The sequence below is a fragment of the Homarus americanus genome, unplaced genomic scaffold, assembly GCF_018991925.1.
Source record: "Homarus americanus isolate GMGI-L3 unplaced genomic scaffold, GMGI_Hamer_2.0 scaffold32871, whole genome shotgun sequence".
Classification (NCBI taxonomy): Eukaryota; Metazoa; Arthropoda; class Malacostraca; order Decapoda; family Nephropidae; genus Homarus; species Homarus americanus.
In genome coordinates, this window is record NW_024748870.1 from 327,140 (window position 1) to 399,228 (window position 72,089).

At 42.5% G+C, this 72,089-nt stretch overlaps 1 protein-coding gene across 1 annotated transcript; it reads right to left on the reverse strand.

The window, feature by feature from the left end:
- Positions 1–1,003: 1,003 nt before the first annotated feature.
- Positions 1,004–56,292, reverse strand: LOC121853200 (sialin-like). The gene is made up of 13 exons (XM_042347182.1): positions 56,216–56,292; positions 55,040–55,087; positions 46,908–47,069; positions 44,082–44,140; positions 32,412–32,498; positions 31,719–31,874; positions 27,775–27,862; positions 14,920–15,076; positions 13,877–14,093; positions 13,524–13,656; positions 12,798–12,953; positions 1,839–1,924; positions 1,004–1,452 (listed from the first exon to the last, which is right to left on the reverse strand). Exons 2-13 carry the CDS (start codon positions 55,080–55,082, stop codon positions 1,258–1,260), a joined length of 1,539 nt encoding a protein of 512 aa, XP_042203116.1. The 5' UTR covers positions 55,083–55,087; positions 56,216–56,292; the 3' UTR covers positions 1,004–1,257.
- Positions 56,293–72,089: the final 15,797 nt, after the last annotated feature.

Here is a 72,089-nt window from a genome sequence, read left to right on the forward strand (position 1 = left end):
GAAGTAAGGGTTAAAGAAAGGAAATTAACAAAGGTACTTAAATTATCCAACCAGGAGCGAACTCGTAGCAATGGTTTTAAATTAGACAAATTTAGATTTAGGCGCGAGATAGGTAAATATTGGTTTAGAAATCGAGTAGTGGATGAGTGGAACAAATTACTAAACATCATCATTAACTCGAACACCCTGGATAGCTTCAAATACTGGTTGGATAGATATATGAGCGATAGGGATTGGGTGTAAACGGGTCTGCCTAGTATGGGCCAATAGGCTAGCTGCAATTTTCCCCATTCTTATGTTCTTATATATACCCCAATCTTCAATAGGGTTAGGTTCCTCAAAACCCCATCGCCATGTGAAATATCATACGCCAGGGAGCATTATAGCATAGTGTTCAATGGGATATATTCCCAGCTAGTACAAAAACCCACTTGCATCACCAAAAGCAAATTATACACTAATAATAAACTGTACATAAAACCAGAAGACAACAACGCCACACCATTAAGAACACTAATCACTTCTCAATCACAAAACCGGAGATATCTGGTCTTCGGCGAGGACCTGCTCCTGATGGAGGATTGGTTTTAGACAGTCATTTGTTGTTTCTGTAGACTTGAGGTTTAAGAGTAATGCCTGACTGCACTGAAACAATTGAGGTCTTCAACAAGGGCGTGATACCGGAGGAGGGTTGTGGTCTTTTTTTTTTTTCCTTTTTTTTACGGGGATTGGCCCACCCGGGAACAGGTCAACGATCCACATCGGAGCCTGGGGGGCGCAAAATAAGAATAAAGAAATTAAAAATAGAAAAGAAAAAAAGGTTATATTATTCTACACCGTAGAGATGCCGGAAAACCAGCCTTTTAAAGTGAGACAGCTTGTATGAGTAAGGAAACACAGAAGAAGGCAGATCATTCCACAGTCTGGCTGTGTGAGGAAATAAGGATGTACTATAACTGGTTATTCTAGTGTGACCGACATCCACAGAGAAATGGTGGGCACCGCCGGCAAGACGAGTGTTACGAGACCACGGCCTTGCCGGCGGTACACAGGATGCCAAATCCACCGAACATTGCAACATAGTATCTAAGTTTTCCTGGAACATGGTTTCTCAGATGCTGGATATCTTTCAGTTTAGGCTAAGACTCTTTATTGACATCTGGTATCCGTAAGGACTTAAAGTCTTATACTTGTGGGAACAGGTGCTGGAGGACAGCAGTCTCTAGGTGATGCATAATACCACTGAAAAGTGAAGCGTTACTTTGACACTTCGTGTAGTGCCTTGGTTTCAGGCTCACTCTTAGCCTCGTCCGTAGACCCTTTTCGTTGCTGCTGACCAGCGAAGTTCCAGGACTGGACAGTGCCGGAGCAGAAGATGAGGTAGAAGATCTCCGTCAACCCGTAGATGGGAACACACATCCAGAACACCTTCTGCCACTGACCCATCGTTTGCTGGAATCAATAAATATAATCAATAAGATTGTCTCATTTTTTCTCTTTCCTGTAACTTCATTTTTTACTTTACAGGTAAATCAGGGAATTGTCCCTTTTTAATATTTTACTGATGAAAGATGAAAGATGTCACAAAAGGTCCATTCTTACAAGCGAACTTTTGGATCAACTGACGATTAGCCACCCCAGCTTACCTCACCTTAAGTTTAACAACCCTAAAGCTAAACCTAAGTTAATCTGTTCTAAACTAAACTACCCCCCCCCCTAGGAAGCGTTTTGGTGTTAAATCATGAAGTGAAATATGCTGTGGGGCTAATCATGTGACTGGGAATTTGGTTTATGGCAGGAGAGTGAGGAAAAAGGTACAAATTAATCTTCACACTAACCTGGCCTCTGGTGAGGGCTCCCACAGCCATCGGGGAGATGAAGGAGGAAATGGAGGCGAAGGTGTTGCAGATCCCAAACAGTGTCCCTGATGGAGGGTTGATATAGTTGAATAAGGACCAGTTTACAACACCCGAAATGATGATTAATAGCCAATTGTGACACGCTATTCTGTCAGTTATTGTCAGTTTAGGCATCTAAGAACGGTTTTTGGCAGTCAATTTTACCATGTCAATTTATCACCGATTGCTAACTTAGAGAAGTTATTTTGGAGGTGATCGTCAATTTAGACAATAAGACGGAGGCTGATTTTTAATTTAGACAAGTTAGTTTGTTAGTGACAGAGAATTTAGTCTATTTAATTCATCACTGATTGCTAATTTAGACAATTGAAGAGGATATTACACTAGGCAAATTTACGTCGTTCTTGGTACTCATTTCTATATTCTTGGTCAAAAAAATAAATATTCCAATCGCACTTTGAATTGTGGCGCCGTTCACACATAGCTATCGTTCCTGAACAACGAAGATGGTGGGTTGTCCAAAAGCTTTGCGCCGTTTTAAATTTTTTCTTGAGATACAATGGGTGTCTGAAATCCCACAAGACTCTACATTCCGTCACTTTATCAACAAGGGAAGTTTCAGAGTCCCTTGTCCAAATAATTGGTGAGGCTTGATAATCCATGCTGGCTGAATGTATTGTCAAATGAAATTTTATCTCAATTTTTTCTCAATATGTATAAAGAAAATTCTAATGATAAGATATTTGCATTAAAATGACTCAAAATTTTTACCTAATAATTCATTTTAATAAAATCATAGCATTTCAATAATAAATACTAAAAACCTCAATTAGACCCAAAATGCAATCAAAACATGCTCGAGAACTACCAAATTTTCTGTTTTCCTCATATCTCAGTTTTTAAGAAGGAAATCTGACCGAGAACGGCGGTATCGCTGGAAGAACAAATACTTATAATGTATACAGCCTGAACAACATCAACCTAGAGAAGCCGACTTGTGAAAGAGACCTAGGGGTACTTGTAAGCCCGGACCTACGGCCTAGAAAACAGTGCGTTAATGTTCGAAATACGGCAAACAGAGTATTGGGTTTTATATCTAGAAGTGTAAGTAACAAGAGTGCAGAGGTTCTTATTGCAACTATATCTTGCGCTAGTTAGGCCGCACCTCGATTATGCGGTTCAGTTCTGGTGCCCCTATTATAGAATGGATATAAATTCACTAGAGTCGGTGCAGCGAAGAATGACAAAAATGATTCAGGGACTTAGAAACCTTCCATATCAGGATAGGTTAAAGAAACTTAACTTGCATTCCCTAGAAAGACGAAGAGTGCGGGGAGATATGATAGAAGTATTTAAGTGGGTGAAAGGAATCAATAAAGGGGATATAGATAAAGTTCTTATAATATCCGAGCAGGATAGGACTCGGAGCAACGGATTGTTGTAAGTTTAGACTGGTTCACAAATAGTGGTGGACGAGTGGAACAAGCTTAGCAACTTTGTAGTAAGTGCGGGAACTCTGGAAAGTTTCAAAAGGAGGCTAGATAGATTCATGGATGATAGAGAGTGGTAGTAACTCTCGACAGGAGCTGCCATGCACAGGCCAACCGGCCTATTGCAGACTCCTTATTTTCTTATGTTCTTATGTTTTTTTAAGAATGGGGAAATTTTGCCCCGTGTGATGGCCTCTTAAGATGGTGGTTAATTGCCAATGGAGACATGTCAATTTGTCCTTGTTCAGCATTATAGACACGTCAGTTTGTCATTGTTTATACCAGTGGTTCCCAAACACGGGGTCGCATGATGCATCGTAAGTGTTCGCATAGAGCTCATAGAATCACTGGGCTGCCATAGAGCTCATGGGGTCGCTGGAGTCACCGAGGTCTTACAGCAATCACGTGGCCGACAGGAGCTGTCTCGTTAAGTCGGGACCATAAATTATGGTCAAGGAATTAACGTAGGTCAAGTCAGTCCAGGTCAGGCTTGACCTGAAGACAAGTTTCGCAATAGAAGCTTCGCACGTTTCCGTTTAACTGTTCCCAGCTCAGTTAACTCTCTACTTCCCACGGATACAGACAGAAAATGGCAGCTAATTTCAAAGATAGATTCCATGAGTTGCTTACTAAGTCTTTTGTTTTAAGACAGATGTAAAACAGTGTGGCTCTTTTGCAATCGAAATGGCAGAATTAAAGGCTAATACGAGGCAAGGGTAAATTTTAACGCCTATGATGACATATCAAAGTTTTGAATTACTTTATCAAAGAAACATTCGGTGGTTTAAAATCGAGCTATTAAGATTATGTTACAATTTGGAAGCACCTTTGTCTGTTAGACAACTTTCTCGTCAATGGTCTTCATAGATAATGATGACATACATATTTTAAATGTGAACCAAGCTGTAACATAAAATACACAGGTCACATACGAAATAAGACAGAGTTATAACCAAAACTATTGTATGATATGTTGCTTAACCACGTTATTATATCACCAGGTATAGAACATAAAATGATGTCTATACTGTACATGTTACATATTAAACGTGACAAGTTGTAATCTGAGAGAAGGGGTATCACGTTTGGGGGTGAATTACATGACCTAACGTGAAGTGAACTCACACTATAAACCCACAAAGGGTGACCTCACTTTCCCTGGAGACCTGACAACGACAACCTTACAAAATATGACGGGTGAGGATGACCTGATCACGAGATCTGAGGTTGGGAGTTCCACAACAATTTAAATATGAGTTACTCAATGCACAAAGGCAGAGCATAACATACAGAAAACTCAGACCAGACAACAATGACCCTAAATGGATAAATAATTATTTAAAGAATATTATTGGACAAAGAAAGGCTATAGGCAGGAGAATATATCGTGATGAAGTTTACCTCCGAGATTATTTTTACGTATTGGCCAGTAGGGTTAAGACAGAGATAAGAAAAACAAAGAGGAATAATGAACTGAAGGTAGCAAGGGAAGCGAAGTCAAACCCCAAGGGATTCTTTCAAATGTAGCAAACTAAAACACGAGAAAAGATTGGACCAATACAGTTAGAGACCAGCGAGCTACCGGATAACGACGGAAAAATGAGCAATAATCTGAACAGATATTTTTCAACAGTTTTCACCACCGAAAATTTAAACATGATACCCGAGGTACCGACTATATACAGAGATAGTGAAGAAAGCAGATTAAGAGAGATAGTATTGACTAGTAATGACGTTAGTAACCATATAGACAAGCTAAAGCCTGATAAATCATCAGGTCCCGATGAGATATTTGCCAGAGTATTAAAGGCATGTAAGGAAGAACTTAATATGACCTTGGCAAATCTTTTAATATATTAAAAACGGGTGTAGTACCAGAATCCTGGAGGATAGCGCATGTGATACCGATTTTCAGGAAGGGTGAGAGAGTACTATCCTCTAACTACCGTCTAATCAGCTTAACATCAATTGTAGGCAAATTACTGGAAGCAATAATTTCAAAATCTATTCGAAATCACCTGGAGAAGCACAAGTCGATCAATAATTCCCAACGTGGCTTCACAAGTAGACGTTCATGTCTAACTAATCTATTTACATCCTTTTCAACTGTTTTCGAATCAGTGGACAAGGAGCACGATTATAATGTGGTATACCTCGACTTTAGCAAGGCCTTCGACAGAGTCCACCACAATAGACTAATAAGAAAAGTGGAGGCTCATGGCACTGAAGGAGATATTCTAAAATGGATTAGGGCTCAGTACCTATTGTAGACCATTACTATTTATTATATACATAAGCGACATAGATGTAGGCATAGACAGCAACAAAAGTAAATTTGCTAATGACACTAAAATAGGGTGTGTATTCTGACGAGGACCCCGTAAAACTAAAGGAAGATTAAAAAAAAATTCGAATGGTCTGAAAAATGGCAGATGAAACGTGGACAAATGTAAAGTACTTAGTCTAGGAGATGTAAGGAGAGAAATCAGATATCAGATGAACAACATTCTTATAAAGAAATCCGACTGCGTTAAAAGATTTAGAAGTACTGATAAGTAGGAATCTTAAACCAAGTCAACAATGTGTATTTGCTCGAAACAAGGCAAACAAAGTACTTGGGTTCATACAAAGGAGTGCTAGGTTCAAGACAAGCGAGGTTATCGTAAAACGACTGTATATCTTGCGCTTGTGAGATCTCACTTGGATTACGCAGTTCAGTTCTGGTCACTGTACTACAGACTAGATATAGAATCCCTAGAAATAATTCAAAGGAGAATGACATGACTATACCCGGGAATTAGGAACCTTGTGTACAGCGACAGGTTAAAGCATCTTAATTTGCACTCCCTAGAGAGATGTAGAGTGAGGGGCTATATGATCGAGGTGTATAAATTGAAGTCAGGGCAAAACAAAAGTGATATAATAAAGGTACTCAAATTATCCAACCGGGAGCGAACTCGTAGCAATAGTTTTACATTAGACAAATTTAGATTTAGGAGCGAGATAGATAACGTGGGAAATAGAGTAGTGGAGGAGTGGAACAAGTTACCAAATATCATCATTGACTTGAATACACTGGGTAACTTCATTTGTTTTGTTTTTTTAAGATTTGTTGGAATAAAACACCAGCATATTTTTAGTTAATTGTACATCTCCACCACTAGCATGGGGGTGGATGCTCGGTAAGAAACTGTAGGGTTTCTTGAGAGTGGTTGGTGGTTAGCATTTTGGCAACCATCTCTCTGCTGTGATAGGGGGTTGTATGTTTCTTCTAGCTAATTGTGTTCCAGGGCACTCTGAGGTAGTGCTGCAGTGAGCTTTCTGCTCCGCTGTCGCAGGTCTCGCACATGCGCTGCTCTGCTGGTACTTGTACTATGATTTCCCATATGCATGGGTATCCCAGTCTCAGTCGGTGGAAGTTGGCTTCTTCCCTTCTTGTTATATCCTTCATGAGTGGTGGTCTCTCATAACTACGGCCCGCGGGCCGGATCCCAAGTCCTTCCCCGGCTCGTGGTAGCTCCGCCTACGCTCTGACGTTACCAGAGCTTTCGTTCTGGCTTGCAAGTATTGAACAGAATGATTATGCGGCCCGCGCTCGTCATTCTTTCAGTTATCCGGCCCACTGTGAAAAAAGTTTGGTGACCCCTGACCTAGCCTATCGTGATACTGGTGTTAATCTTCTATGTTTGTCTATTTGCCACTGGGCAGTTCGTGTTATTGTGGTCTTTATTTTCTCCTGACTGGGCGGGATGTTCATCTCAATGTTTCCCTGTCTTAACGAAACCTGGGCACCCAGTTAATGATAACTTGCCGAGCCTGTAGTTTTAACCCTTGCAGTAGGCAAACAACGGATGTTATGAGATGACTGTTGTGTCTAGGTTCTCTGCATTGTAGTGCTTCAATAGCACATCGTGAGTCAGTGTGTATTGCAACGCCTTGTTGACTGTTTATGGAAGCGTGTCTTAGGGCTCCAAGTAGGGCACCTAGCTCAACTTGCAAAGTAGAGCATCCATCTGAGGTTCTCCAAAAGGACGTGTAACCTCCTTCTATGGTGTAGGCTGCTCCTGTCCTCGTACTGGTGGTCTCTACGGAACCGTCTGTGCAATACACTGTACTATTGTGTGGTGTTAGAGCCTTCATGTTTCTCTCTGCTACCTGTCGGAGCTCATGTGGGTTACAGTCAGGCTTTCTTGTCCCAGTTTGTAGAATGTTGAAGATTGCTGGTGGGGACTCCCACGGTGCTTGGGTTCTGGAGTCTGAGGATTGTGTCTTTCAATTCCAGTCGATTTACAGAGTCAGCTGCGCACAATAGCCATGTTTTCTTGTTAAAGGCATCTCTGTTAAGGTTCAGTGCTCGTAAGAGTCCATTTCTTGATGTCACTTTCCCAAGCCCTGGTAATCAGTTTTGTTGCAAAGCACGCTGTTAATCGTTTCGTCCTGATTTGGAGAGATGTGAGACCTGTCTCCATGTGTAAGTTTTCAATATTTGTCCACATAGGTACCTTGACAATGACTCTCATATCGTTATTCTGGGCAACCTCCAATTTCTCCCACTGCCACTCAGACAGTGTTGAGACGGTGTCGCATCATATAGTATGTTAATGATCGAATGGCGTGTATATATAGCGTTCTTAGGACTACATGTCCCGCACCCACCATGTTGACTCTCTTGCCCATTCGGTTTCTTAGATAGTTTATCTCTTTCTCAAATTTGAGACCTTTGTCAATCCAGATGCCCAGGTATTTGTATACATTGATTGACCCATTGTAGGGCAATACCTTGTATTTGCAGTTGTGTCACCGGCTCATTGTGTCCAATCCTCATTACTTTTGATTTTGGGATTGATATCTTGAGCCTGAGACTCATACATTCATCACTAATGAGGTCTAGTGTTCTTTGGACTTTGATGATCTGGTTTCTGCCTTTTACTTTCAGTGCTAAGTCATCAGCATAGCATAGCAGTTTGGTACCGTCTTGAACGGGGAGCCGACACATGATTTCCATGAGGATGTTTAAAAGAGTGTGACTAAGAACTCCTTGTGGTGTGCCATTTTCCAGTCTTTGGTGATCTGAGACTTGTCCTTGACAGGTAACTCTTGCTGTTCTGTTTTGGAAATAGTCGGCAATCCAAGAAAGTAGGCATCCCTTGACGCCTTTCCGGGCCAGAGTGGTTACAATGGCCTGTGCATTTGCCAGCTCAAATGCTTTCTCTACAGTAGATCAAGGAATACTACGATTGCCTTATTTTGACCAATCGATCCCAGGAGAGTGGCCAAACTGTGTGCAGTGCTGACACCTTTGCTGAATCCAAAGATATTGTGGTGAAGTGGTTCAGTTTTCTAGATGAGTCGTGTAAGGACCATGCTTTAGGGTGTTTTGCCGATGCATGCTGTTAGTGATAATGGTCTGAAATTCTAGGGGTCATTGGGTTTGTGAATGGAAACAATGTTTGCCCTTTTCCAGGCTGACGGGAGTTTGCCTGCTGACCATGATGAGTTGATAACTGTTAGGAGAGCAAGTTCAACAGCAATTCCGGCATTGCTGATCAATGAATATGTTATACCATCACTGCCAGGGGCGGTGTCTTTGCTTGTTTTCTTGACCCTTCTGATTTCTTCTTTAGTAAACAGACAGTCTGTAGTGTCAGTTTGTTCAATTGCATGTCAGACTACTACTTCTCTCTCCAGTTGTACTTGCTGTAGATGAAGTCTTATTTCAGGAGGTAGTTGAGCGTTCTGCAAAGTGCTCTGCCAAGCGATTTGCTTCCTGTAGTGGCTGGGGGTGGGCTGGAGCTCTGGGCAGTTTTCCTGTTGCTATCCTGAGTTTTCTCAGGCTGGTGTGCGCATTAAAGGTTGCACACTACTCGAGCCATTTGTCTTCCCAAATTATCTGTGTAATTTGACGAGTATGTTGGACAGCAGCTCTCAAGAGTTTCACTCCCTCAGAGGAAGGGTACTGTCGGAGATGTCTTCTGAATGTGTTGATTCTGTGATTCTGTTCTCTGAACCTCGTCATTGTGGAACCAGTAGTCTCTGTGGTGTGTATTTGTAGTTTTTTTTTTGGTATTGCTTCCTCTGCTGCGTGTTGTATTGCATCAGTAAAGTCCTGGTTTAGTTGACCAATATCTTCTGCTGGTTCATAGTTCGAATACCATTTTTTAAGTTTTTGGTGACATAATTTCCAATTTGCTTTCTTGGTATTCCATCTAGGTGGCGGACCTGGGGGTGGAGGGAGTAGCTCCATCCTCAAAGTAGTTGTCGTTGCAAAGTGGTCACTGGTCAGTTCATCATCTACCTCCCACTGAGCTACTGGAATGAGCTCAGTGGAGGTGAATGTGAGGTCTACTGTTGGTTCCCCAGTATTAATGAGCGTTATTTATGGAACATCTGTCAGCAGTTCCACAGGGTCGTGACCATCCTGGTTCATTGTTGTGGTCGGATTGATCGTTCGATGGTGGGCATTAAAGTCCCCAGCAATGAGCACAAGTTTCTGTGTTGCTTGTGTCAGTAGTTCACCGGCTTCTAGTCGTTTGGGTGGCGGTTTATAGATGTTGTATACTACAAGACTGTGTCGTTTGCCAGGTGTATCCGAACAGCTTGCGCCTCTACTCCATCTCCACGGTGAACTGGTTCTACTTCTGAACTGGGGATGATCGCCCTGACGAGAATCATGCTGCCATGGAAGTTGGGCCCTTTTTGTACTGTTGGTATCCAGGCAAGCGGAATTGTTTATCTTTTGACATCAGGGTTTCTTACAGAATAAAGACATCAATATTTTTAGCTGCTTGTACAGTATGCCGTTTGTTGGACAGGCCTTGTACATTCCACTGCGTTATCTTGAGATGACAAGGAGGTGGGGCTATTCTATCATTATTTCCTCGTCGCTGGTGCTGTAGTTGCTCTCGGCGTTCATGGTTGAGTCGCTCTTCTCCTCGTCCGTTAGGAATGGTGTGCTCATTGGTGGCTGTTTGCCACCAATGAGCACACCATTCCGGTTGTTTTTGGAGGTATATCTGGAGTTTTTTGTGCTCTCTTCAGTGTGCTGTCCCTCTTGCCTGTGATCAGTTGCAAGGGTCTAGAGGTTTCGCGGTTTTGAGTGATCTCTCGGATGGCAAGTTCTTCTTCTTGTCTGATAATGACTCAAGGGTGTCGTCTGTTCCACTTGTAGTTGTGGAATTTGGGGGCTCTGGTCTTCCTGCATCTTTTCTGTAAGCTGTGCTATAACTGTATTTATTCTATTTTCGGTGCTGTATCTTGTTTCTTCATTATACTAGAGACAGTCACTATCATAATGGTGATCATCCGTTTTATTTGTTCTTCTGTGAATGCCGCTTGTAGATTGACAGGCTGGGGTGTATTCAGTTGGGTAGTCGCCTGAGGGGGTTGTAGTGTCCCAGGCAATATGGTGTTCTCCACCAATACTGGAGTGTTCTGTGCTTTTACTGCTATACAGCTCTGGAGCTGCGGTTGTGGAGTCCACTGATTTATCATGGTTTCCTGCACGGACTGATTTTGTCCCGGTGTCTTCAATTTGGTCTGTAGCCTGGTGGGGGAAGTGCAGGGAAGGAATCCTCTGACAGTTGGGGTGGGGTGGGTGTTGGGTTGACTGTTTTCTGTCGCTGTTGACCCCACACGAATGTGCTCTGGGGTGCTTCTGTTGTGTTTTGTGGTTGAATTTTTGCCATTGCAACTTTCAATCCCTCTCTCCTCTCTGGGCATGATGTGCTCCAAGCGTAATGTTTCTTTCCACAATTTGGGCACTTGGCTGTCGTGGTAGTTCCTTTCTTGTGGTTTTTAATACACATTTCTGTCTTGTGGCTTTGGCTGCAGATGCCACATCTCACTTTTTTGTGGCACCTGGATTGGTGATGTCCAAATTTCTGACATTTGTAGCATCGTAGTGGTTCTGGGACAAAAGGACGCAACTTGTAAGTTCCCCAGTTGCCTAGGTCTACCTCCTCTGGGACTGTCCCCTTGATGTCCACCAGCATATGCCTTGTCTGTGCTTTGTCCTGACTCGTAACACAACGCTCTGCCTTGGTCACTTTTTGATGTTTTATGATAACTTCTACAGGTAGTTCCAGAGGATATCGTAGTAGGACCATTCTGGTTGTTTTCTCCTCGGGGTCTCATGGTATTATCTTGACCGTCTTCCCGTTGAGGTTGGTGACCTCGCTGAGGATCTTGGCTGTATGTGGTCTTGGGGAGAGAGTATCAGATCTCCAACTAGATTGGGCTTCACAATGAACTTGATTTTCTTATATTCTAGTTCCAATGCTACAACTACCTCGTATGCATGGTTGAATTCGGTTTCTTTGGGAATCCTGTACTTTATCACAGTCGGAATCGCGAAGGTGGGTGGTTCTGTCTCAAGGTGGAGTGTTGAGGGCATATTGTCTATGTCGGAGATGTTGTTTTCCTTCCGAGGCCTCTTGTGGCATTGTCCTTCCATCGGTTACGTCTCTCTCGCTCGTCTTTATATGAATAAATTGACAATGGAGGCTCACTACCTTACCTAGTTCCTTGTTGCCCTAGGACCAGTGCCGTTGCCACCTCCCCCCAACGGGGGTCGTAGGTTGGTGGCTCTGGTTTTGCAACATGACCCCCCAAAAAGGGGGAACCTACTCTACCCTATCAGCTAAACTCACCGGCCAAGCTCACACCCTTTGTGGCCTGTCCTAACGACAGTTCCCGCAGGGTTCGTTAATACTGGGAGAATCGATGAGGGCACTATGAAATGTGAGCATAAAACACACAAACAAGCAAGTCAATTCAACAGAGACGAGATACCCACGTCAAAGTGAGAGTGGCGTGTGTGGCCGACGTGAGCTACTTGTAGTGGAAGCACGTGGGTCGGGAGTAACTGCGACATGCGTCTTCTCACCTCACTGCTCAGCTGGCTCTCGGATAGCTTCAAACAAAGGTTAGATGGATATTTGAGCGATCGGGGTTGGGTGTAAACAGGACTGCTCAGTATGGGCCAATAGGCCCGCTGCAGTTTCCTCCATTCTTATTTTCTTTATCTTCTTATGTACTGGTTCCTTATTTGAGTTTACAGTTAAATACGTATAAATAAAAATATGTCCGTATTAATTCTAAGAATTCTTATATATATATATATATATATATATATATATATATATATATATATATATATATATATATATATATATATATATATATATATATATAATGTCTCAGGGTCGGACTGAGAAATGCTTGGGAGCCACTGGACTCTACTCTCTAATCTATAGATTCAAAATATCACCAGTACAAATACTAAACCCTCTGACGGTATATCATTCGCTGCAGCAAGAGGCAAAGATATGGATGAGATGGATGCTTCACTGGAAAAATATACAGAAAATTGATTTACAGCAAAGAATAACTGATTTATTTATACTGAGAAAGAGGATAACATTAAGTAAGTAGCACCAGCAGCAGGTACCTGAAAAGTTCGGGGCAATGTCGGTGTGGTTGACGAGCTGGCTGGTGGTGATGGCGCCGTTGAGGAACAGACTGAAACACAGAAGTGCCACAGCAACTGAAGGGTCACAGCCGGAGTGAGCCACCACCATTAGCACTACAGCAGGACCTAACATCGCTGTGGGAAAAATGCCAGAACATTACCAATCAGATCTAACAGGAATACTAAATTAGGTTGAGTGAACGCAGCCGAAAATTATATACAATAAATTAAACTAGGATCACCTGAAGACTCGACAACTCAACTTATACCACCAGATGATTAAATAACCTAACACTACCTGGGTGTTAGGTAAGATTAGGTTAGCATTAGGGCGGTGAATATTAAGGTGAAAAAAGCTGGGGGCACCTAATCTTAACGTGAAATTCGGTTAGCTTGTATTATGTTAGATTGGTTAGGTTAGATTAGTTACTGTACTTTAGGTTATTTTATATTATGTGAGATTAGGTTAGGTTTGGTAACATAACATAACCTAATACTAACCTCATTTATGTTAGTGTTAGGGTGGTTAATCATACTGTGAATTAAGCTGGTGGGGGCTAATTTTCGGGTGGCTCAAAACAAGAACTAATTATTCTGTTCACTTCTTCAGCTTCTGGTACAATTTTATGTAGTAATAATGAACACTTCCCATACAGTCAGTTTTGTTGGTTCTTTTGTAATATAAGAAATCAAACCAGATACTACCAATGGCACTGTATATCCTGCGAGTATTGATGATGGAGAGGTATCCACGACTCAGCAGCCAGTCACCGCTCCAGCTGCATATAAGACCTCCTGTATAGCGACACAAGAACGGCAGCCCAGATAACGCACTATTCTGAGGAAAATATACCTGCATGTAATTTTCCTCTAGCAGAGGTAAACAGGTGGGGATTTTACTGTCTCGAAACATGACTTATCTAACCTAAATGGGAGTAAATGCATTTTTAACTAAGAGTAAAAATACACTCTCTCTCCTAACTTTGCACTTTATCTCTTCTTCTCACTCCACTCGTTGCAGTTAAAGAATTATTCTTGATGAACGCCAATAAACATACATCTTTAATGGAGAACCCGAGGATATTCTTCATGTAGGTGGGCAGCTGAGTCATATAGAGGGAGAGGCCGAAGGAGTTGCCCATGTCGCCGACGATGATAGCCCACACTGGCAGGCTGGTGGCCATCTCCCGCCAGGGGACTCGTCTCAGCCGTGTTCTTGTGATACCACCAGCAGTGACGGCCGTCTCAATGTATTCCAGCTCCTTAGTGCTGATTCTGAAGCAAGAGAACACACTGACTGTTTCCCCTGTGTGTAAGAGTTTTGATCATTTACTGTGATGGTACGATGACAAAACTAGCAGCGACAGTTATTTATCTCTACATCTTCCACCTCCTCAGCGATAATTCTGAGGTAAAACAAAAATAAATATTGTATTTTAATTTTTCTCATTAAAGTAGCATCGAAAGAACTGATTTTATGTTTACTGTTTGGACCAGTTATCTTTAAAAATATACCTTAGGAAACTTAACAGAAAATGGAGAAAAAAAACTGGTTACTGGTATGGTCACTGTACTCCGTCCTGCCCAAAACATGACACCTGAAGACGAAATGGGGATCGTTGTATACGAGTTAAAAACTAAAAATATATGTTTTTTTTTTAAACACTTGGTCACCATCGTGTCAAAATTTCAGCTTCTTAACTCAAGAATTGCCTGAGATATCACCCAGAAAATCTACCAAGACACGTGAAAACAAACACTTGGAATAACCAGAAAACAGTAATGTACTCCCTTTAACTTTGTGCAAGACTGGAAGACGAAATTGGTAACGAACTAATCATTGAAAATTTCAGACTGGTAGCCTGAAGAAGGGGAAGGATGCCGTACAGTTCTATACCTTCCAGTCCCAGATGATAATACCACGGATCACCTATTGATTAGACACCTCAGCTTACGGAATTCCACTTGAAGATTTAGCAACCAAACTTAACCTAACCTAACCCTTGCTGAATCTAAACCTACACTTCCTCCCAGGTAGCATTAGGGTGGTTAATCTTCAGCTTAAATACGCTGGGGAGGGATAAACAGTAAGATTGCCTACCTGGGGTGCTGAGCCGGGGTATTGTGCATCAGAGGGAGCCAGATGAAGCTCCAGACCAACGCCAAACACCCTGTCACGTAGAAGGTGGCGTCCCAGCCGTGGGTGGCGATGATGTAGCCACACATCGGTAGAGTGAAGGTGATGCTTAAGGTGCTGGCTGTTTATTGACGGCCAAGATAAACAGCGTGAACACCAGATAGCAAAAGATTAGTGGACCAAAACACAATGCTACCACTCATAGACATATTCAACATGACAGACAGACAGACAGACAGGTAGATAGATAGATAGAAACAATAATTTATCATTTTCTTAACAAGGTTCAGCAACACACAGTAACATTAAAAAGTCAGCATGACTGCCCGTTAGGAACAGTGTGGATACAGCATACTGTATGCTAAGCCTTCAGTATATAAGGAGGCAGCATTAACTTTCCTAAGTTGTTACTTTCCAAATACAAAAAAATTCCCAGTTGTTTAAGTTTGTTATTGCCGACCATAATTTTTATTTTAGGAATTATTTCCAATTTGGAAGCAACCATTAATTTAGTCTTTACAGCATTAACTTTTAAACCAACATGGGTATCGACCTGGCTATCTCACCTCTTGTCACCTATGAACTGGGCTGGTGAGAAGTCAGATAGCCCCACCCTTTTTGTATATTTTATTTAAAATTTTAGAGTTTACATATATATATATGTCTGTGAAAAATTTAAATGATTTGTCTTTTAAAATACATTTGATCATCCAATTAATAATATATTATATCCTACTTCTAATAAAGGCTATAGTCTCATCAACATTGTAGCTTTCCTTTCTACTAATCCACATATAGTAAATATAATGACACTAGCATAATCACTGTATTAAACATGAACAAATGCAGAAATCATTTGGTATTAACATTGCAGATTGTATTCAGGATATCAATGAGCCATTTAATTATCACTTTGTTATTTAAAATTATGGATATTCTACCTGACCACATCTTAAACAACTATGTTAATGTTTAACATCTTTAGTCTCTGATTAGTTGGTATAGTTTCATGAATATCCTTATTGGGGGATCGGTGGTAGATGCGGTACCGTTCTTGCCTCGCAAGCGAGATGTCACGGGTTCGATTCCCGGGCCGGTGGAAGTTGTTTGGACTTACTTCCTTGCCCCCATTAGTCCCTGTTCACCTAGCAGTAAAGTAGGTACCTGGTGTAAATCGAAAATTGCGAATTCGTATTCAGGGAAAGTTGTTGGAGCTTCCAATAACTTCATGACATAAAACCACTGACTCTTCAGGCTTCTACGCCCTTAACTCGTGAGACATAAAGGCAAGCATGAACTTAGCATGCTTCTCTGTTGGTTTCTGTAAACGCTTCTGCGCTTCACCTTACACAAGGATGTAAGGGGGGTGCCAAAAAAAAAAAAATCCTTATTATATGAAGCCTCTTTGGTGAGGATCCATATATTTACATGTAGAAAATTTTCAAATAAAAGACCATTTAAACAGCAGACACTTTTCTTCAACGGCTGGTTTAGTCCATGCTATTATCATATTGTAAACGTCTTTACTCCTAATACTGGGAAAGTGTCCATGCCTTTCTCTCTTTCCTATGGTATTGAATGCATTACTATAAGGCGTTTATTTTAAGGCGTTTTAAGATGCACGGAATAGCTAACGTGTTAGCTTTCCCGGACTGTCATTAAAAAATACGACATTGTACTGCGTCTTGGGAATAACTGTTGTACAACACAGTCTTCAGAAATCAATAAAATTAAGAGAACTGTTATTTAGACACAATACGGAAAGAAATAGTGAAGAAAAGATATAGAAAATTATGGAAAGAAAGACAAAAACGGAAAAAAGCCAGTCAACAATATATAATAATAAAAGAAAATCGGATCCGTTGTAAAGGAAATTTCTCAGGACTCTGGAACCACACGAAATGACAAGAGCAACTGTACTGTATGCTTCTTCTCTGGCAGCTAGGTGTTCGCATATTTTTTCACGAAATACGACGAATTTCAGGCTCGTTTAAGTCTTAAATTTTGCACTTACAGAACTGTAATCATCTTGTTCACCCTTATCTAAAGTATCTTACGAGTGATGATATTAAATTCTTAATCATATTTGAGTAATTATCAATAATGTTACACCAAAGTCACCAACGGCTAATGAAATCGGACAGAGCCCACTTAAAAATGGGGGGAACCAAAGCTGGTCTCAACTACGCGCAAGCCTTTTCAATTCTTTCACTCCATACACTTTGGTTTAGGTTCCTATCCAATATACTGCCGTGTATAGAATTATTTTTATTATTATATCGCAGTTTTTTATTGCCTTACATGCCTCCAACTCTTTAATATTAATCAAAATATTCTCCATAAGCGGCCATGATTAGCGTACTTTCAGTGGGAGAAATCGCTGATTGGTTTGGTAGCTATTTGGCCAGCTTGGGCGCTGCACAAGGCTAACGCCTAATCGAGGTGTTAGCTTTTCCCTCTGAATGTGTCATACACACAACTCAAAAGCAGCATCTTCGCATAAAGAATAGCTAATGCGTTAGCTTTTCTGTGCATCGAAAACTCCTTACAATAAACGCCAATAATAAGGTGGAGACAAGTAAGACATTTTCTGAAGGTTTCATATCTAATAAATAACTGGTTCTTATACAGGTCTAATAAGGGGTTAAAGGTTTTCCCTTTTCATGGTCTGAAGCATTATTTATGAAAGTTGTACATAATATAGCAGCTGCTTTACAAAAGAATAATAATTACTCCAATACCTTCTTGTTTGACAGGTGAATACAGAGTTTGTCTTTTAATTGGCTGGTACAGTCGGGGTCAAAAGTTTGCTCGCACCTAAAATGAAGCAGCATCCACCCCAAATGGGATGTAACAGTCAGGGTAAGTCAGTTCGGAGAGTCATTCCAGTGCCTCAGTTTCATCACGGGGAGCTAACTTTTGTTCCCGACTGTACATACAACTCCATGTGTATCTAAAAAACACACTATTCAATTTTCTGTAAATACATTTTACTTGGTGGAAATGTATGGGAGAGGTACCATACCTTAGACAAAACTTTTGAGTTAACAATTTTAGCTTTTTGGTACAAAGAAAATTTCCTGTCTGATAAACAATTAACAATTATGGTGATATTTTTTAAGTTTTTATCCCAAAGCATCTGTACAGTTTGCTCATAACTTCAATCACAGAGCAGGACATAATTCTTCCACTCACCCAAACCCATAATACTCAGGCATACCGAAGCATAGGCCTATAGGGACCGTGAAAAGTCGCTGGTTAGTGAATCAATGGTTATCAAAGTAATTAGTACCATAATATTATAGCAAATTCAGGGGTTATAGCAAATTCAGGGGGTTAGGTACTGGCCACCCCCAAAAGAACTCCCATCTACCCTTGATATATCTGTAGTGTACACTCAAGCATGAAAATAAAGCAGATATATAAAGAAAGCAAAATAAGCATTAAATACGGAATGTAAAGCATGAATAGTGACTGTTATTTACCTGTGTAGAGGATGGTAGAGGCGGTCTAGGGTGACAAGATCAAGTCTCTACCAATCTTTGATGGTCCATCACCAACCTTATTATGCCTTATTACGCCATAGTAAGCCGTATTACACCTTATTACGCCTTATCACATCACATCAAGCTGCCCCTAACACACTAAGTAAAAAAATAACGAAAATATCAAGTCTCTCTTAATCTTTCCTATCACCACTCCTAATACGCCTTATCACGTCACATCAAGCTAAGAGGAGCTAACACTGGAGCATGTTGACAGAACCATTGAATGGCCAGAAAAAAAACTGACTGGAACAGTATTACACTTTACTATTCTGTTTTCAAGCCCCTTAACATAAAGCCTGTCAATTCTTGATCCATATTTATCCCTAACATGTGTAAATTCCTGTTGCTAATTATATATCATGGCAACATCCTCGAGTTTTATATCCTTTAGAAGAGCTGATAAAGCTGTAGACACCAAACCTTTGTCGTCATGATTGCTTCAATCTCTCATGCTGGTAGCACAGTTCAAATCTCCTGCTATTATTACATTTTCAATATTACATCTGCTATTGTATAATAAATCATCAGAAAATAATTTGTTTCTCTTTTTTCCCCTGATGGTGGATAAATATTGATAATGGGAATTATACTGTTTAGCAAGGAAACTCTGACACATAAAATGTGGCCATTAACATTTATCTCATACTGTAGTTTGGTATTTTGATAGTGGAATTTTTCCTTACTAGTAGATCAGTTCCTCCTTTTAACAACTGTGTACTGTTTATAATAATTTTGAAGTAATCATTTAGGTAATATAATTCCCGGATCTTTAACATTATGTTCCTGTATCACAAGGATGTCAATATTATAATACTTAACGACAGATAATAGTTGCATTTGCTCACCTAAATTATTTAGACCATTCACATTTAGTGTAGCATACATTATAAACATGTCAGTATTATTGTGATAATAAAGATTGTAAAAAATTAGTTCTTTACTTTTTCCTCTTAATGGTTCTTTTCACTTTCTTTATTCACTTCTTTTTTGCCTTGTTCTTTTCCATCCTTCTTAATCAGCATCACATTACTATCACTAACTGCTCATACGCTCCAGCTCTGTATATGTTCAACCGTTTCTCACCATGGTTCGTCTTTTCCAATTGGATTCTTTTTCTTTCTATCATCTTTTTTTTCCTTTCCCAATTTCTAATTCATTATCTATCTGACTATTCACTTGACCACTTAAATCACCTTTGTCTTTATTGTTTTTACAGTATTTTGCTCCGTGCAATAATTTTTATCCAGAAAATTTTGAAACATTGTCATTAGTTACTTCATCGGTATGCACTTTTACCTGATTTTTATCATCACTGTTGTTAATTTCAAATTAATTTTTCTCTGGTTTGTTCTCATCTTTCTTGTCTGCATCATTTTTTTTTCTGCTTGGTGACATAATTCAAGTGACCTCTACAATTTCCACCATGCTATCCGTGTTTTTACCTCACCTTTACACTCTCATTGCTGTTAGGAATTCTTACAATTTTGTCTTCATATTCCTCACAAATTTTTCAAAAAATATAGTGTCCCCAATTTTCACCACCACCTTTTTGTTTCTTAATACAGGTAGTTGAACGTCAACTATTTGGTCATGTTTCATATTCAGGCTTACCTGAAAACAACTGTTCGATCAAGTCTTTCCTCCTTGAAGGGGGAGTGTACGTCCCCCGTCCCCATTTAAGCTTTTTTATTAAGTCACCAACATTATGATCTTTTAGGGGTATCGAGATATTAATGTTGTCTAGCACTCAGGATGGAAGGAAACTCTAATGTGGTTTTCTTGTATAATATATAAGTCATATGATAGACAGTCTGGTGCTGGAGGTGCCGTGTGGTGAGGGGCTGCTCAGTAGAAGCGTTCGGTGAGTAGCGTGTTGTAGGAGGTAGATGTGCAGGAGCTTCGTTAGAGAAGATGTTGCCTGTTGCTGGCCTCCTGGTTGAATGAATGCTGACAGCGTGGAGCTTGCTGGAGGAGGTGTTGCTTGTTCAAGAAGAGAGACCAGAATGAGAAAGCTGGTTGGTGAGGAAGCTCAGAGAAGGACAGCTGGTGGGTCGCCATGCTCGCTGGCGGGAGCGAGGACCGCCAGGCAGGCGAGGAGAAGCGAGGGCTGCCAGGCAGCGGTGGAGGAGGAGGTGTTGCTTGTTCAAGAAGATGGTCAGAATGAGAGCCGGTTGGTGAGGAAGCTCAGAGAAGGACAGCTGGTGGGTCGCCATGCTCGCTGGCGGGAGCGAGGACCGCCAGGCAGGCGAGGAGAAGCGAAGGCAGCCAGGCAGCGGCGGAGGAGGAGGTGTTGCTTGTTCAAGAAGAATGGTCAGAATGAATCTCCGATACGATACGATACGAAGTCTTTAGTTAAGAGGTGAAAGAAGATTATTAGGAGTTGAAGGAAAAGTGGTGAAACTGAAATACAGTAGGAGTAGAAAGAATCTGGGCTCAACCAGATCGCTTCATCTTTCTTATTGGTGTTTTGTCTTTGTTCTGCTCCCTTGGGTTGTCAGACCTTTGTATTAATATTGGTTTATTTATATAATGCTGCTTATTATTATTATTTTTATTATTGTTGGAGTTAGTGAGCTCGCCCAGGTCCTTGTGTAACTGGGAGGGTAGTCACATTTTTTTTTTTTGAGGTGTTAGTTAAGTGTTAGTTGTATTAGTCTAAAGGTACACTGTATGGAGAGGCCTGCCAGGTTCTTAGTGGAGCTGGTAGGTCACTCTCATCTTTATTCCCCTATTAATGTTTTATGTGTAAATGTGTATATTGGGGCAGGAGATGGTTCAATTACTTCTTCCTGGCTAATGTAGCTGGGAGGGTAATCACATTATTATTATTATTATTATTATTTATTTTATTTTTTTCGGAGTTAGTGAGCCCGCCCAGGTCCTTGTGTAGCTGGGAGGATAATCACATTTTTTTTTTTTGCTAAGATGTTAGTTCAATGTTAAATGTTAATTGTTAAATATTAGTTATGTTAGTCTAAAGGTACACTGTATGGAGAGGCCTGCCAGGTTCTTAATGGAGCTGGTAGGTCACTCTCATCTTTTATTCTCTCTATTAAGGTTTTATATGTGTATTGGGGCAGGAGATGGTTCAATTACTTTCTTCCTGGCTGATTTAAACCAACTGTGTTCTTGGAATTCTTCGTTGTCTATATTATTTATCCAGTTTTGATATGTTTCTGTGTTAAGTTCAGTCACTTTTTTCCAAATATTTACAGCTTTGTTGTGTATATCTACATTGATTGCTGAGAGATTTGCTCTCTTGTGTAGCTGTTCATTACTGATGTGGTCTGTATATTTTATGTTATATATAAATCTAAGGGCTATATTTTGTACTGTTTGTAACCTTTTAATGCACGTTTTACTAAGGGTGTTCAATGGGATGGGTGGGTAGTCCATAATTGATTTGACAAGGGCAATATATATCTTTCTCTTGTTATTAATACTAATGTTCTTAAAGCGTTTTATTTTTGATAATCTTATTCTTGCCTGTCGTTCTTTATCTTTTAAGTATGTTATATATCCTCTTTTTGTTAGTTTTAATCCAAGCATCCTGCCTTCAGTGTCGTATGGGTATAGTTCCGGGTCGACTATTACTGGACTTGTTTTAATCTTGGCTATTGGTATTATCTTGAATTTGTTCTTATTTGTCCTGATTTTCCATTTTTTCTCAAAATCATTTATGTTTTTTATCGCTCTTACCGTGTAGAGTGCCATAAATTGGGTTGATTTTCCTGTGTATGATACTATTTGAGTAATATCATCAGCAAACATTACATATTCGCTAAAGGGGGTAGGTTGAGGTGTGTCTGAAGTATAAATTGTATATAGTGTTGGAGAAAGGCATCCTCCCTGAGGTACTCCACTCTCAAGATTAAACATAGTTCCTAAAAAGTTTCCAATTTGAATTTGTGCTCTCCTATCATCTAAATAGTTACACAATATTCTTAGCAAGTATTCGTTAAGTCCCAGTTTTAATATTTTATATTTCAAGCCTAAATGCCAAACTTTATCAAAAGCCTTAGAAACATCCCTTAAAATTATATTGATCTGGTTACCCTTGCTTTTTCTATTGCAATTATTTCCGTTATTGTAGCTATTGCAGTTAGGGTATTTCTATTGGGCATAAATCCATGTTGTCTGTTGTTAGTTTTCCCATGTTGTGTTAAAAAGGCTATAAGTCTTGAATTTAATATTTTTCCAATAGTTTCCCGGTGTACTTAATAAAGATATTGGCCTGTAGTTTAATATTTCTTATTGTCCTTACCTCTTTTAGGAATAAATATCATTTTTAGCATATTTTTAGTTTGTCTGAAAGTAAACCAGTTATTAAGCATGCGTTATAAAATGTTTAATAGTGTATTTAAAAATGTTTTCAGGTAGATTCATGATCATATTCGTAATACCTGTGAGCCCAGGGCTTTTTTTTCTTAAATTTCCCCAGACAGTGCATCATTTCTCCCAGTGGTTATTATTATTTTGATTATTAGGTAATAAGTTATAGTCTATATATTGCCTTGGGGTGATTCTATGTATGTGTCTTCCCATTTCGTCTTCTATCCTTCTTCGTGTTCACTATCAAAATCTTCATTTTCCTCATCTGATATTTAAAAAACTTTTACCCATTCCCTTTTGAATGCTGACTCTTGTTCATTTTCCTCGTGCAATTTTGTTCCATTTTGGTCTTTAATGTATGGTGTTTTTTGCTTGTTGTGCCCCATCATCTTGTTTATGGAAGGCCAAAATGTTTTTGTGTCTTTAGTCATGTCAGCCGCCATTATAATATCATTCCATTTTTTATTGTTTGCTTCCTTACATGCGTCTCTTAATTTTATCTGTAGTGGTATCTGTGTCGTATATAGCCATCTGTTACTGCCGTGTCTTTCCATATACCTGTTTATTTCATTGTAATAGGTCTGGATTAATTTAACTTCTTCTGGTAGTCTGCTGTTGGGTAATGTTCTAAAGTGTGAAGTAGGAGTGTGTTTGGTTATAGATGTTTTTATTGCTGAGTGCAGTCTGTCCATTTCTGAGTCTATATCTTCTGTTGTTTTCCCTTGTAGGTTAATCGAGTGGTGATTACTTAAGTCGTCTTTGAAGCTGTCCCAGTCTGTTTTACTCATTTTCAGTCTCTTTTTTATTGGTATCTGTATGGGCTTGTTGACAGTAAGTTAGTATAATTGGCAGATGGTCACTGCCTGTAAGAGGTCCCTGTATTATATGGTAATTGAAAAGGCTTTGTTGTTGGTAAAAATTTTGTCTGGTGTCGATTGTGTATTGTGATTTCTCCAGGTTGGAAAGTTAGGACCTAGATGATTGATTTTCCCTAGGTTTATTAATTGATTAAGGGCGTTTCCCATGGCGTTATTATTTGTATTGTCAAAAATCCTATGTCTGGCGTTAAAGTCTCCTAAGATGTACATCGGGTGACTGTTGTTAGCCAATTTTAATAGGTCTTCTATAGGTAAGTAGGGTCGTCTCGGTGGCAGATAAGTAGTAGCAATAATTACGTCTCCTTGAGTTGTATTTATTTTTATTGCTAGAAATTCATCCTGGAAGTCATAGATTAGTTTAAATTTTAAGTTTCTTTTAACCGCTATCGCTACTCCGTCATTTTTCTCGCCCGATTTATTTCTTTAGTTTACATAATAGTTAAAGAGTTTTATGTTGTTGTTTTCTGTCTCACCGTGACTGTTTATTAGTATAATGTCAGGGTCAATTTCTTGATATATATTACTTAGGTTAATTCTCTCGGTCTTCCAGTTTCTTACGTTGTGTTGTATTATTCTTAAAGCTCTTACTGTTTGTCTATTGTCCATTATTTCTTATACTTGGATTGTGACTGTTGAAGTGGAGACCTATCATCCTGTTTCCCGCTTCTGACTCTTCTAAACTCTGACGGGTCTACTATTTTAAAGTCTTTGGTCGTAATCTTTAGTTTGTCCGTAGTAATTAGTGACCAGACATAATCTTCACTTAGGGATTTTTCTTGATATGTCCACTTGTATATCCCTCCTTCACAGTTTTTTACTATTGTCCCTCCTGTTGGTCTCGATGTTGGGATTCCATGTTTTGTTGTAGTGATAACTTTTAATCCAATTTCTTCAGCAGATTCAGGTTGTATATTGTGATCAGTTTCCATCTTATCTTCTCTCCTCCTACTCCTTTGTCTTATAGTCTGTCCTTTTGTTATTTCTATCTTCTCTTTGTCACTTCTAGTCATTTGTCTGGGATCTCTATCAGTCGCTTGTGTTCCTTGTGTATCAGCTGTTGCTCCTTGCTCAAACCTTGTTCGTCTTGATGCAGTCTTTCTCTCAGTTCGCTTGCATATGTTGCCCTGAAATAGTTTTTCGGATTGTGGATTCTCTGGAAATATCATCTCTGGTAGGTTATTCAATTTAAACATTTTCCTTAATTCCTCATTGTATGATCCGGGTGCAATGATATTGTGCAAATGTGCATGGATCATACCTAATCATTACCTTATCATGTATTGGCTCACTTAGGTTTAATACTGTGATTCTGGTCTATGAGCCTCTTGGACCGCTCTCTTTGCTATTTCGACGTATGTCGTATCCTTCTTGTCTTGTTCCTTTTTCCTTGTTTCTTGTTCCTTGTACTTTATCATGTGTTTTTTTATTGGCATGCCATTGCTAACGTCCTATGTCCTATGTATACATTCCCGTTTCTCTTACAGTCGAGACAGCCAACATGTGTATTCTTACATTCAGTGTAGGTATGGTCGTCGCCTGCACAATCTGAGCAGTACTTTTTTCTTTTTCCGGACAGTCTCTCGTTGTGTGTTCTTCATATTTGTAGCAGGAGAAGCAAGTTTGCAGACTGATGAATGTCTCCTTCTTTATTTGATGTGGTGTGACTGACATGTTGAATATTAGAAAGCCCTGTTGTAAAACTTTCTCAGCCATTGACACTTCTTCAAAAGTAATCTTAAAAACATGAGTATAGTCCTTTATCTTAATGACTTCTTCAATCTTCATCCACCTATTTTGGCGTTCCAGTTCATCTTTCAGGTCTTCCGATGTCTTCCTCCCGATCTCTTGGTCGACTTGACGAACGAAAACTGATCTTTTTGCTTTTTGTTCTGGTGGCATGACAACAATAAGGCCTTCATTGTAAAATATATCTCTTGCTTCTTTTGAAAGGATTTTATCTGAATCAAAGTCATCTTTACAGATTACTTTAAAACCTTCATTGGTGCTGAATATTCTAGTTAGTGGGACTTGCAGTTTGTTGTAAGTGATTTCTGCCACTTTTCCCCTTCCAATAGAGTGTCCCTTATCTCTATGTTTTATTCTAATGCTTGTTGTCATCTTCTTGATTACATCTAATCCTACCTATAACACAGGGCTCCTGCCTGGGAGCAGTGACCCCGCCCCCCCCTCTTGGACGGGCGTCGGGCTCGTAGGGTTCTGCACCCAGGTTACCTGTGACTATAGTTATGTCTAAGAAAGTTGCCACCTACCGGTGACCCCCGGACAAGGGGTGCCCTGCACTATCACAGGTTCCCTTGCCGGATCGACCGTATCGCTAAGTCCCGCCTCCCGTTCAAAGAACGGAGTGCATGAGGGGGATGAAAAAAGGAAAGAAGAGGACTTAGAGAGTAGAAACAGCCTACCTACCACGCCACGTTCGGTTAGCCAATCAGAGCACCGCAGTAAACGTGCATGTATCACGCCACCGTGGGGCACCACTGATTGGCCAATCCAGGACGTAGACGCACGGGTAGTAGTCAAAATTTGGGTAGGCCAAATATTTGTTTTTTCCAAAGTTGGAATTTCCCGTACAATCTGTGATGGTAATTACACCGTCACTATGTTGAGTAAGTACAATCACTAGGATTGAGTGTCTTATCACAACAAAGTTGCAGACTCAAACATGCAGCAAAAGAATCAGGTCTTCGCAGCTCCGTGTCCAGCAGTCAGAATGAATCTCAATGGAGAGACAGAGCTTATATACCCAGCAGCCGCTATGAGTCATGTTGGGAAAACCCAGAAAGTCGCGGGTGACTAGTTTCGTTGCTAAGCAACCGTACCATCTGGCGTCAGCTCTCGCTTGGTTGCTAGGAGACGGCACGTCGGAATGCGATACGCAGTTGTAGGGGAGACGTCCACTACAATCTCCTTACTGGCTGGCTGTTGATGTGCCAACGGTGAGTTACTCGTTTAACACTAAAATCAGCACAAACATGACTTTTGGTTAAGATTTAACTTTACCAAAGTTTTCAGCATTACTTCAATCACATTGTTATACTCAGATACTAACGCGAGAGGGATAGAAACCTAGGAAATCCTTAGTTTGTACTAGACGTCCCACTGCTCCTCCGCTTCTCTAGGCGCATGCGCCAAAACTCTAATCTTACCTACTAGTCGCCTTGTACAATTTAGTGTTCCATCCAACTGGTACCTTGTAACTCTTGTAGTTAATTCGTGTTTGTTTAAGAGTTTGTAATGTTCACACTATCACTATTTTGTATATCCATTTATTTACCAAAGTATAGCACACTCTATGGTTATCAATAATTAAATAACCAATAGACAGCAACCGTCCATTTACGAGAGAATGCAGGAGGTAATTTACAGAGCTCTTTAACACGTCTGTAGCGTGGGAGATACAGAAATTAAGTCCCAGACGGGGCGCGTGGTGCCGACCTATGTAAATCAGAGGTACATGGAGGACAAATGATTGTCATCCAACTTGCGAGAAGGTATTGATGATTATCTAGTTACTTCGGTTAGTGTAATTTATACAAACGCTACATGTAATTAGCCCATATTTATATTAAATCTACTGTCAATACTGTATGTTGACAGAGACTATTACATTGTCCAGCAGCAGTCTTTAGCCGTACAAAACCATGATTCCTGAATAAATACTATTATCATAAAGATCACATACCTGTACTCATCATCTCTCTGTATGATTTCTGCCATCTACTGTACATTTATTTGAGGTAGGATTCTTAACATCATTTAGAAGTAAGTTTATTGTATTGCATATTGTACTGCCGTGTACAACTTGATGTTTGGTTACAGAAGTCTGAATTTGTTTTAATTTTCATGTAGAACGTTGTGTATCAGTTACAACAACAACAACAACAATATTAATGATAATACAATAATAATAATAATAAAATAATAATAATAATAATAATAATAATAATAATAATAATAATAATAATAATAATAATAATAATAATAATAATAATAATAATAATAATAATAATAATAATAATAAAAGTGTAGCTGGGACTTACCGAAGTGTACGATGGCGACGAACCTGGGCCGCTCCAGAGGGGGGATCCAGCGAGCCAGTATACACTGCATTGTCGGCCACGACATACCCTGCAACACACCATATATCATGCAACACTACATACCCTGCAACACACCATATACCCTGCAACAATACCTACCCTGCAACATACCATATACCCTGCAAAAATACCTACCCTGCAACACACCGTATACCCTGCAACACACCATATACCCTGCAACAACACATACCCTGCAACACACCATACCCTGCAACACACCATACCCTGCAACACACCATATACCCTGCAACACACCATATACCCTGCAACAATACATACCCTACAACACACTACATACCCTGCGACACACCATATGCCCTGCAACACACTACACAAGGGCGGATCCAGGGGGTCCTGGGGGTCTGGACCCTCCCTTTTATCAGAAAATTCCAATACTTTTCTTTAATGCAGTGCTGTATTGTACTCAGCCATTTTTGTATAGTAAAAAGTAATTTCTATGGACCTCTGAATCTCTCCTAATAGCAAGTGCACGTGGCTTCAAAGTGGCCTCAAAATGCTGGGTGGGCTCGCTTTGCTCATGTTCCCCCACCCAAAACTTCGTTGACCCCCCTTTTGATATTCCTGGATCCGCCCCTGCTACATACCCTGCAACACACCACAAAATGGTTGCCCCTCGTATTCGAGGATGGCCGGCCCTAGGGCCACCTAGGTGTGAATTAATTTAAGGTGTGGAAGCTGTCTCCAACACAACAACCACTCCCTATGTTAACAAGTTGCATGACCCATCAGACCCAGTGTTGTAATAGGCCCCTGTCTCATCAACAGAACGTATTATATAAATGGGTCAATACATCTGATATTATATTCAGATTCACCACCCTGTAACTTTCCACTGTCTATGAGTAAGACATGAGATTGACACCTGAGCGGGCAACTTACCCAAGAGGGCGAGACCCATAGCTCAGCATTTCTGTAAGCACGCACTGCGATGCCCCTAAGCTTCAGTAGCTCACCTCAACTCATATCGAAAGGACGTGACCAACGTTTATCATACATAAACGCCGTCCCTTTCTCATTCACTCCTAGACAGTGAGACTTACGGTTGATATACACTCAGGAATTATATATACAACCTTTTATAATAAAACAAAGGAACTACCGTTTGGGTTTCGTTACTTAAAACCCAAATATAAATATGTGTGAACGGACTGGTTAATTGGACAAGCAGCCGATTCAGTGTCAAGGAATAATCCGAGAAGACCGGGCAAATCTTCAACTGCACTGGCTAACAATTACCCCGGAACACGATCAGCAAATTGATTAACAATCAGGTCCCCAGAGACACATGGCGTAAAGAAACTTGCCCCCAGTTTAACCCTGCCCGGGAACGAACCCGGGTCTACTCGCTTGCGAGGCGAGCATGCTGACCATTACACCACATCCCCTACAACACACTACATACGCTATAGCACACCACATACTCTGAAGCAAACCATATACTCTGCAACAGTGCAACACACCATACACCCTACAACACACCAAATAGCCTGCAACACACCACATAGACTGTAAAACATCACATACTCTACAATACACTACATATTCTGCAACAAGCCACATACCCTGCAACACATCACATACTCTACAACACAGCACATATTCTGCAACAAACCACAAACCCTACAACACACTACATGCCCTGCAACACATCACATACTCTACAACACAGCACATATTCTGCAACAAACCACAAACCCTACAACACACTACGTACCCTGCAACACATCACATACTCTATAACACACCACATATGCTGCACCAAACCACACACCCTGCAACGCATCACATACTCTACAACACACTACATATCTTGTAACACACTACATTCCCTCAACACACAACAGCTCCAAGGGATAATTAATAAATTTGCCTAATACCAGAGTTATAAAATTAATATTCCTTCTGAGATATTAATGATATCAATATCCCTTATTATAGCCCCACTGACGTTAACAATGTAATATTTTCTTAGAGGTAGATAATGATAATAATAATCACCTGTTGTGCACACACCTGTATATCTTGTGGCTCGAGGGAATAAATGCCTTTATTTAAGCTAAAGAATTATCGGGATCGGAAGTACAGACAGTTTTGATACCCGTGTCACAGTACCTTCTGACACAGTGATTGAACCTTGTTTTACAGTACTTCCTGACAGAGTGATTGAACCATGTGTCGCATTACCTTCTGACACAGTGATTGATACCTGTGTCACAACACCTTCTGACACAGTGATTGAACCATGTGTCACATTACCTTCTGACACAGTGATTGATACCTGTGTCACATTACCTCCTGACACAGTGATTGATACCTGAGTCACAACACCTTCTGACACAGTGATTGATCCCTGTGTCACATTACCTCCTGATAAAGTGATTGATACCTGTATCACAACACCTCCTGACACAGTGATTGATACTTGTGTTACAATACCTCCTGACACAGTCTTCGAGGTAGTAGATAATGACGAAAATTACGATGTTATTTACTTAGACTTTAGCAAAGCATTTGACAGAGTACCGCATCAGAGGCTTCTGAGAAAAATTAAGGCTCATCGTATCGAGGGGAAAGTTTTAAATTGGATAAAATCATGGCTCACCGATAGAACGCAGAGGGTCAGCGTACGTAGATGGTGTTAAATCTGAGTGGGGCCGTGTAACCAGTGGGGTTCCCCAGGGATCAGTACTAGGCCCACTCTTGTTCATAATCTACATAAACGATCTAGATACTGGGATCAGCAGTGACATAAGCAAGTTTGCGGATGACACCAAAATAGGGCGGCAAATTAATTCAGGGCAGGATGCAATTGCATTACAGGAGGATCTAAATAAACTGCAGGGGTGGTCTGAAAAATGGCAAATGAAATTCAACACCAGCAAGTGCAGCGTACTTAATATTGGAAGAACAAATACTGTCAATGTATACAGCCTTAACAACATCAACCTTGAGAAGTCGACTTGTGAAAGAGACCTAGGGGTACTTGTAAGCCCGGACCTACGGCCTAGAAAACAGTGCGTTAATGTTCGAAATAAGGCAAACAGAGTATTGGGTTTTATATCTAGAAGTGTAAGTAACAAGAGTGCAGAGGTCTTATTGCAACTATATCTTGCGCTAGTCAGGCCGCACCTCGATTATGCGGTTCAGTTCTGGTGCCCTTATTATAGAATGGATATAAATTCACTAGAGTCGGTGCAGCGAAGAATGACAAAAATGATTCCGGGACTTAGAAACCTTCCATATCAGGATAGGTTAAAGAAACTTAACTTGCATTCCCTAGAAAGACGAAGAGTGCGGGGAGATATGATAGAAGTATTTAAGTGGGTGAAAGGAATCAATAAAGGGGATATAGATAAAGTTCTTATAATATCCGAGCAGGATAGGACTCGGAGCAACGGATTCAAGTTGGATAAGTTTAGGTTTAGGAGGGAGATAGGAAGAAACTGGTTCACAAATAGGGTGGTGGACGAGTGGAACAAGCTTAGCAACTTTGTAGTAAGTGCGGGAACTCTGGAAAGTTTCAAAAGGAGGCTAGATAGATTCATGGATGATAGAGAGTGGTAGTAACTCTCGACAGGAGCTGCCATGCACAGGCCAACCGGCCTATTGCAGACTCCTTATTTTCTTATGTTCTTATGTTCTTATGTTACAATACCTCCTGACACAGTGATTGATACTTGTGTTACAATACCTCCTGACACAGTGATTAACACCTGTATCACATTACCTCCTGACACAGTGATTGATCCATGTATCACATTACCATCTGACACAGTGGTTGATCCTTGTGTCGCAGTACCTTCTGATACGGCAACTGAACTATGTCTCCTCATATTCAGTAAAATATGTTTCAGCACACTCACGCTACACAGCCCCAGTATGACCCTGAGAGCAATGAGGGATGCGTAGTTCGTGCGGGCAGCGAGGGGCGTGAACAAGGTGCAGATGCCACTGAACATGATACAGATCCCGAACACAATTCTTGGTCCATACCTCTCTGCTAGACGACCCCCCACTACCTGTCAACAAGATGATGCTGTTAGCAGGTCAAAGGCAGACAGAGAGAGAGAGAGAGAGAGAGAGAGAGAGAGAGAGAGAGAGAGAGAGAGAGAGAGAGAGAGAGAGATGAGAGGGACAAACAAAGAGACAGAAGCAGAAAGACAGGTAGAGTTGGTCAGGGCAAGACATGGAAATAGTTTATTTGACAAACATTGAATTAGGAACAAGACAGTGCTACTCGCTCTTTCTCTTTCTTTCTGCGTGAGTCAGACTCTCCTTGATTAATAAAAGACCTTCCAATTACTTACTAACTAATCTATTGGTTTTCTGGAAATACCTGTACATATTAGTTCTAAAGCATACCTAAATACACAAGATCTGATGTCTGCTTTAGCTGCAATATTTTCCCTGTTTTTACAGTACGACATTTCCTGCCTTAGCATTTAACTATCTTGTAAATAAGAAAAGTTGCTCTGAAAATTAGGCGCCTAAGAGGATCCGTAAAGTTTGACCTGACCTGCATAGTCTGATTTGACCCCAGTAGAGTTTAAACTGACCTGCGTAAAAACGTAGCCGTAGTAGTAGCTGGCCAGGATGACCCCCTGGGTGATCTCATCCCAGTCCATCTCCCCTTCGTCTTCCACCTGTAACCAAGGTCATCCATTGTTAGTGACACCGAAGTCTACATTTATGCCCTTAAGAAAAACGTTTGTACCGCCAACATCACCATCTGCACCACCAACAAAAACGTTTAAACCTTCAACATCAACGCCTGCACCAACAACAAAAACGTTTATACCGCCAACATCAACGTCTGCACCAACAATAAAACGTTTATACCGCCAACATCAACGTCTGCACCAACAATAAAAACGTCTATACCGCCAACATCAAAATTTGCACCAACAATACAATTGTCTATACCACCAAGAATACAATCGTCAATAATGTCTGCAACAACAACACAAACGTTTGTACAACCAACATCAACGTCTGCACCAACAACGCACACATACGAGCAAATAATTAGCTGTAGAACCTATATTTGAAGTTCCCGGCGTGTTCGAGCTAATGATGGTGTTTGGTAACTTGTTCCATTCATCCACTACTCTATTTCTAAATCAATGTTTATCTATCTCAAGCCTAAATCTAAATTTGTCTAATTAAAAACCAATAATACGTGTTCACATTTCGGTTAGATAGTTTGAGTACCTTTGTTATATCACCTTTGTTTAACCCTGACTTCCATTTATACACCTCGATCATATTGCCCATCACTCTACGTCTTTCGAGGAAGTTTATACTCAAGTTCCTAATGCCCAGGATTAACCTTGTCATCCTCCTCTCAATACTTTCTAGGAATTCGATATCCATTCTGTAATACGGAACCGCATAATCCAAGTGAGGTCTCACATAATTATGTAAGATATAGTTTTAGGATAACCTTGCTAGTCTTGTAACTAACACTCCTTTGTATGAAGCTAAATACCCTGTTAGGCCCTGTTTCGAGCAAAAACGCATTGCTGTCTTGGTTTAAGATTCCTACAGTACTTATCATTACCCTTAAATCTTTCTCAGTAGGATTTCACAATATCAACGTTGTTCATCTGATTTCAGCTTTCTCTATTTCCATCTCCTTGGCTAAGAACTCTCTAGTTTTTCTCTTTAAATTTAATCTTCTATTTTATAACTTTGAGAAAAGTTTGTTCAGATCTTCCTGTAGTTTAGCGGAGTCCTCGTCAGATGTTAATTACACGGTCTATCTTAGTATTATCAGCAAATTTACTTATGTTGTTGTCTACGCTTATATCTATGTCGTTTATGTATATAATAAATAATAATGGTTCAAGTAAGGGTCCAAATTGGAAAATAGCTACTAGATTTGTCAGATATGAACGCCCACTTGTGAAGCCACGCTGGGAATCATTGATCAACTTGTCTTTTGAGGAGACTTCGAATTGAGTTTGAAACTATTTCTTCGAGCAATTTGCCTATAATTGATGTTAAACTGATAGGATGGTAGTTAGACGATAGTGATTTTTGTTCGAAATAAGGCAAACAGTGTATTGGGTTTTATATCTAGAAGTGTAAGTAACAAGAGTGCAGAGGTCTTATTGCAACTATATCTTGCACAAGTCAGGCCACACCTCGATTATGCGGTTCAGTTCTGGTGCCCCTATTATAGAATGGATATAAATTCACTAGAGTCGGTGCAGCGAAGAATGACAAAAATGATTCCGGGACTTAGAAACCTTCCATATCAGGATAGGTTAAAGAAACTTAACTTGCATTCCCTAGAAAGACGAAGAGTGCGGGGAGATATGATAGAAGTATTTAAGTGGGTAAAAGGAATCAATAAAGGGGATATAGATAAAGTTCTTATAATATCCGAGCAGGATAGGACTCGGAGCAAAGGATTCAAGTTGGATAAGTTTAAGTTTCGGAGGGAGATAGGAAGAAACTGGTTCACAAATAGGGTGGTGGACGAGTGGAACAAGCTTAGCAACTTTGTAGTAAGTGCGGGAACTCTGGAAAGTTTCAAAAGGAGGCTAGATAGATTCATGGATGATAGAGAGTGGTAGTAACTCTCGACAGGAGCTGCCATGCACAGGCCAACCGGCCTATGCAGACTCCTTATTTTCTTACGTTCTTCTTATGTTCTTAAAAATCAGTTTCACATTCACAATCCTCCAGGATTCTGGTACTCCTCCCCTTTTTAATAACATGTTAAACAAGTTTTCTAAGGGCATGCTATGCTCTTCCTTACATTCCTGTAATTCTATGGGAAGCTTTGGCTAGAGCCTTGGAGTTTGAATCCGACGTATGGTCAAATGTGCCAAGCTTCAAAACGGAGTCTAGCTCTGGGTTTAAAGCACGAAAAGGTCAAGTACAAGAGACAGAGATTTAAAGGAACCTGTTGGTATTGTGAGAAGATTGGGCACAAACAGGAGGATTATTACAAGCGGAAATGAGAGCGATAGAAGGGCAATTCAGAGAAGAACGTGGAGAAGAAAGATGTTGGACGTGTGGAGAAGATGGACACTTCAAGATTAATTGCCCACAGAATTCCAATAGAGGGAAAGAAGAGCAGCCCACTAAGACGGGGAAACTAGGGGTGTTGAGGGGCAACGACCAGAGCCCCACTAATAACAAAATGCAACCGAGCCACTGTAAGCAGTGTCCAGGTTGAAGGTGAGATCGATGGCATAAGGTGTCCGTTGGTGATCGACACAGCCTCGGAGCAGACTTTTGTGAGGCCGGACGTGGGTAGTAATCGACTACTACCTGAGACGTCGCAGCAACTCTGTGGGATAACTAGGCAATTTTCTTCATTATTTAAGCAAATATACAAACATTGGGAAACTTATCATGATCTAAAATAATGATGAATAGTTTAATATTTATCCTGACAGTGATACAGCCGAAAATAGATCCACCAATCACAACCACCATTACATATAACCTTACTTTACCAAGTATTGCCTCGTAAAATTGTGAGTAAGAGACTCAGGTGGGGGTCGCTTGATCATTGGCTGACTGCACATCTGTCTGGCCATGGATTACTTCACTAAATGGCCAGAAGCATACAGTATGCCATCCCAAATGAGGAAGCCACGACTATTGCTAGGGTGCTGGTTGACCAGTTCTTCTGCCGGTTTGGTGCGCCCCAAGAGTTGCACTCGGACCAAGGGCAGAAACTTTGAGTCAGTTGTGTTAAGCGAGTGCTGTAAACTGTTGAGCATAAGGAAGACTAGGACCACTCCACTTCGGCCAAAGTCAGACGGAATGGTGTAAAAGTTTAATTGGACCTTGGGACAAGAACTGGCCAAGCACTGTGCTGAGGGGCAGACAGAGTGGGACAGAAGTTGCCTGCTCTGTTGAAGGCGTATCGATCGGCTGCCCACGAGTCAACTGGATACACACCGGCAAAATTAATGCTGGGTCAAGAACTGAGGCTGCCAGTGGAAAAGAATGATTGCCTGCGGATTCTGTGCCGGTCCTCACGACACAGTGGAATGCAAGACGAAAGTTCAGAACAAAATCCCAGTTGCTCCACTTTGTGTCAACTGCCGAGGAAGACACCTCGCCTGGAATGTCAACCGGCCACAGCATCCTGGCACTTGCCCAGGAAAGCCTACCGTGTTCCACCGCCCTTGTCTCTGACGGAGCCACTGCCAACCGTACCTCACTCCACTCCACTAATGCCTCTTCCAACCAGCGAAGAGTTCCCATTGGTTTCCTCTCCCCTATCATCCCTATCAATCCCATCCCCGACATTCTCACCCATACCATTCACCTTTTACTCCCTCCCTCCCCCGTCTGCTCTTGGAGAAGGGCGTGCCCTAAGTGCTCGTGTTAGTGACCATAGGAAATGGCCGCCGTGGATCGTTGTGTTGTGGGGAAGCGGGACGGTGTGTGAGGAAAGACGACCCCCTGACCACTCTGTTAAGTCATCTGGAGCAGTTGAGGAGAGAGATAGACGTTTTAAAGGGGGAGAACGTAACCCTCAGGACTGAACTCCTTCAGGTAGGTGTCCTGCCTAAAAGAACACTTGCGAAGGAGGGTCAGGGGGAACAGGCGTGGAGAGTGGTTGTCTCCAAGGGGACTAGGGTCGGACTCAGGAAAGTTGACCAGGAGGTGGAGTGCAGTAACCCCTACCAAGTGTTGGAGGAAGCTGGTGAGGAAGAGAAGAGGTAGGACGAGGAAGAGAAGAGGAAGGAGGGTGTGGTGCCAGGAGAGAAGGGGCAGTTGTTGAAACCCTGCCCAGTGGTAAGGTCGTGGTAGTTGGGGACAGCCAGGTGAGGTTCTTAGATAGGACTTTTTGTGCAAGAGATAGGAAAAGTAGGACTAGGGTGTGTTTTTCTCGGGCTGGGATAGGGCATGTAGCTGAGATGATAGATAGGGATCTGTCAGGAGAGGGTACCACGCCAGTAGTGTGTCTTTGTGTAGGAGGCAACGACATAGGAAAGGTTAGGAGTGAGGAACTTGTTAAGAGGTACAGGGAGGCGCTAGGGAAGGTTAGAGATAGGGGAGGGATCCCGATAGTATGTGGTGTCTTGCCTAGAAGAGGAGTTGGTGGTGACTGGTTGTCAAGTGCAGTTGGTGTCAACGGCCAACTTGACAGATATTGCAAGTCAATATCAGTCCCATTCATTGACAACTTGGACAACTTCTACGGCAGATGGGACCTTTTTGCTAGGGATGGGGTGCATCTGTCTAGGGTTGGGGTGGCAACCCTGGCTGGCTCTCTCGAGAGGGCAGTTCAAAAGCTGTTAAAGTTTAAACTGCTAGGGGATCATGTGAGCAAGGAGGTGGAGGACACTGCAGTGGGAGAGGGTAAACAAAGTGAAAGGTTACAGGGAAATAGTGCTAGGAATTATAACAAAACTAAATTAGTCAGGGAGTTAAAACCTAAACGTGACAAAGAGAGGACTCAGAATACGACTAACTTAAATGTCTACTACACAAACAGTAGAAGTATGATAAACAAAATGGATGAAATCAGGGCGTTGGTATGTACCGTAAAAATCGATATAATAGAATTAACCGAAACATGGATAAACCTAGACTCATGTGAGTTACTTGTCGAATACCAAATTCCAGGTTACAAATTATTCCATACTGATAGGCAGATTAGAAAATGAGGAGTAGTAGCAATCTATGTCAGGGATAATCTGAAGTGTAAAATGAATAAGGAAATAAAAACTGAGCGGAATACAGAAACAATTTGGATAGAATTAATCGATGGTAGGGAAAAATTAATCACAGGAGTAATATATAGACTTCCTAATCTTGATAGAGTTAATGAGCGACTTATTTGGGTTGAAATGCGCAGGGCTTCCATACACAGCAAAGTCTGTATAGTAGGCGACTTTAACTTTAGCTAAATTGATTGGATTGACCTTACGGGTAACTCAGAATCAAAGAATTTTCTTAAAACAACCAAGAACCGTTTCCTAAGCCAACATATAACCGAACCCACCCGGGGTAATAATATACTCGATTTAATTCTTTCAAACAGAGAAAACCTCATTAGTAATGTCGAGGTAGGGAACGAACTTACTAACAACGATCACAAAGAAATTAGATTCCAGTTAGAATTTCAGGGCAGCCGCAAGGAAAATTCCACTAAAGTCCCAGATTTCAGAAGGGCAAACTTTGATAGTTTGAAAAGGCAGCTGAGAGAAGGGGTATCACGCTTGGGGGTGAATTACATGACCTCACATGAGGTGTTCTCTCACAATGTACCCACAGAGGAAGACTTCACCTTACCTGGAGACCTCACGGTTGAGAATGACATGATAACTAAATCTCAGGTTGACGAGTTCCACAACAATTTAAATAATGAGTTACGTAATGCACAAAGGCAGAACATACTATACAGAAAACTCAGATCAAACAACAATGAGCCTTAATGGATAAATAATTATTTAAAGAATATTATTGGACAAAGGAAGGCTATAGGTAGGAGAATAAATCGTGGTGAAGTTTACCCCCGAGATTATTATAAGGTATTGGCCGGTAGGGTTAAGACCGAGATAAGAAAAGCAAAGAGGAATATTGAACTGAAGGTAGCAAGGGAGGTGAAGTCAAACCCCAAGGGATTCTATCAAATGTTTCAAACTAAAACACGAGAAAAGATTGGACCAATACAATCGGATACCGGCGAGCTAACTGATGACGGCTGAGAAATGAGCAATTATCTGAAAAAATATTTTTCAACAGTTTCACCACTGAATATTTTAACATGATACCCGAGGCACCTGCTCTATACAGAGATGGTGAAGAAAATAAATTAAGCGTGATAGTAGTGACTAGTAACGATGTTAGTAAGCAAATAGACAAACTAAAGCCTAATATATCACCAGGTCCCGATGAGATATTTGTCAGAGTATTAAAGGAATGTAAGGAAGAGCATAGTATGCCCTTAGCAAAGTTGTTTAACATTTGTCCTTAAAAACGGGTGGAGTACCAGAATCCTGGTGGATAGCAAATGTAATACCCATTTTCAGGAAGGGAGATAGATCACTATCCTCTAAATACCGTCCAATTAGTCTAACATCAATTGTAGGCAAATTACTGGTAGCAATAATTTCAAACTCTATTCGAAATCACCTGGAGAAGCACAAGTTGATCAATGAGTCCCAACATGGCTTCACAAGCGGGCGTTCATGTCTAACTAGTCTATTAACATTCTTTTCATCTGTTTTCGAATCAATGGACGAGGGGCACACTTATGACGTGGTATATCTCGACTTTAGCAAAGCCTTCAACAGAGTCCCCCACGAAAGACTAATAAGAAAAGTGGAGGCTCATGGCATTAAAAGAGATGTTCTAAAATGGATTAGGGCGTGGTAACAGGACAGGAAACAACGAGTGAGCATTAACGGCACTAAATCCGATTGGAGCAACTTCGCTAGTGGAGTTCCCCAAGGCTCAGTACTTGGACCATTATTATTTATTATATACATAAACGACGTAGATGTCGGCATAGACAGCAGCTTAAGTAAATTTGCTGATGACACTAAAATAGGGCGAGTAATTAAATCTGACGAGGACTTCGCAAAACTACAGGAAGATCTAAACATATTTTTCGAGTGGTCTGAAAAGTGGCAGATGAAATTCAATGTGGACAAGTATTCATTATAGGATATGTAAACAGGGAAACCAGATACCAGATGAGCAATGATATTTTTGAGAAATCCGAGTGCGAGAAGGATTTAGGAGTAATGATAAGTAGGAGTCTTAAGCTAAGTAAACAATGTGTATTTGCTCGAAACAAGGCTAATAAAGTACTTGGGTTCATACAAAGGAGTGTTAGTTACAAGACTAGCGAGGTCATCCTCAAACTATATATTGTGCTTGTGAGACCTCACTTGGATTACACCGTTCAATTCTGGTCACCGTATTACAGAATGGACATAGAATCCTTGGAAAGAATTCAGAGGAGAATGACAAGACTAATTCCAGGGCATTAGAAACCTAGAGTACAGAGACAGGTTAAAGCATCTTAATTTGCACTCCCTCGAGAGACGTTGAGTGAGGAGCGATATGATCGGGGTGTACAAATGGAAGTCAGGGTTAAGCAAATGTGATTTAACAAAGGTACTCAAACTATCCATCCAGGAGCGAACTAATTGTTTTAAATTAGACAAATTTTGACTTAGACACGAGATAGATAACATTAGTTTGGAAATAGAGTAGTGGATGAGTGGAACAATTTACCAAACCTCATCATTAACTCGAATACACTGGATAGTTTCAAACATAGTTTGGGTGGATATATGAGCGATAGGGTTTGGGCGTAAACGGGACTGCCCAGTGTGAGCCAATAGGCCTGCTGCAGTTTTCCTCCTTTTTTATGTTCTCTTCATCATCACAACCTCTTTCCCAGCCTGGCCTTCACTACTCCCTGTCGCCACCTACAGTTCCTGCACAGGTACACCATATTGGTTCTGTGGAAACAATCACCTTTCGTTTGGATTGTCACTCCAAGCACAGCAACCTTCTGTCTACCCAACCCCACTCATTTGTGGACATAGGTTGTGACTGTTCAGAAACAACAACAACTCATTCTGGAAACCCTGAGTCAACAGGGGCACACTCTGTAAGCCCTCGTGACCCGCCTTCTTCCTTCTTTCGAGATGGAACATCCATACCCCTCTCTCCTACTCCTTCCTATCCACTATCTTCAACAGAGTTTAGCGCCTCCTCCGAATCCCCATTTATCCCCTGCATTAACTCTCCACCTCACACCGGAGGACACATCCTCCTCTCCTTACACTGGAACATATTAGACCTCACCAGACAGACCTCACCCAATATGTGTTCTCCGGTTAAGTAGACGCCGCTCTACTTTAGGAAACCATCTCTGACGATGTTACTCCACTTCGCATCTCTGTCTATACTCTCTACACCCTGCCTCGTCACTATGAACAAGCCCGTGGTCTCCTCACTCTTGTACGTAACACAATTCCATCTTTTATTTTTCCTTCACCAGACTCGCATGGACTCCCTTCTGAAATACTTTCTGTCTCCGTCACTCTTGGTGACCGGACCCTTCGTGTAGTGAATGCTCATTTCATGAGTAATTCTCTGGACCCCCAGGCTCTTCACTACCTCCATGAATCTTATTCGCGGAGACTTTAATTCCCCGCTATCCCACTCTTACCTTCATATTATCTCACTCCATCTATTATTAACGGATCACATCTCTTGCAGTTTCCTGCTGGGGATGATGATGTTTGCTTTATTTGTCCTGGCGATCCTACTCGCCTCCCCCATAGTTTCTTGATGTTGGCCTCCCGCCTACTACAGAACGGCTATACCTCCTTTCATCCTACCGTCTGCACCGAGCTTGCTCAATATAGTGACCATTTTGCCGTTACTACCCACCTCAGGCTCTCCTTCTGTGCTTCTACATCACCTCCTTATCGATTCCCTCGCCTCTGTCATACACAGAATGCTGTTCCTTCTTATATCCAACACATTTCTACCTCGGAGGCCGGTGGTAGAAGCGGTATCGCTCTTGCCTCGCAAGCAAGATGTCACGGGTTCGATTCCCGGGCCGGTGGAAGTTGTTTGGACATACTTCATAGCCCCCATTAGTCCCTGTTCACTTAGCAGTAAAGTAGGTACCTGCTGTAAGTCGAAAGTTGCGAATTCGTAGTCAGGGACAAGTTGTTGGAGTTTCCAATAACTTGATGACATACACCATTGACTCTTCAGGCTCTACGCCTCTGACTCTTCAGGCTTCTACGCCCTGAACTCATGAGACATAAATGCAAGCATGAACTTAGCATGCTTCCCTGTTGGGCACTGTAAACTCTTCTGCACTTCACCTTAAACAAGGATTTAGGGGGGTGCCCAATAAATTAAAAAAAAAAAAAATCTACCTGGGCGGATCCCTACGGCGCCCCTTAGTCTCTTAACTCTTACTGCGCTGAATTTTTGATGCTGTGCATGACGCAGTCAATCGTGCTGCCCCTCAACGTCTTCCCCGTCGCCCCAGAAGTAACGCCAACTACTGATATCGTCTCCCTGCAATGAGACATAACCGGCAGGTGACTCGTGTTCTCCACTCTGCCATACGGAGGTCTCGCTCCACAGAAGACTGGGAGGACTTCAAAAACTGGTGCACTTTTGTGACTCAAGAGCGCCGTCAGTTTATTTTACTTTGATTCGATAGTATGTTTACTATTGCGAGTTTCCTTCTGTCGAATGTAAACAAACACAACACTAGTGAAGGGGGCTGTACTTGAGGTTCCTACCAGATGATTCTGGTAACATTGTACGTACATGGGGTACCTAGTGACAGCTATGTATGGCGACCTGTGGTATATTGGTCAGCATGCACGCCTCGCAAGCGAGCAGACTCGGGTTCGACCCCGGGCAAGCTGAAACTATGGGCAAACTTTTTTACGTCATTTGCCTTTGTCTACCCAGCAGTAATTGGGAACCTGGATGTTTAATCGATTTGCGGATCGTGTTCCGGGGTAATGGTTAGCCAGTGCAGTTGGCGAGCTGTCCGGTCTTCTCGGACTATACTTTGACATTGGGTGTGGTTGTTGTGTTGGGAACAGCTTCTATACCCCAAACAAATTCACGCCTAGGTGGCCCTTGGACCGGCCATCCTCGTTACACGAGGGGCAACCATTATTATTAGTGACAGCACTAGGATCCCGTTGAAATAAACTGTTGAAATTAAAAGTAAAACCCCTTCCCTCATTTGTTTTTTTCAACCTATCAAAGTTTGCCCTTCTGAAATTTGGGACTTTAATGGTATTTTCCTTGCGACTGACATTAAGTCCTATTTTGAATCTCATTTCCTTGTAATCGCTGTTAACGAGTTCGCTCCCTACAGGACATTACTAACGAGGTTTTCTTTGGCAGAAATAAATCTAGTATATTATTCCCCAGGGTGGGGGCAGCTATATGTTGACTTAGGAAATAGTCCTGAACTGTTTCAAGAAAACCCTCTGATTCTGAGTTACCCGTAAGGTCGATCCAATCTATTTGATAAAAGTTAAAGTCCCCTACTATTTGCTATGTCTGGATGCCCTATGTATTCCATCCCAAATAAGTTGCCTTTCAACCGTATCAAGATTAGGAGGTCATATTACTCCTATGACTCATTTTTCCTTACCATCGGTTAATCCTATCAAAATTGTTTCTGTAATCAAATCATTTTTAATTTTCTTATTGATTCCACACTTTAAATTATCACTGATATAGATTGCTACCCCGCCTCCTTTCCTAATCTTCCTATCAGTATGAAATAATTTATACTAGTAATGATAAAGTCTGGAATACCAATGTAAACATTTTGTACCATCACTAATAAGGTAAGGAGCATTAATAGTAATACTTCCGTCCCCAATTTTCAGCATTTGAGTATGAGTGAACGAGGAGTGGGAGAGAGTGGAAAAAGAACCACAAGTGGAAGTGTATAAAGCCTCTAGGAATTTCACATTGAAACATTGAACCAGGAGAGAAGACGCAGCAATATAATTAGAAAAATTCTTCAGTTGGTCGCTGTACTTCTGTCCGTGTGGAAAGTTAGCTGACTAAGATGTGTGAGGAAATTATAAAAAATGATATTATGTTTCTTTGGATATTGTTTCACCTGAACTATCAATGAATGCTGATGAAAGCGCTGACATATATTGAAAGGAGCAAATAAATCACTTGGTGCACGTTTTGTTGACACAACTAGATCTGAAAATATCATCCGAGAGGAAGGAGGAGGTAAAGATTGAAATGTGGACGTGTTTTTGGTTTACTTGAATGTTGTTAATGTTTAAGGTTGTGCATTCCAAACAAATATGCTTATAATTATTATCCACAATAAGGAATACTGTAAAATTATAATTCTATGTAGCCCCATCTTAATGTATTTATATAAACTGGATGTATCAAGTTTTGCACTGCACTATGGCAACAATGTAAAAAAAAGAAAAACAATGAAATATTAAACTCGCCAAATCTGACTGTGCGAGCTTACATATCCCCTTCATTAACCCTCCCTCTCCCCGCTTGAAAACTTCCAGGGGAGGCACTCGTCACCCGGTGCAGCATGGTGAGTGAGTGAGTGAGTAAGGGAGGTGGATATTCTCCTGGTGTTGTATGATGAGTGAGGGAGGGGATTCTCACCTGGTGTAGTATGATAAGTAAGGGAGAGGGTACTTACCTGGTGTAGTATGATGAGTGAGGAAAGGGGTACTCACCTGGTGTAATGTGAGTGGGGTAGCCGTCACAGCCCCCTCCTCCTCCTCCGTCACATTACCTGAGGACACCAACAGGAGTACTTCATACATAATACCCGACAAAAGTATCCAGCTGATACCTATTATATTTACATCTTTATATTCCGTTGAGTTACCTGTTGAATACTTATGATAAAGATGATTTGTGAGTGACTGTATGGGATATTTGTTTACTAAAGTAGACACAGAGTATATTTTTATTTGTTGATGGTTTTTCGAGAGGGGTATAAATACTGGGCGAGAAGAGAGCTAGTATCACTAAGTCGACCACAAACCTCGGAGTGAGGTACTACATGATCAGTGAGCTGACCCTGTTATAGACAACTAACTTCAGAGCAATTGACCAGCTGGCAGTACTGACAGAGTACGCAAATGTATAACTACAAATATCAAACCGAAATAAAGTCTAGTGTTATTGGTCAACATACTGCTGGTACACTATTCATTCACGCCAAGGAAAGTCCTACTGGAAGGATTTCACACTGAATTTTCTGTTGCAAGTTTGGACGTTACTGGACATCATAGCAGGTCACTGTTATATGGTGTTGCATTTACTTCTCTATCAATTCTGTGTATCTGCCAGGGTGTAAATAACAAACACAGACACTCCATCAGGTGAGAGAGAAACACCTACACCATCAATAATAAAGGATCACCAGCAGCAACACATCACAGTATCTTTTCTCCGTAAACTACAAACTGTGTAATAAAATCCTCTGAATGACTCATGCATTAATACAGCAACAGTTACTCCACCCTCAGTATCTACCTCTCGTATCTCACTAATGAAAATATACTACTAACAATCACAAACTGACAGCTGATGACAATGACGATTTTTTTGTGGTAGTAACGTCACACTATCACCTGTAACAGGGGTAACTGTTTTTGTATACTTAGGTGAAGTACTATATTGATTACCAGATCGTAGGGTACGACGGTTTAAGTCGTCAAATGATTCCTCAATAACTTTCTCACTACTTCCTACCGAATCATTTAACTGTGTTCCCGACTCAAAATCAATGTCAGTCTGTGCTTGATCATCGACGAGTTGGTTATAAGCAAACAGTTGCACTAGGCGTTCAATGTCATCAACATTAGACATGGGAAACTTAGAAAATTATCTATTAGTCCCTCGTGGGTCAATGAATACTTAACAGCAAAAGCAGATTACTTGCCTCTCATTTACAAGATAAATGAATATGAATTGTAGTTAATAATTAAACTATCAATAAGAAGACAGACACTTACAAACCACTGTAAATTATAGGATTTCAATACATTAATTTTACATTCGACACTTTATCATTGAAATAATCCTATCCGACGAACCTATCTGTGTGAAGATATCTCTCGAACGTGTTCATGTGTGTATAATTATGTAATTTAAAAACCTATTTATACAGGGTGTTACGTCTGTATAGAAAACGTGATCCTTCAAGCCGATTTCCGAGTCGAGTCTTGTGTGGAGGGTGGGTGGGGCCTCTTCCTGATGATGCGTGCTGCTCCTGGTTTCCTTGGCAACGAAGAGACGCTTCTACCTTGGCGAGAGACGAGTCCACTTCAAACTAGGGGAGGTTCTCCACAGTCGATCAGAAACTGCTGATGATTGGTTATCACTCTGTTCATTGCTAGGTCGCTAGCGAGACTGCCATGTGCCAAGTCTTCACAGTCTACGTATATATGGAGATCTTGTATGATGACACCGGAACTTCGTAATTAACGCTGGCGACACAACAAAACTGTTCAGCTGCTTGTGAAATGTCAATTGTTAGTCCAAGTTATGAAACCTTTCTTCAACACTGCAACACTGTAACTAGAAAATGCTGAGTGGGGCCTACTTCAACCGGCACAAACTGGATATTCACCAACAGGCTGTAATATATGTATATTACGAATTCTGCACGTTTTTGTATGTGACAGAGATAAGGAGCACTCACGAAATATCGTCTCGATACGGGATATAGTTTTAAACACTCGGATTATGTAACGCATCACTGTTGTGTGTTTTCTGTTTTTCACAAACACAGACGGTTGATACGACTACCAGTTTAAGAATCAGTACACACTGCTGCCACCTATATGAATCGGCTGCTTGTGCAATTAACCAGGCCATTCACATATATTTATTATTTGGGTTTAAGTAACGAAACCCAAACGGTAGTTCCTTGTTTTATTATAAAAGGGTTGTATATATAATTCCTGAGTGTAGATCGACCGTAAGTTCCACTGTATAGGAGTGAATGAGAAAGGGACGGCGTTTATGTATTATAAATGTTAGGTCACGTCCTTACGATATAAGTTGCTGTGAGCGACTAAGGAGTGAGGGCCTCGCTGTGCGGGCTTACAGATATGCTGACGAAGGGTCTCTACCCTCCTGGGAGAGTTGCCCTCTCACGCGTACAACTCATGTCTTACTCAAAGACAGTGGAAAGTTACAGGGTGGTGAATCTGAATATAATATCAGATGTATTGACCCATTTATATAATATGTTCTGTTGATGAGACAGGGGCCCATTACATGACAATAAGAAAACAAAATTATTCCTTACTGAATAATATGATACTGATGAAGATAACGTGAAATACATTAATCATATCAACTACATCCATAACCTAAGTACACATCATGTAAGAAAAATATAAAATATGTTTCATCTCCAACACCAGGCAGTCACTCACCACCGTCAGCCCAGCTGGTCAAGGTGAGCAAGAAAGTGGAAATACCTGAGAGGACAAGGGTGTATCTATGAGGATCAAGGAAGGGGAGGATGAGAGAACACTTACCTGACGATGGTACCAGGCAGTGGGCGCGGGCGGCGGTGGCGGAGGTGAGGTTACGACGCACCATGGCCACGATAGCAACAGACAGGTTGATCCGCAGCGTAAAGATGTTGACGCTACCGAAGAAGGTCAGAGCTGCCAAAGCGATCCGCGCTGGCAGCCATCCTGAGGGTGGAGGGGGTCACAGGGGAGTTACGTGGCCTTGGGGATATAACATCAAGAAAGTGGTCATGAGAGATATAACATCAGTATAGTGGCCCTGAGACATATAACATCAGTATACTGTAGTGGCCCTGAGAGATATAACATCAGTATACTGGTCCTGAGAGATATAACATCAGTATAGTGGCCTTGAGAGATATAACATTAGTATGGTGGCCCTGGAAAATACATCAGTATAGTGATTTTGGGAGATATAACATCAGTATAGTGATTCTAGGAAAATCAGTTAGACTTTTTAGAGTATCGTTTTGAAAATAAGATTGCGTGAAATTGAACGTATCTATGAAACCTGTAATAACACTTTTCTTTATAAAATAAGATCACATTAGAGTAATAACGGATCGGATGTCATATTTCTGATATCTGCGTATGTGAAAATTTGACATCCGTGGATGTGAGTGTGGATGTGACATCTATCTCTCATATGTATGTACAGTATAAGTAATGAAATTTGGTATTGGTAATTTTTGTGTGCATTGAAGTTAATTGGATAATCTCATTTGTGGTGTTATTCTGAATTCTAGTCTAGGTTAGAGTATATTTTTTAATTATGTATATTTGGGAATACTCTATTTTGGAATCGTCCAAGTGAATAATGAAAGTCCTTTTCTTTCAGAAAGAAAATATAAAAGTTATGTCATCCTGATGATCCCTCACCCCAAACACCCTCTAATCCCTCTCCACAATCTCCTCCTCTCTTCTCGTGGGTGGAAGAATAGGTCAGACAGCCTATTCTAGGGCTTTCTGAGCCCCTTAAAATCCTGTTCTGCAGATGTATGGACGAACAAAAGATCCCCAGTGACTGGAAAATGGCATTTGTGATTCCTATATGCAAACAGGGAGCTCGCCACAACACAAATAATTATTGGCTCGTGAGATTGACCAACATAGTGCGTAAAGTACTTGTATGTATATTATGTATGTTGTATGTATACTATGTATGTACCCCATTTATATACATTACCTATCTAGTTAGTAGCGTGTGGCAATGCCCCTGTTTCATGTCACCACACGCTTAGATAATGTGCCTGGCGACATCTGGAAGCTGCTAATGTACCACTTGCCACATGTCGCCTGAGAGGTCAGGGAGAGGTCAGTTGACCCATAAAGAGTGAAGGGACTACCTGTGCTTGTAAGTACACTCGTGTATACTTCCGTTAAATAGAACCTACAGAACTCTACAGGTGTTGTGTTCGCTCCTGTAGTTAGAACCAAGTACCCCGAACATCCACATGGCACAGTGAGCCCCTACAGGGCGCAGTGATTTGATTAATTGGAAATATAAGTGCGTTTATGTAAAATCAAGACCAGTAGATCCCTCCCCCCCCGCTCCGTCAACTCCTCATCCATCGCTCTCCTAATCACATTGTCTCCCACAAAAAATTGTTTGAATTACCACCGAGTTTTGAGCAGTGTGCAGTTACCGCAAGTTCTTGCAAAGTTTCTTAAGTGCCCTGTTTGTGAAGTGTGATAAGTGTGTGACCTTGTTTTAATGGATTCTCCAAGGTGAAAGGCTTGTTCAGGGCATTGGTGAAGAACGGCGTCAGCAAGGGCCTTCTCCGGCCGAGTCTAGAGTGTAACTGACCTGCCTCCCTCCTCCCTCCACAGCTCACACCTCCCTCCGCCTCCTACCGCCTCCCCCCGCGCTCCTACCACCCACGGGTACACACACACACCAACTCACGCACGAACACACTGACTGCAGTCATTTCTTTATATATATATATATATATATATATATATATATATATATATATATATATATATATATATATATATATATATATATATATATATATATATATATATATATATATATATATATATATTTATATATAAGTTACTTATCTGTGTATTCAATTAATTTTGTTGTCTCAGATCTGGTTGATACGACGGGCTGACCGGTCAACACTGATTTGAGATACAATATACAGATAAAGTAATTATGCCCCGGGCCTCACGCAGGGGTGTCCCTAGCGCCCGGATGAGTCAGACGGATGACAGCTCTACAGAGATGGATGACCAGTCAGTGCGCGACGCCCCACCCTCTCCCAACACATCTCCCAGCCACACCCCTCGACCCTCAGCCTCGTCCTCAGAGATAATTGCTCTGATGAAGCTTATGAGGGAGGAAAGGCGTCTGGACGAAGCGAAAAGACGTGCTGAGGACCACCAACGGAGATTGGAAGATGACGAACGGTTTGCAGCTTTGATATCTAGCCTCACTGCTAATCAAGCCCTTGGCCCTTCCACTACTCCGGTACCGACTGGCTCAGATACCTCGTCAACGCCCTCTACCAAAGTGGTTGTCCAACCCCCACCCACCTTGAAGCCTGATGAGACTTTCCAGACTTTTCGTGAGTGGCGGCGACAGTGGACTGATTATGCTACAATGGTGGATCTCCAGAGCTTGCCACAGCCTAAACAACTCATTCAGCTACGTATGTGCCTATCTTTGGGAACGCAGCATGTGTTGGAACATACGTTGCAAGTGCCCCCGACGTCTTTGTTGTCTGTAGAGGAGGTACTGGATGTTCTAGAACGGCACATCAAAGGTCAGCGGAATGAAGCTCTCCGCAGGAGGGAAGTGTTTAGCTGTAGACAGATGGAGGGCGAGACTTTTGACCATTTCCATGTACGACTCAAGAGAGCCTCGGAAGAGATAGACATATGTCCCGGTAATCACCAGCAGTGCGAGGAGACCCAGTTGAAGCAGGTGATCCTGATGGGTGTTAAGGACGAGGAGCTTGTCCAACGCCTCACCTCCCTCGACTCTTCCCTCTCCTCTTAAGGATGTATTGACAGTATGTCGCTCCTATGAGGCTGCCAGGTGTGCCACCTCTGCCATCTGAGCTCCCCCTACAGCCGTACGGGCTATGTCCCAATACAAGAAAGACAAGAAGTCTGCCCCAACGCCTACGCCCACCACGCCCACGCCCAACTCCCTTTGCAACAGCTGTGGTAGGCAGCACGGAACACAGGTGTGTCCAGCTGCCGAGTCTACCTGCGACAGTTGTGACCGCAAGGGCCACTGGTCACTTACAGTACGGTGCCCAGCCAAACACGTCCAGTGCAATGTGTGTGGTCGTCTGGGCCACTACGACAAGTGTTGTCCGACCAACAAACCTAAGGGACAGCGTCGGCGGAAGCAGCAGCGCCCTTCCACCAGTGAGGGCCGCCCACAGTCGCCAAATCAGAGGCACGACGACCCTGGACAAAGCCCGACCCATATTAGGAGGGTGTACTCCTCCTCGCGTCCCAGGACCAAAGTCCCCCAGCACATCAGCGTCATCGTGACCTACGGCAGTGTGTCATCCTGTCTCGAGATGCTGCCCGACACCGGCGCTGAGGCTACGGTCATCGGTCCCCAGCATTTGCAATGCTTGGGGCTCTCTCCAAGCGATCTAGGACCGCCTCCCAAGGACCTCTGCGTCACGGCAGATGGTTCACAGATGGCCCCAGGCCTAGGTTTACTCTATGCACATGTCACCTTTGGCAACAGGTCGTGTCAGGCCTGGATTGACGTGCATAATGGTGTCCCGACTCCTTTGCTGTCCTACAGACATTGCCAAGAGTTGGCCATCATCTCCCAGGACTTCCCAACACCGATTCTCGAGGTAAAATATGCCAACAGGGTGCACGAAGGGAGCAGCAACTACCCTGCTGCCGCCCTACCCCTACCTCTGGCCAGTGACACCTCTCCTTCGGTAGTTGTCCCTGCTGCTTCAAGTCTCCACGCCTTCGCTTGCCTCCACGACAGTCACTGTGGAGCGGAGGCCACCAAACGGCGTGCAAGACAGACTGTGTTCCGGCCTGGTGTAGTGATGGGTTGTCAGACCACAGCTTACATCTCAGAAACAGTCCAGACTTGACCCGACATTAGGGCGGTCAAATGTAAGGGTACCCCTCGCAACCACTCAAGGAGTTACAAATCAACTGGCTCCCCTACCATGTCACATGGCCCCCAACAAACATGTAAGAAGGCACCGGCCGACTCTCTCCCAATATACACAATAACCTACACCGCTGAAAAAGTCCAGACCTGACCCTACGTACATTAACGAGGGCAAATGCCCCAACAAACATGTAAGAAGGCACCGGCCGACTCTCTCCCAATATACACAATAACCTACACCGCAGAAGAAGTCCAGACCTGACCCTACATTAGCGAGGGCAAATGTAAGGAGACCCTTCGCCGCCCCCCCCCGATCAGCTCAACCTGACGGCTCGCCTCCCAATATATAGGACGTCGTAGTCCTCCCTCTCCCCAGAGAGAGAGAGAGAGAGGGACAGAGAGAGAGTGTGTCTTGTAACCAAGAAGGGCCAGCTACCACGTCCCGAGTCCTGCTAGAGAAGTCAGGGGCCGGAGGCAAGCCGCCTCCGGTCGCCTCCGGTCAGGACCGAGACTTCCCTCCGGCACCCAGCTAAGCAGTCTCCCATAGAGACAACCCAGGACTACCTGCTAGGCCTCCCCTAGGTCACGTGAGTGTTTGTCAGAGCTTTCCATGGGATGAGTTACTTACGTGGGAAGTGTATTCATTTCATGTTCGTGTCCGAGAATCAGAGTGTCTAGTAACGTAATATGATGTCCTAGTAACGTAAATATAATGTCCTAGTAACTTCAATAGAAGGTGTTATTAATGTGTCCATGTCATTGTCGTAATTAATAAAGAGTTGTAACGAAGCCGTGTTTGAGAAGTCGCCCTATTGACGTATAAGATAAGTGTATTGACAGTGTAAATATCTATCACGGCCACGCTACCAAAGTCTTCCTCCCTTTTATACTCTTATACTATCAATATTCTACCTATATGTAATCTTCTTCATGTGAGATTTGTCTCATTACACTGGCATCGACTCCGACATCTCCAATGCTGTCCATGCGTGTAAGCCCTGTTAAGTACTACAACCCAGCCAGCAGCAGGAACCCTTCATGAGTGACGACAACTCCACCCGCCCCTTTGAGTCTTTGTCGGCCGACTTTTTCTGTGCGTCAGGAGAGTCCATCCTGGTTATCGTCGACCGTCTCTCTGGTTGGCCGGTTGTCATCAAGTGCGGTAATGATACGACATCTGCCGCCACCATCAGCAAGTTCCGCCACTACTTCCATTACATGGGCGTTCCTGTGCGCCTGCGAACCAACAGAGGGCCCCAGTTCACAAGCCGGGACTTTACTGGGTTCCACGGCCAATGGGGAGTCCCGCATGTGTTGTCACCGCCCCATTACCCGCAGTCCAATGGCCACGCTGAGGCTGCTGTCAAATCCCTGAAGCACCTCATCCTCAAAGTGGCCCCTTCTGGGAATATTTACTGCAAAGCCTTCGACCGGGGTCTTCTTGAACTCCGCAACACACCCAATTACACCGGACGCTCCCCTGCCCAGGTCTTGTATTGACGCCCCCTCCGTTCTTGTGCCCCTGCTCACCCTCAGTCCTTCTCCAAGGAGTTGCAGGCCAAGACAGAGGATTGTGATCGCCGAGCCGCCAAACATATCCAAGACGTCGTCGCCAGCTACAAGGACCACGCCTGTCCTCTCCCCAGGTTAAGTGTCGGCACCCAAGTCCGTGTTCAGGACCCAACCTCCCTACGTTGGGAAAAAGTGGGTGTAGTCATGGGTCTCGGTAGGTCACGGGACTACCAGGTGCGGTTACCCAGCGGTCGTGTGGTGGAGGAACCGCCGTTTTCTCCGTCCCGTAACGCCTTCCGTCGACCCCGTCACCAGTGCTGAGCCCCATATCCCCCCCTGTGATCAAGCCCCTCGACGCTCAGAACAGATTCACAGGAAAAGGTCCGCTCAAGATTTTGCTATGAGCGTATAGGTGGGGTGGGGGGGGGGGAGGTGAATGTATATTATGTATGTTGTATGTATATTATGTATGTACCCCATTTATATATATTACCTATCTAGTCAGTAGCGTGTGGCAATGCCCGTTTCAGGTCACCACACGCTTAGATAATGTGCCTGGCGACATCTGGAAGCTGCTAATGTACCACTTGCCACATGTCGCCTGAGAGGTCAGTGAGAGGTCAGTTGACCCATAAAGAGTGAAGGGACTACCTGTGCTTGTAAGCGTACTCCTGTATACTTCCGTTAAATAGAACCTACAGAACTCTACAGGTGTTTGTGTTCGCTCCTGTAGTTAGAACTAAGTACCCCGAACAGCCACATGGTACAGTGAGCCCCTACAGTACTAAAGATCATTTACGAGATATCATGATGGAACATCTACTAAGGAACAACTTAGTAAGGAATGGCAGCACGGTTGTATTTTGGGACGTTCCTGCTTGATACAATTACTTAAGGTGCTCGATGTGTGAACCCAGTTCCTGGATCGTGGTAGCAATATCGACAATATACAGTAGATCGGGACTTTGCCAAGGCTTTCGACAGCGTACCACTCACTTCGTGTGTGGTGATCAATGACACGAAATCTTCATGCGTACCTGAGACAAGCAGAGTACCACTGGGCAGTGTACTGAGCCCGTTGTTGTTTCATGAAAACGTTCGCGGATGATGCCAAGTTATTCGCGGAAATTAAGAGCCAAACAGAATGTGGCGAGCAACAGAAAGATCTCCGTCAACTTCAGGAGTGGCCAAAGGAATGACCGTAAAGATTCAACGTTACGAAATGCAAGAGGGTGCACCTCAGTCGTACCAACAGTAAGAAGTATCACATGTCCCAACGGGACGAAGAAACAGCATTATCGGAGAAAAAATATGAAAAGGACCTGGGTGTGTATGTTGAAAACGAACTAAAGTTCTCGGCCATTGTGAGAAGGTGAATCAAACTACTATGATAGTGGGTCTTATAAGAAAGTCGTTCAGATATCTCGTAAAGTTCTTCAAGAGCGAAGTGCTTCCTCATTTGGAGTACTGTCACCTCATCTGGTCCCCGAGATATGCTAGACGCTGGAGGCTGTCAGTTGATTGAGAACGTCTAAAGGAGGACCACCAGACCAGTGCCTATAGTACAGCACTGGCTTATACTATGTTTATAAGCATCTCAGAGGACATTACGCAGTTGAATGTCCATATCTGGGGCTGGTGGAGTGAGGGTTGTGAACTCTTGGAACAATCTGCTAGAGTGTGTTCTGGCGGCATTGAATATGTGCTCATTCAAGGCCAGACTTGACCAATACAGGTGCAGGTACAGATACATTCTGGAAGCAATGCATGCCCAACAGAAACGTACCCGACCGTCCACGCAGCTAATGAGCCTATCAGTAGCGAAGAGGACGAACTAAAGATAAATTTGATATGTGTGTGTGTGTGTGTGTGTGTGTGTGTGTGTGTGTGTGTGTGTGTGTGTGTGTGTGTGTGTGTGTGTGTGTGTGATAAAATGTTTATATATTATATAAATATTTATATTATACAGATATAAAAAAGTCCAAGCTCTACAAATCCACAACACCTGCATTTCTTAGACGCAGAATCGGTTGCAGATGCGAATGTGACATCCATCTCTAGATTAGAGTATAAAGCACTAATCACGGCTTCCACCTTATAATATAATCAGATTAGTATTACTGTTGCATCTTATGTTTGCGATGATATAAGACCTTCAGAGAATCGTAAGTGAAACTGTTACATCTTTCGTCGTAACTGAGATAGACACTTTAAATAACACCGAATAATAAAACATAACACTGCCTAACCGAAATTAATGATGAACACCAGTACCTATCACCGAATAACAATAAATTACATCGAATAACAATAAATAACATCGAATAACAATAAATAACATCGAATAACAACAGATAACAGCGAATAACAATACATAACACTAAATCATAATAAATATCACTGAATAACAACAGATGACTCTAACCAACAGTAAATAATAGTGACATATAGCTGTGAGTAACAAAAATAATAGAATAACAACCGATAGATCATAACATGTTCTTACCAAAGGCTGACAGCAAAGTTTGTTGTACTGGGCCTCTGTCCATCACGACTGTAAGATTAAAAAAAATATTGAATTTTGGCAGCTGACGGTGACATACGTGGTGTTATAGGCCTGTTTTACACACACACACGCACACACAATTGTTAAGTAGTTGAGTTAAGAACGTTCACAAGACACAATTCTCAGATTTATGGAAGGTAGAGGACTAGACGAGGTGCATTCTCAAAAGTTGAAGAGGAATACCTAACATAGATGCAGCTCTTGAACGTCTATTTGTAAACTGTATGAACACCCCTTTGGATCTGAATACCATGACCCACACAAATACTGAAAATGGTTGACACCGTGACTTATGTGATATCCCCACCTGAACGGCTAATCACCGAAAAAAAAAAGTCCCGGCACCCCGCTTGTCACCACGGGAACAAATGAAGATTTCGTGCCATTAATTACCACACACTCCTTGTGGTCATGAGGAGAGTCTCAGATTCACGCTTGGACACTCCCTCGAATTATAAACGGCTGTCGAAAGCCCCAGGATCCATGTCCACACATCCAGCACCCTAAGTAACTGCGTCAAACAAGAGTGTCAGGGCATAAACCGTGTTGGCATTCCTTTACATTTCAAGGTTGTTCGGTAGTAGGCGGCATCTAGTATAATGCTCTTTACTACTTTATACACTATGCTAGTCAAACTCACCGGCCTGTAATTGTTAGTGCAGTGGCGATCAACCATCTGAATATTGGGCTCAAATATGCCATTTTCCTACCGCTGGAGACATTTTGCTCTCCATGCATCTGCAGAACATCGTTGCACAACTCTCTTAACACTCTGGGATCCAACTGCCAAGGACCAGTGCACTTGTGATCCTTTATCCTTCACAATTTAGTTCTAATACTCTGCATTAGTGGTGTGTCAGCCCTTTTTTCCTCAAGCGCAAGGAAGTTGTTCGCATCCTATCATTTAAGCATCGAGTTGAGTTATTGGTTTTCTGGTCGTCAACGCTTGGGTGATAACGTCCATAACACCAAGGAAAGAATGAATTAAAAAAAATAATATGACATTGAGATAACGTCTATACAGTATATATAGCATCAAAATTACACTGAGATCTTACTATATCAAGATGCTTCATATTATCCAAAACTTGAGACAAAATAATTAACATACAATACCTGTATTTTGAGAATCTGTCGGCCGTTAGGAGATGGGCGCATACGTCCGTCTCCACCAATAGCTACAACAACACTGGCCAGTCTTAACTCCTTCAGCCCTTCACCTTATGTGTCATGCCCGTACTGTAATTGATATACACCCACCACCACCACCAACAGTATTACTACGCCATCACCAAAGCCACCAATAACCCCTACCACCAAAATCACTACCACTACCCCTACAAGCACTACCGCCACCATCACTCCCAGCATTACTACCACCATCATCATCATCACCACAATCACAATCACCCTTACAACCACAACCACCATCAACACGAACATTACTACCAAAATCATCACCAGGACTATAACTACCCACCTCACTGCCCATCCTAGCCACCACCACTGCCACCACCCCGACCACCATGACCACCAACACTACCACCTCATTTCATTCATAACACAACCTTTCATTCACTCAGTACTTACATCCTGTACACTCGTGCATTTAGTTTCAACAACAGTATAAGGATCTCTAGACCCACACTACACCCAACACACTACACTCAGTACACTCACACTACACCCAACACACTACACTCAGCACACTCACACTACATCCAACACACTACACTCAGCACACTCACACTACACCCAACACACTACATTCAGCACACTCACACTACATCCAGCACACTACACTCAGCACACTCACACTACACCCAACACACTACACTCAGCACACTCACACTACACCCAACACACTCACACTACACCCAACACACTCACACTACACCCAACACACTACACTCAGCACACTTTCATTACACCCAACACACCTTCAAGTAGTTTAGGCACAGTCAGATAAGAAATACTTAGTGTTTAAGTGTACAATACAGTTTAATGTTCAGTCCTGCCTGCCAGAAAGTATGAGCCAGGCAGGACGCTGTTGTTAGGATGACTCGCCACCACAGCTTTATGTGGTCTACTCACACACTTAACCAAATTATATACCAGATGCGCCACGTGACCTCTCCGCATATCTATTGAACAGATATAATCATTATATGTAATTGTAATGATTGCAATTACAGATAATGATTAGCTTTTATCGATTACCATGTTCAATTTTAATCGATTACATAAATTACAATTGTCCAAATAATCATAATAAAAATATTTTATTTTTGTAATTGTAATCGAAATTTATAAATTTAAAATTGCTACCATAATTATGATTGCTCTTGGGAATACATTTGTGTATTCCTTTTATATTTGATAAAAAAATATCACACATTTCTGGTTACTGACATAATAGCGAGATGGGCGGCTTGTAATCAGTGTACCAAGATTTAGTGACCTGTCAGTCAGGTGCAGATAAGCTGCCTTGATTACCACGTTAAACCTCTGAAGTCACAGGCGGCTAGTGTCACCATATCAAAGAAACACTACAAAACTGCGTGGCTCTACACGGGGAGTCACAACCTCACGTTAGGGACAGGGAGGTCACCGCCACTAACAAGATTAGTGAGGATAAGTCGGGAGGATGTGGAGAGTGTGGAAGTAGTGAGCGTGAGTGTGACATCAAGTATAGGGATGAGATGGTGTGGTTAGTGAGGGAAAGGTGGTTGCCAGGTTTTTATTATCACTGCCATCTTCTTATAGACAATGGGCCAGCCCTTAGACCACCATTTTACAGGCATTAGCCAACCCGGGCACAGGTCACTGACCCACATCAGGGTCTGGGGGCGAAAAATACAATAATAATAATAATAATAATAATAATAACAATAAAATAATAATAATAATAATAATAATAATAATAATAATAATAATAATAATAATAATAATAATAATAATAATAATAATAATAATAATAATAATAATAATAATAATAATAATAATAATAATAATAACTGTTTCTTCTGAACGAATGGAAAAAAAAGGCAAATAAGAACAGAAGCTACTGAGCAAAAAGATCTACTTTGCTTGTGCAGACGAGTGCACCTGTGTTACGAGTGCCTATGGACAAAGGACCTTTTCAGAAGGTGCTGAGGACCTGAGCTCCATACAAGAGGAAACAGACACAATATGTTCCACTGCCTGCAAATTGCCGCTCACACCTCATGTCACCAACAGTAAAGGGGCACAACACATGTTCCAGCGGGATGAAGAAACTACATTAATAGAGACCGAATGTGAAAAGAACATGGGTGTGTATGTTGACAACGAACTGTAGTTCTCCTACCACAGTGAGAAGAAGGTGAATCGAGTAACTAGTACTGTAGGTCTTATAAGAAGGTCGTTCAGATATCTAGACGTTCCGTCCCTCGTAACGCTTTTCAAGAGTGAGGTGCTTCCCCATCTGGAGTACTGTCACCCCATCTGGTCCCCGAGATATACTAGAGACTATCAGTTGATTGAAAATGTCCAAAGGAGGGCCACCAGACTGGTACCCTCAATACGGCATCTCGGTTACCCAGAGAGATTAGAACACCTGCAACTGCCTAGCTTATACTAGAGACGGGCAAAGGGTGACCATATTGAAGTTATTTATAAACATCTCAGAGGGCACTATTCTATCGAGTGTTTGGAATGTTTTTTTTTTAATGGTTGTGGTTATATTATACGTGTTTGGGTATTTTGGGTTATATTTCTTATGTGTATTTGTTTGGTTATATTTCTTGTGTAGTTGTTTGGTTATATTTCTTCTGTGTAGTTGTTTGGTTATATATCTTATATGTAGTTGTTTGGATATTGCTTCATGTGTTTATTTAGGTAATGTTTTATGATCAGTTACTTCAAAGTTATACCGACTGAGACTCTACCTGTAAATATATAAGTTCTTTGCTGTGTTTTGGATCTCTAGGATCACCCCCTCCTCCTTCCTATTCTTCTTCCTCCTCCAATCTTCTTTCTTTTCCTCCTTCTTTCTTCTTCCAACATGTACTGTACACGGCCTCTCTCTCTCTCTCTCTCTCTGACACAATCATGCAACCAGCTGACACTACCATCTAACATTACCAACTGACACTACCATTTGACACTACCATCTCATCTGACACTACCATGCAACCAACTGACACTCACACCTGGCCCGTCACCGCTATTTGAGTCACTGAAGCTGAAACATGAAGTGTCAGAAATACATCTCATGGGAGTGACCAATTTGTACAAATCCATGTTGAGAATATTTTTTCCTATATGAGGATGCCATAAATAAAGTGAAGAGTTTTTGTTCAAGGTGGCTAATTATCAGTTATATCCATAGACTGTCAATGGTAAATGTCATTATTATATATCAACTCCCTGGCGGCCATGATGGAAACACAGTTGTACGTATTTCACTTCTTATCGTTTTATACTTTTCCTTGTATGTGAACTTTCTATGTACTTTACCACTCAGAGTTTCCAGTTTTACTTTGTAGGGGTATCGAGATATTAATGTTGTCTAGCACTCAGGATGGATGGAAACTCTAAGGTGGTTTTCTTGTATAATATAAGTTATATGATAGACAGTCTGGTGCTGGAGGTGCCGTGTGGTGAGGAGCTGCTCAGTAGAGACGTTCGGTGAGTAGCGTGTTGAAGGAGGTAGATGTGCAGGAGCTTCGTTAGAGAAGATGTTGCCTGTTGCTGGCCTCCTGGTTGAATGAATGCTGACAGCGTGGAGCTTGCTGGAGGAGGTGTTGCTTGTTCAGGAAGATGGGCAGAATGAATCTCAATGGAGAGACAGAGCGTATATACCCAGCAGCAGCCGCCAGTCCTCTATGAATCATGTTGGGAAAACCCAGAAAGTCGCCGGTGACTAGTTTCGTTGCTAGGTTACCGTACCATCTGGCGTCAGCTCTCGCTTGGTTGCTAGGATACGGCGGCGCGTCGGAATGAGATACGTAGTTGTAGGGGAGACGTCCACTACAATACTCCCCCTCCCCTCCCGGCGCGGCGGGAGGCTGGATGTTGTCCGGGTTGTGTCCCACACATAACACATACCGGGCAGGTGTATGTACGACTCGACCGCTACGTGTAACAACTCCGTCCAGTGACACAAAACCTGTGGGAGAATTAGGAGGAGAAAGAGGGTTTGGGATTAGAGGAGGTTGTACAAGCAATGGTTGTTGTGCTCCTGCTGCTGCAGGGGCTGCGTCAGGAGGAGGGTCCATGGCAGGAGCAGGTTCTATGATAGAAGGGAGGTCTATTACAGGTTCAGGTTCTATGACAGGAGGAGGGTCTATGACAGGAGCAGGTTCTATGATAGAAGGGAGGTTTATTACAGGTTCAGGTTCTATGACAGGAGCAGGTTGTACATGAGGGTGAAAAGAGGGTGCCCAGAAATGTCGTGGGCGTGGTGTTGCTGCCGGTGGTAACTGCGGGTAGACTGGTGCAGGCGTAGTTTGTTGATGGTGCTGCTGGGCTGGGGGCCCGACGGGTAAGGCGGCCGGTTTGACTCGGTCTATGCTGACGGTGTCATGTCTGCCATTCCGGATAATTGTCAGGAACTTTGCTGAACGGGTAACCACCTGGAAGGGTCCATCGTAGGGGCGTTGTAATGGGTTGCGGTGAGCATCATGCCTGACGAAAACATACTCGGCTGTGAGTAGTGCAGGAGGGATGTGTTCAGGGCGCCGAGTAGGCTGGCGTGGAGCAGTAGCTCTGAATGCAGAAACTGCTTGTCGTAGCTTTTGGAGTAAGTCGTGACGAACGGCTGGAGTGGTTTGGTTGGGATCAGGAGGGAGTGAGAAATCCCCAGGTAGCCGAAGGGGCTCGCCTAGTGTCAGATCTGCTGGGCTACAGTCCATATCCTCCTTGTGTGACGCACGGATGCCGAGGAGCACTAAGGGAAGCGCATCAGTCCAGCCGTAAGGGTCGTGCTGTGCCTTGAGTGCGTCCTTCAGCTGCCGGTGAAAACGTTCTACCATGCCGTTGGCTTGAGATAGATAAGCTGTAGTGCGTTGCCTAGACGTGCCGAGGAACTGTAGGAGGTGCTGCCAGAGTTGTGACTCAAACTGTACTCCTCGGTCAGTGATTACGGTTGCGGGGGGGGGCCAAAACGGGAAACCCAACCGGATCATGAAGGCGCGGACAGTAGTCTCTGCTGTAGCGTTGGGCATGGGAATTGCTTCTGTCCACCTGGTGAAACGGTCGATGCAGGTGAAGATGTAGGTGCTACCGTAGGATGATGGTAGAGGTCCCACGATGTCGAGGTGTACTACTTGAAAACGTCCTTTGGGAATAGGAAAGGCTTGTAAGGGGGCCCGTATGTGACGATGTATTTTGGAGGACTGGCAGGCCAGGCACTGGGCAGCCCATTTCTTAGTATCAGACTTGATGCCGGGCCAGACGACACGTTGCGTGAGGAGGCGCTGGGAGGCCCGCACACCCGGGTGGCTGAGACCATGGATGCGGTCGAAAACAGCGCGGCGGTGGACGTGAGGCACGAACGGTCTAGGCTGTCCACAGGATACGTCGCACCACAATTTTATCTTTGTGCCAGGAACAGGGAGTTCTTGGAGTATGAGGCCTGAGGGGGATGTCTTGTATGCTGTCAGGTCTTCGTCTTTCTCTTGAGCCGCTGCTAGCTGCCCATAATCAATGGGTGGAGATGAGGGAAGAATGGTGGATATACAACGAGAGAGGGCGTCGGCGATCTCGTTGTGGCTGCCTTTAATGTGTTGGACGTCGCTGGAGAACTCCGAGATGTAAGCCAAGTGGCGCAGGACACGAGGTGTATGTGACTGGGAAGCTGAAGCGAAGGCGTGGACGAGGGGCTTGTGATCAGTGAAGATGGTGAACTGACGGGCCTCGAGGAAGTGCTGGAAATGTCTGACAGCCAAGTATATGGCCAGGAGTTCTCGATCAAAAGCGCTGTACTTGAGGTGTGGTGGTTGAAGCCGTTGTGAGAAGAAAGCAACGGGCATGAAAATTCCGTTGATCTCCTGCTGTAAGACGGCGCCCACTGCAGTAGAAGAAGCGTCTGTTGTGAGAGTGGTCCGGGCGTTAGGTGCGGGGTGGGCCAGGAGGGTGAGGCGTGTGATGTGCTGTTTGATAGTGGTGAATGCCGTAGTAGCCTCTTGAGTCCACATGAGAGACTTGTGAGACTTCTTTGGGCGTCCCTTGAGAAGGTCGTGTAGGGGGGCTAGGACGGTGGCAGCTTTGTCAATGAAGCGGTGGTAGTAGTTGACTAAACCCAGGAATTCTCGGAGTTTCTTCGCCGTTTCAGGTTTGGGGAACTCCCTAATCGCGGTTATCTTCTGTGGTAGGGGTTGTATGCCACTGGGCGAGACTCTGTGACCGAGGAAATCGATGGCTGAGGTTCCAAAGACGCACTTAGCAGGATGAACTTTCATGTTGTTGTTCTGCAGGCGTTGGAGAAGGAGTTGTAGGTGGTGGCCGTGCTCGGCAGGCGTCGAAGATGCGACGAGGATGTCGTCAATGTAGACGGTGACAAAATCGAGGTCGCGAAGCATATGGTCCATGAACCTCTGGAAAGTCTGTGCTGCATTGCGTAAGCCAAAACTAATGAAAGTGTACTCGAAGAGTCGGAACGGAGTGGTGATGGCTGTCTTCTGGGTATCTGCCGGTGCTACTGGGATCTGGTGGAAGGCACGCTCCACGTCGATCTTCGAGAAGATAGTCTTGCCATGAAGTTTGTGGTGAAAGTCCTGGACATGCGGAATAGGGTACCTGTCAGGTTTGGTGACGAGATTCAGGGCTCTGTAGTCGCCACACACCCTCCACTCGCCGGGTGTTCGCTGAGGAACCATGTGAAGAGGCGATGCCCAGGGACTCCTTGAAGGGCGAATGATGCCGTCTTGCAGTAGTTTGTTGAATTCTACTTTGGCTGTGTACAGGAGCTCAGGGCGCAGGCGGCGAGGGCGTGAAAAGACTGGTGGTCCTTTGGTTTCGATGTGGTGGAAAATTCCCGATGTAGGTGGTGGGGGTAGGGAGACTCGGGGTGAGAAAAGCTCCTTGAATTCGTCGAGCAGGGAGGAGAACTCGTTGGAAGGCGCAAGACAGGTGATAGTGTCGGTGTGTCTGGCACGAGAACCCTGGATCTTGCGTGCTGTAGGCTCATGGATGAGGCATAGATGACTTGGTTTGACGCCGAGCTTGTGGAAGGTGAGGAAGTCGAAACCAAGGATGGGTTGAGACACGTCTGCTATCACGAATAACCAACGCAGAGTCTTGGGCAGACCGAGGTCTAAGGCGAGGGTGCGTACGCCGTAGGAGGCGATGGAGGTACCGTTGGCAGCGAACAGGTCATACGAGGGTTGCTTTGACTTGTCTCGTAGTGAGGGAGGGATGAGGCTGACCGATGAACCGGTGTCGATGAGGAACTTCTTGCCGGAGGTGCGGTCGGTGACGTGCAGTAATGAGACGCCTGGAGGGACGGAGGCTGAGGCGTCTACCAGCCTCCGGTGTTGCCGTTTCCCGAATAGGTGCAATAGGGCTCACAGTTTCGAGCATTGCGGCCGAAAGTCTGGTGATACCAGCAGAGGGTAAATTTGTTGTGCTGGGGGTTGGCTGCTGTGTGTCGGAACTTGTAGGGCGTAGTGTGTGAGTCAGGAACCGGCGCAGCAGCGGGTATGGAGGAGCAGAACTGCTCAATGGTGTCCATCCTGCGGTTCAAACTTTGCAACAGGTCCTTGATGTCTTGTGAGGTATTGCTCGGCTGAGGGGTGTTGACCCGGCTTACAAGTTCGATGGTAGGTACTGGTGTGACCGTGGCGGCAAGGGGTGCAGCAGCGCACTCGTTAAAAATTCTATCTGCCGCGGTTGCATATAGTTCCGGTGTCGTAGAGTAATCTACTGCGGACAGGATGTTGCGTACTTCTGTGGGTAGCTTTTGTGCGTGAAGCTGGCGCAGGATAGAGTCGGGGAGTCTGTCTGTGTGACGGGAGTTCAGCCGACACATCTCCTCCCAGAGACGTCCCGGGGTTGAGTTCCCGAGGGAGGTAGAGGATAGATGTTGCAGGAGATTGGGGATGGTCTGTTGATAACACGTCTTCAAGGCAGCCCGCAGGGTAGCGAATTTGTTGTCATCTGGAGGGTTGGAAATGGTTTGTGAGACCCGCGTGGCCACTTCCGTGGGCAAGACACAGAGCAGGGCGCAATACTTTTGCTCGTCGGTCGCTCGTGAGCCGGCGAGGGCTGCTCCCACATGGTCTAGCCAGTCCTCGACGTTGTGGTTGAAACTCGGCAGAGAGATCCGTCCGTCCTCCATCCTGTGTGAGTGCTTATCTCCGGGAGTCACCATTGTAGGGGTATCGAGATATTAATGTTGTCTAGCACTCAGGATGGATGGAAACTCTAAGGTGGTTTTCTTGTATAATATAAGTTATATGATAGACAGTCTGGTGCTGGAGGTGCCGTGTGGTGAGGAGCTGCTCAGTAGAGACGTTCGGTGAGTAGCGTGTTGAAGGAGGTAGATGTGCAGGAGCTTCGTTAGAGAAGATGTTGCCTGTTGCTGGCCTCCTGGTTGAATGAATGCTGACAGCGTGGAGCTTGCTGGAGGAGGTGTTGCTTGTTCAGGAAGATGGGCAGAATGAATCTCAATGGAGAGACAGAGCTTATATACCCAGCAGCAGCCGCCAGTCCTCTATGAATCATGTTGGGAAAACCCAGAAAGTCGCCGGTGACTAGTTTCGTTGCTAGGTTACCGTACCATCTGACGTCAGCTCTCGCTTGGTTGCTAGGATACGGCGGCGCGTCGGAATGCGATACGTAGTTGTAGGGGAGACGTCCACTACAACTTCTTACATTCCCCATAGCTAACATTATTTATTATACGTCTGGCTGTCTTGTTTTATTTCTCCATCCTTGCCTTTAGCGTATAAACAAAAATCTTAATAACTTTTTTTTTTTATTTCTATCCACCTCCACATTACCTGATGGCCTCTTCCTTCTACTTCTGCATCTTTATGTTAAACATTAAACACTAATACATTAAACACTAAGACATTAAACTCTAAGAAACTAAACACATACACTAAGCAATAAACATTACTCTCTTTTCTTACTCCTGTACCTTGACGGTTCATATGAACCTTAGAACCCCAGTTTATATCACCTTATGATTAACTAACCAAATGCTGAAGTAATTTAACCCTCTTCCAGGTAATGTGAGGGTGTTCAATCATCAGGTGGAATAAGATAAATTTTCAGATCACATTTTAATTTTTCTCTCACTATTAAAACAGATAGATGGACTCAAGGTGTGTGCCAACAATGTACTACCTGAATGAGTTAACCAACAGTACTTGGACACCCACCTGAAGTACACCTGCAGTAGCGTTGTTTCCTTGTTGGGGAAAACCATCGCATAACAGTGAATGGCAAGGCTCCTAATTTTGAAGGTTAGAAAGCAGATATCACTTATACTTTTTATTTATCATCTCTACAATATGCAGTACATATGGATATGATATTCCTCATACTTATCATATCTTTAGAAGACTGTATACAGTACTCGTCTGTATACTTGCATTTTGGTGTTATAACATTGGGCATGATATAGAGTACAGAATAACTTATTATATAACAGCAAACTTAAGGATTAGATATTATAGACATAACAAATATAAAAATCACTAGAGTTATGGGATGTTCTCATTTTTACTTATTTACTTGGATAAACTTAGATTTAATTTATCATTCAAATTAAAAGTTACCAGAAATTGTTGACAGAATTAAGTCTTTACGATCCACCAAGCTCGTTAGTTGTGTTAATAATATTTTCTTTTGGTTCTGTTTATTACAAAGTGAAGAATATAAACTCAATTTACTCTAACAAAAATGCTTGATGATGTATTTGTTATTTTAAAGGAAATTATTAGTTAATACTGTTTTGAATATATTTGTGAACTCTTATATAAGTTGTCCCTTCTGTATCACACACTAGATGATATAAAACACTAACACTGATTATTATGTTAGTTGCTGTTAATGTATTATATATAATATTTTGTATATGTCGTTTATACTCGTATGGTCTGCTTTATGGTAGGGTTTGTTTATCAAGAAGTGACCAGCTTAAATGAATAGTTTTCTATAGTAAAAGTGAGGTTACCATTCCCAGCCATAGTTAATGTCTCTCTTTTGATAATTGTTTTTACTTATCTCTTTATTTGTCTTTTAGAATGTAATGTTAAAACTGTAATCAACCAATGAAGGTTTATTTATAGATGGTGTCCCTCATGACTCTTGTCTGGTGATGATGTCTCGGTGGTCAAGGATGTGTAATGTCACTGTGGTAGTAGTTGAAGAGCAAGAGTAATGGATAGCTGTTCTAAGAGGAGGCGAGTCATGTGTCACAAACAAGAGAATGGAGGAAAGGAGGAGGTGTTTGAAATACTACGCTGTGTGTATCTGAGAAGCAAGTAAGGTTGGTCCATTGCTCTACATCTATTATGTAATGGGTGTGTTCCTAGTGTGTGTTGTGAAACGGTTGGTTAATTCCAATTAACCAGGTTGGTTCACATATATTATATTGGGCTTTAGTAACGAAACCCAATTGAAGTTTCTTGTTTTATTAGAAAAGTATTGCTTATATAATTCCTGAGTGTAGGTCAACCGTAAGTTCCACTATTTATGAATGTGATGAGAAAGGACGGCGTTTATGTAATATAAACGTGGATCAACATATGTTCGATATTAGTTGGTGTGAGTGACTCTGAGTAGTGACCCATTGAGGGAGAACGGAATTGGGACTTCGTCCCCCCTCGAGGGAAGATGGAGCCATCCACTGCAGCTCTCAAATAACGTCTTCCTCTAGTCAAGGATATCAAACTACTGTCCGCTTTAGATGGCCAGGAGCCGGCTACTTTATGCCTTTACTCAGCATAGTATGACGCAGCTTCCTGTGGGCACACCTTATCACGTACATTGAACATGTCACGTCATAACCAGTGGAAAGTTACAGGGGAAGAATCTGAATATAAATCAGATGTAAATAACCCATTTATATAATACTTCTGTTGATGAGACAGGGGCCATTACAGTTGTTGTATTACAGACATATTATGACCTCCTCCTTCCCCCCCCCTCCTCTCCCTTCCTCCTTCCCTCCTTTTCCCCCCTTCTCTAGCCCCTCCTCCTCCCTTGTCTCCTGAGCTGTTACAGTCGTTGTTTCTTATAAGGCTAAATAGGTCATAACTGGAGAATTGAGGAACAACATTCAGTTTATTTTATATAAGAGTCATGGTTGCACACAATAATCCAGACTGGTATGTTTGTGAGAATTATAAGGTTAAAGGAACATGTTCCCATCTTTGTATTCTAAGGTACAGTACACTTTATAATTCCTAAATCTTGGTGTGCCATTTTCACTGTTGCTCCCACTTGTTGCGCTACCTTTAGTGACTCATCTGTTACAGTGCCTTGATTGTTTTCTTTATTTGCATTTCAATAGAGGAGTTTTATCCTGTTTGTAATTTCTATGTTATGTACAACTAGCAGAAACGCCGCCCTCCGGGTGGCTCATTCCCTAGGCCACGGTAAAACGCCACCCTCCGGGAGGCTCCACATTATCTCACTGTTCAGTCCCCAAAACTTCTTCTTCCATCAATAGTTCATTAACGGTGTATGTAAGTTCCACCATGTTTTTCACTACAACGGTACAGCAAAGTATATTTTTTTTAGCATTAAACTGTTATTATTTTATTGTCTAATCATCACTACATATAACACCACCCATCATCACTACATATAACATCATCCATCATCACTACATATAACATCATCCATCATCACTACATATAATACCATCCATCATCACTACAGATCGGTAAAGTAGTTTCCGAGATTCTCGTGCGGACACACAAACAAACTAACAAACAAACAGACAGACTTCTTTGTTTTATATATATAATATATAGATTAATTCTGCAGATAAACAAGGGTCAAGAGTTAGCCCAAGGTACAGTGTCACTGAATTTACAATGAGATGGTTCATTCCCACATGACTTTGACTTTGTTTACTCTTTTGAGTATTGTTTTTTATCCAAATAATATTGCTTCAGTCTTTCCAAGATGTAGGGATAATTTTTTGTTTATGAACCACTGTTTGCATGACTCCAGTTCAGATGATAACCTGTTAGCTACATCATTTGGATGTTTACTTAACACTAAAAGGTAATTGTCATCAGCATACAACAAATGTTTTCAATTAACATTTATGGTCATGTCACTTACATAACAAAGGAAGAGCAATGGTCCTTGGACATTCCCTTGTGGAACTCTACATGCCATCAACATGGATGGCAACTCAGTATTATTTGGAACTACTACAGAGTTTGTTTCCTGTTGTTAAAATTAGATTTAAACCAGTCAACAGATCCAACGGCAAGAGCCTGCAGTTTTTTTACATAGTTTATCATGATTCACCGTGTTGAAGGTTTTTCGTAAGTCTAGCATTACTATTCATGAATAATTTTGATGTGGTGTTTAGGACCTGATATGGTCAGTGAGATGGATCAGACTGGTGTCAGTTGAGTGAGACTAAAGCCTGATTGGCAGTTGTAAAAAAAATATAATCATGGAGATGTCTTTCCACCTGAACATACAGTACACCGCTCTCTCAAAATTTTTAGATATGCGACACATGATCCGAATATGCCATACAGTTTCTGTTGAAAGAGGCAATGTTTGTCCCCATACAAAGCCTTAAGGCGCCTTACATGGTCAATATTTATTAACAATATTTTATTGTCAACATTTCTATTGTTAACAATAGTCACCACACACGTTCAATATTTCGGGCAATCTTGTCAGCCAGTCACCACGCGAGTGCAGACAAAAATGTCGGCCCATGAAGCTTGTGTAGCTTTAATCTTGGCTTTGCATTAGAAATAAAAAAAAACTTAATTAACGGAAAGCGATGGATGAAGGAGTGGCTTACTAAGCGACATAAATACACTCAAACAAATCTGCTTAGTTGATCTTCTTTTTGACATCTTCGCAAACAGCATCTTTCTTACGTTCTTTGAGAATACCTAACATCTTGTCATAAACTGTATTTGTCTTTACTTTGTCCATATAATCCTTTGGTGTGACATCCTATAATATTGGTAATTCTTTATATGTACGAATAAATCTTAGCAACACATCCCGGGAATCACGTTTTGTTTCGGTAGGTGACACACTGTCGCTTTCAGCAAGGCCCTCAGTAGGCCTGCTTGTGCACTCCATGATGCCCGTTGCTATACTGTACCAATATTGACAATATTAGCCTCAAGCGGTCAATACTTACTGACAATATTAGAAATATTTTGAAACTCGTCAATGTAGATTCCATCAATATTTTGCACTTTCAATACCATCAAAATTAACGTCACACAGTCAATTATATTGTCAATATTTAAATTTTACCAATGCATACTAACCGTGTCTGGCGCCCTTTAGGGTAACTTTGAAGTTTGGCTCAGTGATGGAGTCTCTGATGTATCCTTTGGTCCTGGTGGTCGTCTCTGTCTCTGTCACTTCAGCAGACCTATGAGGAGTGTCACTGTTTATGTCACTTTGCTCATAATCAGTTAGTTGTTTGGGATTAGAGTCACTCAGGAATTCTTTTGGGAGTCATCTCCAACTTCACCCTCAAAAGCAGCTTCTGCCTCTTCAATGTCATCTTCTGTGCACACACACACACACACACACACACACACACACACACTCTCTCTCTCTCTCTCTCTCTGACACTGTAAAAGTCATATCCTTAACCTGAGTACAGTAATGCTTCATCATACAAAGAAGTAGGTATTGGGTTTTATCAGAAATATGATTGATCCCTTAAATGAGGTGTTTTGGTTCCTCATCAACTCTCCAAAGCATCAGGCACTGTTTGAATAGGTCTTGGCTAGTCCATAATATTATAGCCCCCAAAATCTGGAACCAGTCACTGCCAAACTTCAGCCTATTAAGTTAGATTAATTTGAAACATACAAAGTGATAGACTCGACGATTAAACAAATCAAGGAAATTCAAAGTTATATGAAAGATTACTTTAGTAAGTGGTTGATTGAAGCCTCCTGGCTTGTTGAAAGTGTTGGTGAATTGTATAAAAATCATGCATAAGTACAGTAGGCATCAAATATATCACAATAATGAGCCTTCTGAAAAACAGTACCAGAGGATCACTATTGTAAAAATCTAGAGCCATTCCATTCCTTGGTAACCTTTTAAATGAGATAAAACCCCACTTTAATACAGAGACAAGGGCATGTGCTGCCCTGCTCCCAATTAATCTAAAGTTAATTAAAACAAATGATAACCTAGGCACTGATTGTGAAAAGTTGCTGACTTGCCTTCATCTCTCTCCCTTATTAGTTAATGTGCTGGAAATATGAGTCCCAAGAAAGTAATGACAGTGACTGTGTCAGACATTGTGATAGAGATGTATTTTATGAGCTGTTGTGTCTCTTGTACGTTGCTCTGAGGGTCAACACTGTTAAGGTGCATTGAAAGCCGCCTGAGACTCCCGGCTCTGTTACATCATGACAATTACTTTTACCTTTATCCTCTTCGCCACTGATCGGCTTGTTAGCCGCTTGGGCGGTCGTTCACGTCTCTGTTACGCACTGTTGGCAAGTACCGGGCATGCACAGGCTCCTGAATGTATCAAACCTGCTCCAGTATTGGTCAAGTCTCGTCTTGAAAGAGCACACACTCGTTGCCATCACACTATTCTGGCTGTTTACTTTTTTTTCAAGAGTTCACAATTCTCACTCTGAAAAAGTTTGATCTCACAGTTTTCTGGCTTGTGGCTTCTTCAGCCTTGAGCTGTGACCCCTTGTGAGCGGGTATCCGTCAGCTCCAGGTATGGACAGTCGATTGAGTAGTGCCATCTGAGATGTTTATACACCTCAATTAGGTCTTCCCTTGCTTGTCTGTAGTATAAACTATGCAGTTGCAGGCGCTCTAATCTCTCTGAATAACTGAGGTGACAGTCTCTTGCATATCTCTGGGATCAGATGGGGTGACAGTACTTCAGGCGGGGAAGCACCTCATTCTTGAAGCTCGTTACGAGGGACGCTAGATATCTAAACGACCTCGCTAGAGCAAAGGTTAGAGTTGTGTTCTGACCTGCTAGAGGAAAGGTCACGGTAGACTTAGCTCCCGGGGATTAATTGTCAGTAATAGCTATTGCTACTTGTGAGCAGGGCTGTGTCCTTCTGAGGGCCGAACTACTGGCCGAGTTAGTGAAGGTAAAAGAAGAAAACTTTAAATTAAAGGAAGTGACAGCGAGGGTGAAGGAAGAAGACACGAGACAATGAATGCCCGTGTCTGACGAAAACTCAGGCGAATCAAAGGTTGTGAGGAGAAGAACGACCAAAATGTGAGTGAAAAGACACCAAGGAAACGACAACAGCTAAGTGTAAAAACGCTTTCAGTCCTTTGATAGACAAGGAAAGTACGAAAACCTTAATTGCTGGCGATTCCAAGGTACGGTACCTGCATAGAGCTTTTTATGGTAAAAATTAAAATAGGATGAGGGTTTGTTTGCCAGGAGCTGGGGGGGGGGGGTTATAGTTGACAGGATGGACAATATCTTGTCTGGTAATGGGGATAAACCCCTTATCTGCCTCGGTGCAGGAGGCAATGATATTGGCCGGCGTAGGAGTGAAGAGCATAAGGTTGAAGGGAGGGATCCCTCTCATATGTGGTGTCTTGCCTAGAAGGAGAGTTGGCAATGAATGGTTGTCAAGGGCAGTTAGTGTTAACGGCCATCTTGACAGATATTACAAGTCGATATCAGCCGCATTCGTTGACAACTGGGACAGCTCTTACGGCAGAAGGGACCTTTATGATAGGGATGGCTGGCTGTCTCGAGAGGGCAGTTCAAAAGATGTCGAAGTCTTTAAACTGCTAGGAGAACATGTGAGCATGGAGTTGGAGG

What these genes read in the sequence shown, in the direction of transcription:
- LOC121853200 (XM_042347182.1), bottom strand. Translation starts at nt 55,082, where the DNA reads ATGGACAGAGGCCCAGTACAACAAACTTTGCTGTCAGCCTTTG. An exon ending in TCATACTGGGGCTGTGTAGC is followed by an intron (nt 27,863 to 31,718) that starts GTGAGTGTGCTG and finishes GGTGTGTTGCAG; the next exon opens with GGTATGTCGTGGCCGACAAT. An exon ending in GAGCCCTCACCAGAGGCCAG is followed by an intron (nt 1,453 to 1,838) that starts GTTAGTGTGAAG and finishes TATTGATTCCAG; the next exon opens with CAAACGATGGGTCAGTGGCA.